The following is a 72,089-nucleotide window of genomic DNA, read 5'->3' as shown; positions in this document are numbered from 1 at the left end:
TCTGTATTTTTCGTCCGTTTCCCCTTTATCTTCTCAATCTAATAATTTTCAATTCACTGCTGCATATTGCATTTTCTGCCACTTTTACCACCCTGCTGTGGCTGCAAACTGGCATGCACATATCCGACATATGTGCAACTAAATCGGCTGCTTCTTGTTCACTGTCAAGCAGCTAGGACCCACACAGAGCCTCACTGCACATGGAGAGTCACGTTAATCCCCACATCAGTCTCACTGCCTTAACCAGTCACAGAGATATCACAGTGGCAGATGGGGGAAGCATTCACATAGTAGCCCTTACCTTGTTTTAACTTGCATATGCAATGATGAATTGTGTACTAAAGTATTTCTGAGCCCATGTGGTTATGTTCATTACAGATGTATGTTGATTTTTAATGCAGTGCTGTCTAATAAATCAAAAGTCATAGACATTTAATATTATTTTTTAGCCTTGCGCTTACACAAAAAAATCTTCATATCTTTTAATAATGTTATTAATTGTAATTGTAAAATTCCTAAACTACATGCAATTATACATACAAATTTGTGTTCTTGATCATTTTACAAACTCCCAGTTTAAGACTGCTTTGTCTTAAATTTGTAAAAAAAAAAGTGTTGCAAATATCAAATTAGGAATTAGCACATATTTACAGCAATCATACAGTAAAACATTAAATATGTCTTTTTTATGTTGTGTTTAACTACCTGTAAAAGACCTATAAATACCTTTAAATCTATAGCTCTCCTACTATCTATCCAGTATGTAAATAAACAGGACATGAGACATTCAAAAAGGGCCAATTACTTAATCTAGACTTCTTTCTTTTTTACTATGTGTAAAATGCAGTAAAAGTAAGCATCCTGGGTTTAGTTTACTTGTAATATTGAAAGGAAGAGCCAGCAATCAGACCTCCAAAGAATTATTTGTCTGACAGGCGAGAATAGATTATAATGAGCAAACAATTGCATGATGTTCTGGAAGCTTTGTCTTATTTATTACTATTTGTAAGTAGTAAGTACTCAAGAACAGATGTAGCTTCAGTGGAGTTAAGCTACTTCTGCAGTGTAGCTTGTAGATTACCTGTTATTTATCAGAAAAAGCTCTTTTAAACAGCTTTAAGTTTAATGCACAAAGGTAATATGTAAAAATAGCAAGAATTCGAAACAGAAACTCCATGTGTAGACCAGGTTTAATACAGACCTAGGTTTGTAAAGGAGTGCACATACTCTTTACAGTTGCAATCAAAATTATTTAACCACTATTGCAATTTAGGTTTATTACCAAAATTTACATTATTATCGTTCAGCTGTTTGCAATAAACCAGTCAAACAAGAACAATTTAAATAGCTCAACACAACTAATATAAGTGCTTTCTTTAAATTACAATAATAATTTAAATAAATTACAAAAAAGCCATTTAATGACACTGCATTATCAGAATTATTTATACCCTTCATAATAAGCATCTTTAGAACAGACACCAGCTTCTGACAGCATTGAGCTATGCTTGGAATTGTTGTCCAGTTGGAAGGTTAAAAGACGGCCAAGCTTCAGCTTCTTCGCACAAGGCATGACATTTTGTCCTAGGATTTCCTAAAACTTGATTGAATCCATCTTGCCCTCCACACACTACAGGTTCTAATGCCAGACAAAGCAAATCAGCCACAGAGCATCACAGAACCACAATGCTTCACTGTAGTCAGGGTGGTATTTTCAGCAAATGCTTCATTCTTCCTCTTCCAGACATACCACTAATCCATAGACCAGAAAAGTTCCAGTTTTGTTTCCTTGCACCACAAAACAGAATCCAAAAATTTTAGTGGCTTATTTACATGGTTTTGAGCGTATTGGAGGCAACTTTTCTTCTGCTGCATTTTATAAATAAGCCCTTTATGGCAAAGTGGCAAAATAGAAGCCACTGTTAAATAAAATGCATATGACAGTGTGCTTGGAGTTTGCTAGTCTCTGAATGTCCTTGGATAGACCAGCCAATGCCCAGAGTTAAACCCCAAATAACATATATGGAGAGACCTGAAGAAGTTAACATACACTCACCATCCAATTTGATTGAGCTTGAGAGGACATTTGATGAATGAAGGAATAAACTGCCCAAATCCAGGTGTGCAAAGCTTATGGAAATGTATACAAGATAACATCCAACTGTATTATACACCGATTAGGCATAACATTATGACCACTGACAAGTGAAGTGCATAACACTGATTTTCTCTTCATCACGACACCTGTTAGTGGGTGGGATATATTACGCAGCAAGTGAACATTTTATCCTCAAAATTGATGTGTTAGAAGCAGGAAAAATGGGCAAGCGTAAGGATTTGAGCGAGTTTGACAAGGGCCAAATTGTGATGGCTAGACGACTGGGTCAGAGCATCTCCAAAACTGCAGCTCTTGTGGGGTGTTCCCGGTCTGCAGTGGTCAGTATCTATCAAAAGTGGTCCAAGGAAGGAACAGTGATAAACCAGCGACAGTGTCATGGGCAGCCTAGACTCACTGATGCACATGGGGAGCGAAGGCTGGCCCGTGTGGTCCGATCCAACAGATGAGCTTAAATTGCTGAAGAAGTTAATGCTGGTTCTAATAGAAAAGTGTCAGAATACACAGTGCATCCCAGTTTGTTGTGTATGGGGCTGCATAACCCCAGAACAGTCAGTTAGGAAGGTGGTCATAATGTTATGTCTGATTGGTGTATATATTTATATAATATATATTTATATATTATATATATTTATACTATATTTATTTATATTCAATTAACTTTTAAAAGAAAATTTAGAATTGATTTGTTTAAAATGACTATTTTATTCATTAAAATCATTCCACAACATAATAAAATGTGCAGAAATTGAGGGGGTTGAATATCTTTAAAATTTTTTGTAAATATTTGATTTGCAAAGAATTGGAATATTCCTTTTTATGTGTATGTTTCTCTTGCGTCTGCTCTGTCACAAATAATTGTGTATGAGCATTTCAGACTAATACATTTGGATATTACATTATTTTGAAATAAACAGGAAATAATAACTGAGTGGGTATATTATCCAGACTTATTATAGTTCAAAAGACATACTGTGTGCTGAATGATGACAAGCAAGTAGAAAAATACATATTCCCTTTTGAATGTTTGAAATATAAAGAACATTACGCTATGTTATGCTACACTGAGCAGAATAATTGCTGAATAGACAGTATGATCACACAAGGCCTGCTTATTGTAATGCCACGTTCCATTCATAATGAGCAGTGCTGTAGTCCAGTCTAAAGCAGAGCGTACACTGACTGCATTCATCAGCAGTAGTCAGTACAGACTACACTGTTGCATTTTTGGCTGTTTATCAGCACCGTACAAACATTTAAAATAACATTTAAAGTGCAACTTTATCTGTATTTAACAAATAAATTATAATAATTTTAATATAAAATTCAAGATCTGTCAACTCTCAAGTCTACACCTTGAAGAGGAAGCGAAAAAAATTTATAAAATAAATAATAACAAACATTATTTATAAACAATAAAAATAAAACAATTACATAATAAAAAATAAACAAATGTATCTATCTTGTCCTGGCTTGGAGATCTCTCACATCCTCAATGATGAATCCATTAGTGTTATGAATAAAACAAACTACACCGTTTCCTGCTTAGCAACAGATGTCATCTTCAAAATCCAGCAGGGTTTTTTAATAAGTGCGCTTTGGTTTTAACGGAAAATCTCAACCAAACACTGTGTCAACTCTAATTGGTCCATCACGGTTGATTGACATCCACATCTTCCAATTGTAGACACTTTGGACGACACGCCGTAAAACAGTTTTTTAGTTGTGGCAGTAGTAGATGATTTTTTAAAATGCTATAAGTTTAAGTAGATCAGTGTGTTTTAATTTCTGAATGTACTTATTTACATTAAGTGTTATTTACATTAAGCAACAGCATTGGATCGGATTACACGTTTTTTTCCTTCAGATATCTGATCCAGTGATTTGGGCCAATATCGGATCGATACCGATACAGAGTAATGCAATAACAGAGACATCCTGTATGTTTGTAGAATGTATGTACTTCAATGTCTTCTAACCTACCGAAAATATACAGGTAGATACACTGATCCACCATAACATTAAAACCACCTCCTTGTTTTACACTCACTGTCCATTTTATCAGCTCCACTTACCATATAGAAGCACTTTGTAGTTCTACAATAACTGACTGTAGTCCATCTGTTTCCCTGCATGCTTTGTTAGCCCCCTTTCATGTTATTCATTAATGGTCAGGACTCTCCCAGGATCACTACAGAGCAGGTATTATTTGGGTGGTGGATCATTCTCAGCACTGCAGTGACACTGACATGGTGGTGGTGTGTTAATGTGTGTTGTGCTGGTATGAGTGGATAAGACACAGCAATGCTGATGAAGTTTTTAAACACCTCACTGTTACTGTTGGATCTAAAATAGTCCACCAACCTAAAATATCCAGCCAACAGCACCCCATGGGCAGCGTCCTTTGACCGCTGATGAAGGTCTAGAAGATGATCAACTCAAACAGCAGCAATAGGTGAGTGATCATCTCTGACTTTTCATCTACAAGGTGGACCAACTAAGTAGGAGTGTCTAATAAAGTGGACAGTGATTGGACACGGTATTTAAAAACTCCAGCAGCGCTGCTGTGTATGATCCACTCAGACATCCACAACACACACTAACACACCACCACCCAAATAATACCTATTCTGTAGTGGTCCTGGGAGAGTCCTGACCATTGAAGAACAGGGTGAAAGCAGGCTAAAAAAGCATGCAGAGAAACAGATGGACTACAGTCAGTAATTGTAGAACTACAAAGTGCTTCTATATGGTAAGTGGATCTGATAAAATAGACAGTGAATGGAGGTGGTTTTAATGTTATGGCTGATCAGTGTATATTGGCTACTTCAAATTACCGTAGAAGTAAGTGAGTGAGTGAGTGAGTGTCCAAGGTGTATTTTTATCTTGCACTTAAGATTCTATTTGTGATTAATAACAATAAATACGTGAATAAAGTCAGGATACAAACACACCTTAGAGAAAAGTTAAGTACACCCAATATTCACTCAACACAATTTAAAATTAGCAGTAAAATATTTACCTCTCTCTCTTTCTCACTATCTCTCTCTCCATCTTTCTTTCCTTATATCTGCTTTTCTTATCATCTTCTCCAGAAAGAAACAAAGTCACTAGGTTCTGACAGTTTGCCAACTGACCTTTGAACAACCTCAGAGATGAAGTATGAGAGATAGAGATATGGGAACCAGAGCTAGAAATTCAGAAAATGAGAGAGTAAACAATGGATCTGAGCCACCCGTTTTCTCAGCTTAACACTTTCAATGCTGCATGATCTGTAGCCACAGCCTGGTGCCTTGTGGGCATGGACAGTACAGGGTCAAAGGGCAAAGTCACCAACCCCCAGCACTCAGGCTTTTGCTGTGTAGATGTGTATTGGGCTGTCCTCAGATAACAAGAGCTCAGAGTAACTCTAAATAGCCCTGTCTTTCTCCCCCCCCGCCTGTACTGGGATGCCCATGGGTTGGTATTCAGCTAAAATCCCTGCTGTCATCAAGATGACACAGTTATCTAGCTCAGAATGGTGGTATCTCCTCTCAGATTAGAAATGCTCACATTTAAGGTAGAAAACAAAATTTTTAGGACATATGAGACATTTTGTAAAACACAATAAAAAGAAGAATCTGTGATGTATTAATTTTATAAATTTTTAACTTAAAAAAGTAGAAAGAAGGAAGAAAGAAGAAATTCCAACGTTTTTGCTGATCAACTTTGTTGTATTTTGTAAATAGAAACACATTTAGAATTTGATTCCTGCAACACACTCCAAAAAAGTTGGAACAGGGGCAAAAAAATTACAAAAAATTACAGCGTTACACAATATGCAGGTGAGCTGGTAACAGGTCAGAAAATCATGATTGGGTATAAAAGAAAGGAGAATTCACCACAGCACCAGTCTGTATAAGCAATAATTAATTGCAATTAGTTCAAGGAGAACATTTCTCAGTGCAAGATTACAAATAGTTTAGTGTTTCACCATCTACTGTTCATATATTGTGAAAAGATTTAGGAAATTTGGAGAGATCTCAGTCCATGTACGGCAAAGCCTCAATCCACTGTTACTGTCATGTGCATGGCATTTGAGCTTTCAGATGCTAATGGTTGAGAAACCCTTATGCAACATGGGCTTGGGACTATTTCAGAAAACCACTGTTACTTTACACAGTCCACCACTGCATCAAAGAATGCAACCTTAAACTCAATTTCCTCTCTAAGAGTCCTCTGGGCCTGAACCCATCACAAATGGTCCAAAAGATGGTACAAAGGTGTGATGAGTCAATAGTTCATCTTGTCTTCGAGAAAAATTAAGGTTGAGGGCCAAAGATGAAAAGGACCATCCCGACTGTTATCAGTGAAAGGTGCGAAAAGCTAAAATCTGTCATAGTGTGGGGTGCATTAATGCCCATTGCATGGATGACTATTGACAAGGAGGCATATATTGGGATTAAGGAGAGACAGATACTACCATCAAGGCGACATCTATAACTGGAAAGTCCATGATTATTTTAGCAAGACCGTGCCAGGCCTCATTCTTCATGAGCTACAACAGCATGGCTTTGTGGTCACAGAACACTGTCACAGAACACTGCCTGCAGTCCAGATCTATCTCCTGTTAAAAATTTATGGTGCAGCATGAAGAAGAGAATCAGACAATGCCGACCACAGACTGTTAAGTAGCTAAAGTCTCATATCAAGCAAGAATGGACAAAAATTCCACTTGCAAAACTGCAACAATTAGTGTCCGCAGTTCCCAAATCATTAAAATGTCTCAGAAAAGTAGGGACAGTGTTTCTTATATTTGCCTGCTTTGACTTTTGTTTCATTGCAGATAATTTTCCTTTGTCCCAACATGCCTCTGTCCCAACTTTTTTGGACTGTGTTGCAGGGATCAATTTCTAAATGTGTGTGCAAATACAGTAAGTCTGATTGGTGAAAACTGGGACATCGGAACTCTTTTCTTTCTACTTGTATTAGTTAAATAAAGATTTAAGAGAATTAACAAATCACTCATCTTTTTTTATTGTGTTTAACAAAATGTCCCAACTTTTCTGGAAATGGAGTTTGCATTTTTACATAGAAAACGTCTGCATGTCATACGATAATAATGATAATATTGTCAGACATTTTTACAGCATATGCTACTGGTTGGATCATTTAAATGTAAAGCCTCCTCTATGACCTGGCATGAATTAGAGAGGAGGAGATGTTGGAATGCAGCTTTGGGTGCCAGCATAGTCATGTAAGCCAAGTATGTACAGTGCTGGAGATAAGTACGGGCGGTATAGTGCTCATGCAGTTAAAGGTGTAGGAAAGTTTTAGTTTACTTGAAACGCGATTAAATGGAAGTCTAAAAGGGGTTGTTGGTTCTTTATTAATAAACATTTATATTATGTAATGATTTCCAAACTACTGCTAATAAACACTAACAATGAATGCTGAGAACAACATTATGAAATGCGTTATCCTCCAGTAAGGAAGAACAGAGCCACTGTCAACCATGAGAGCCTAGGGGTAATTTTTAAAGGCAAGGTCTACATAAAAAGCGTGCTTAGCCATAAGACCAAAGGGACCAACTGATATAAAATACCCTAATGGTATATATTGTATATAACTCCTTATAGGCCTGCATTTAAACTAGCAGCATTTTATGAAAAAAAAATGCAGTACAGTGGACCCTTGACTTACGAATTTAATTGGTTCCAAAGGGCTGTTCTTAAGTCAAAGTGTTCGTTAGTTTTCCCATAAGAAATAATGTAAACAGAATTAATCCGTGTCAGACCTCCCAAACCACCCCCATACCTAACCTTTCTAATGTCTTAAATGGTCTTTTTAGTTATAAATACAAGTATATTTTCCCTTAATCTTAAATTATAGAATAGACATTCCTGTAATAAACAATAATAAACAACAACACACAGTAGTAGTACTGTACATAAAAAAACACACATCACATTTCAGTACAGAACGTGTGCTGTACCATACACCATAATAAATTTCCTTCTTTTTTTATAAAATGTATCTACCAGAAACAACAATAACTCTCATATTTCTCTATTATCTCCTTCTTTATTTCAATAGTATTGTATTTTGTAGGTGTAATTGCGTGAAAAAAAGACTACTTTACTGAGCCGAGTTCCTTCTTCTCTCTCACTCACTGTCCCCTCTGTCTGATGCACAGTGACAGCTACTGGCAGGAGTAATTATACAACACAACAAATAGTGATTTTTTAATTTTCTCACCACTGCACTTCCTCTGCACATTTTTGAGGACATTTTAATATTGAATTTTACAAAATATAAAGAAAACACTGGAAAAACACCATCCGCTGTCTGAATGTTCGCTCACTGTATATATATAAAGAAAGTGTTTAGCGAATTTCTGTTCATATCCCGAAATTTGTTCGTACGCTAAGTTGAAAAAGATTGCTCGTAACCCGAAATGTTTGTATGGTAAACCGTTTGTAACTCAAGGGTCTACTGTAGTTCTAGACTGGCCCAGCTCTCTAAATTAGTTGGATGGCATTCTCATCTTCCCTGTCTGTTAAAGTGCCTATACTAGTTCAGGTGTACAAAGAAGCAAATTAGCATTAGCAGATGTGTTGTTCTTTTAATCAAAGCAAATGTTTAGCTGGATGTGCACTGTAAGAAACAAATGCTAGCCACCACTATTGAAGCAGACTTTGGCTGTACAATTTTATAAATTGTATATTTTCCACTTTCTATTACTATTATTGTTGTTTTTTATTTTACTTCATTCTTTAATTATATTTTTCTAAAAATGCTTTGGCAATACGAATGTCCATATTGTGTCATGCCAATAAAGCTACGTTTGAGTTTGATATGTATTAGAGTATTATTCATGTATTATTCATTTGAGTGTGTGTGTTTTTTCTCTTTGGCTGTTTAATCTGTACTCATTTATTTTGATTCGCAGATGTCTCATTTATCCATATTAATCTTGTTAATCCATATAGAATCTGTAATACATATTATCCCTTTCGACCAAAGCGATCAGTGGTGTACAGTATGTTGGTATAATTACACCAGAAGGCAAGGACAGTTAAAGACCTCAGAAATGTAAATATTTGGTGCCACTGACATCATTAATCCAAAGGAAATAGAAATCATATCCAATTTTTTTTCCATTACTCACAGATTTCCTAATTTTTTACCATGAATGATTACCTTATTAATGTGTGGCTGATACAACAGAGAAAATAGAAGCAGGTGGTAAGTGAGTAAACATAAAGAAGCAAATGAGTTGCCAGGGTGAGTCAGGATGTTGAGTCCTTAGCTGTCGGCCTGCCTCTCATTAAAGACCCTTATGGCTGACTCATGCCTCTCTGTGCGTTACTTCCTCTGACACCCCTCACTCCCTCAGCCTGACTGCCTGGAGCTGCACCTCAGGAAAAAAATCCTAATCCCCCTCAGGACAATAAAACACAGATGGTGCCCCTTTCTATAATCTTTTTTCTTTAGTCGTGCATGCTGTTAGACGTTTGCACTAGTGTCCTTAGTTATGATTTTCCTGTGTGTGTGTACGAGAGAGAGAAGGAGATTAAGAACGGAAGTAGAGGACATGCATATGGAGCACAGCTGCTGGTAAAGCCATGGCTAGTGGGACAAAATGTCACTTTATTTTTCCCCGTTCTCTGGTTTGTACACTTTATTTCCATTTCTTTATTTATCTTTTGAACCTGCGTTATCCTGATCAGGTCTGTATGCTTCAAGGCCACCTGGCTAGGAACTCAGCAGGACTTTACCAACGTAGAACACCACACACCATTTGCTTGGTTACTCCCTTCCACACACCTAAGAGGTATTTTAGGTGGCCAGTTCAGCTAAGTTTTTGGGATATGAAGAGAAAACATAGAGGAAAGACACGTGGACAGGAAAAGGCCTTGTCAAAACCCTCACAGACAAAGGTGAGGTTTAAACCCAGATTGCTGCTGTATGGTCCCCCTGCTACATGCTCAGTGATTCAGCTCTTTACTCAAATTGCTATGCTAATTAAATGATTTGCAGTTAAAATATTATTACATTTGATAAAATAGAAGCATGTGATCTCAGACCTTTGCCACCCTACAGTACAACTTACATACTAAGACATCAGTTTGACCATCCAATCAAATTCTGAGACTTTTAACAGAAAGGTGTCCCAAACCTTTGTACTGCCATAATAATTGTCTTTAGCAATAAAATTAATTGCACTATAAAATTGATTTTAGCAATAGCTTGCCATTTGGCCAGTGTATCCCTTTGCATACAACTGCAACTTAACAGATAGATACACTATATGGCCAAAAGTATTTAGACACTTGACTGAGCTTGTTGAACACCCCGTTTTAAAAACAAAAGGTATTAAAATAGAGTGACCTCTATATGATCTTTTCAGTTATAACAACAACTAATGTTCTGAGCAGGCTTTTTACAAGACTGAAATATGTTTGTGGAAATTTGTGCTTCAATCAAAAGAGCATTTGTATGGCTTGGCATTTATGTTGGTCAAGAAAGCCTTAACTGATGTTCCAGTTTATTTCTAGACCACTGAAGTTTCTTTAAACCAGGCTTTTCTTTATGTCTTTATAGACCTTGCTGTGTGCACATTTATGGTGGAAACACATAAATTTAATCATTAGAAGCCGTGTCCCAATACTTTTGTCCATATAGTGAAAATTATAATGCCTGAACAAAACTTAAATAAAACTTTCCTACAATTGTATTGTTTATTATACATTCTAAAACAGGGACAGTGATAGCCTAGTGGGTAGAACTTTGAGCTATCAACTGAGAGGTTGAGAGTTTGAATCCCAGCTCTGCCATGCAGCCACTGTTGGGTCCTTGAGCAAGGCCCTTAACCCTCTCTGCTCCAGGGGTGCCCGTACGATGGCTGACTCTGCGCTCTGACCCCAGCTTCCAAACAAGCTGGGATATACGAAGAAAGAATTTCATTGTACTGTACATCTGTATATGTATACTGTATATGACAAATAAAGGTTTTTTTTTTTGCCACTGTTGCCCTCGGCTTGCTCAACAGGGGTTTTTGGTCTGTTGGTCCTGGATTCTGTAAAGTTGCTTTAAGACAATGTCCATTGTAAAAAGTGCTACACAAATTAATTTGACTTGACTTCTCAATTTTTTACAGGACAAGGCTGTTAATAATTGCCTTATTCATGTGAGCACAAAATTAAATCCATGATTTAATAAAAAAAAAGTTTGTTCTTTATTTATTATTAAGTTTAGATATACGTACACTGATGAGCCAGAACTCATTTATGCTCACATGCCAATTTCCACAAAAAAGACTCAAACAAATGGTTTAGTATTATCTAACCTTATGTCACACCGGTTTAGTGTAGCAACATTATCATGCTACACATAGATATGCTCCTTTTTAAAACTATTCTTCTGGTGCCTCCCTTGGCACAGCTTGAGCCTGGATTGGCACAGTATTAGTGTATACTTATAAAACTGATTGAAGCAGTGACCTACTGCCAGGCCAGATGTTTATGATACCGTGCCAGCCCTTTGCTTTCAATTACAAGTCCTTCTCCAATTGTGAAATTATGTTTGTTCTCACACACACTTCTATGTATTTTGATGATTCTTTACACATGAACTGTATAAATGAACAAGACAAAAAGTTTAAATAAAAGTGTTGATTAGTAAATCTTTTTTTTCTATTTTATTTATGCATTTTCTCCCATTTTCCCCCAATTTAGCGTAGTCAATTTGTCTTCCGCTGCTGGGGGATCCCTGATTGCAGTCAAGGTGGGTATATTACTGCTCACGCCTCCTCCGACCCACCACACAGCCCTTTTTCACCTATGCACTCTGCACAGGCGCCTCTCTATCTGCCAATCAGGGTTGTTACTAGGGCTGGCTCGATACCACTTTTTTATGCCCGATACCAATACTGTAAATTGAGTATCTGCCGATACCAACACCAATCTGATACCGTAATTTCTCCTCTCAAACAACTAAGCAGTAATAATACATGTCTCAATGCACCATGGTTAAACTAGCTATCTAAATAACAATGCTCAGACTGTGAAACAAATATTCTAAAGGAATAAATACAGAACCTACAACATCACACTTATGCAAAACTGCTGTTTTTATGTTCACTTTTACACATAACATTTAGCAGCATTTTTGGCTTGTTTAACAAAAGTGTCTACAATCGGAAGATGTGGATGTCAATCGAACGCGATGGACCAATTAGAATTGATGCAGAGTTGAGTTTTTTCCATTAAAGATTTGTCGTGTTTTTAGATTATTAAAAACCAAAGCGCACTTATTAAAAAACCCAGCTGGATTTTGAAGAGGTAAACGGGAAACAAATGTATTTTTTTTATTTCATAACACTAATGGATTCATTGTTGAGGATGTGAGAGATCTCCAAGTCCGGTTTATCATTTATAAAAGCAATTTTTATTGTGCTTAAAGTGTTTTTAGACGTGGCAGTAGTAGATGATTTTTTAAAATGCTAAAAGTTTAAGTAGATCAGTGTGTTTTAATTTCTGAATGGCTCTTGCATATGAGTTGTAGATCATTGGCGCATGTTAATAATGTCATCAAGTGTGAGTGGCAATAAACGACACTTGTCATGTAATGTGAATTACATATATATTGTCTGGCCCTTTTTTAAATAATGTTAAGTGTACAATGCTAGGGTACAGGGAGCGAGTGTGTAAGGAAGAGATTAGAAAATGATAGTATCTGGCTTTGCTATGTTGTTCTGTGTTTGCACTGAGCGTTTGTGACATTAAAGTAGCGTTCTCGTGAAACCCCACTCGAATGTTTGAACATTGAATAATTTTACAACACTCTGTTGGAACGTATCTTCGTGTGTTATTTGCTTGACACACAAACAATGGGCTTATTTACATTAAGTGTTATTTACATTAAGCAGGAGTATCGGATCGGATTACACGTTTTTTCTTCTTCCAATATCTAATCCAGTAATTTGGGCCATTATCGGACCGATACTGAGTATCGGATCGGTGCCAGCCCTAGTCATTACACAGCGTTTAAAGACCCCACCCACACAGTCCAGTCGTCCTGCCCTAGCAGAACAGTGTCTGCCAATTATGCCTGCTAGATGGCGCCCAGCCGACCGGCGGCAATGCCGAATTTCGAAACAAGTAGTTTAGAATCTCGGCGCTGGTGTGCTAGCGGAATATCCCGCTGCGCCACTTTGGCGCCTCGATAAGTAAATCTTACCACGGAAATTCAAAAGAGGGAAATGATTAAAATACAATATATAAACCACAAATGACTCTATTTCATACAAAAATATTACTTTATTTATCCTTGTCATTATATACACACTACATAGACCAAAAGCCACAAACATGTTCAACTTCAGCTTCATTTAATTGCTTTCTTTGAAAGCAGAAAATATTTTAATTTTTTAATTGTTAAGTAAAAGTTCGGCTTCACATTTCCTTGGGAAATTTATAGGCTAACAAAAATCTCCTTGTTTCGTTGTATTACAAGGGGTCATGGAGTCTACAGGCATGGACTTGCATCTTTAAATAAGACTAAACAGTCACAACTAACAAAGACAGTTGCACATACCACATAGCTGCTGATTCTAAGAAAATATATTCAAATTTTGTGTTTTTGTGTCTTCATTGCTGCTAAAAGTTTTTATATTTACTTTGTGACATTCTTGTACCATGTATACCGTTCTTTTGTATTTTACAAATAAACCTTTGAAAGTAATTGGAATGAACAAAAAACATTTAAAGCTCAAAATGTGAATAAAGACCCTGTTCGATTAAAAAAAGTGCTGGTAAAGAGAAGAAGTATGGAAGATGCAAAACATCTGTGGATTTGGATCGTACTAGACATACCTGAGTCATGCAGACAACACCTGATCTAGCAAAAAAGATAGAAGGATGAAGCAGACCATAATGGTGTATATAGTATATGACCAAAGGGAGGCAGGGTATGTGGAAAAACAGCTAAACTTTAAAGACGCCCCTGGAAAGCAGATGAGCCAAGGGCTTTATTTCAGTTGCCAAGTTTGTCTTTAATTCCTCCTAAAAAAACAAAGGTTTGTTGCAGACATCAGCAGAATCTGCTGTTTTAGATGCCAATATTGTTTATGCACTTACTTTTGCACATTGCACTGCTGCAGTGTGTCTAATTTTAATTACATATAAAGATGCACCTTTAGCACCCCATTGAACATGCTTTGAGGAAAGAAATGACAGAAACATGACAGAAAAGCTTCCTGATGGCTGTGTTTTTTAAGGATGTACCCTGAAAGTGCGGTACCTAACCAGAAAGGCACGACGCTAGCTTGAGCTTTTAGAAAACCTGAATTATAAGCTTCTGCATTTAAAACAGAAGCTTTTAGATTGTAATCCATTGCATTGCACTTTCTAAGGACCTTGATGTTTTCAGCATCCTCTTATAGTGATCTGAGAAAATGTATTAGTGAAAGACCATAATGGAGCCTTTTTGGTGGAAGACCACACCTTAATCTTTTAGAAAACCTGAATAATTAGTTACTACATTCAGAACAGAGAAGCTCTGGACATGTGATCCATTGCATTGCACTTTCTAAGGACCTTGATGTTTTCAGCATCCTCTTATATTGATCTGAAATGTATTAGTCAAAGACCATAATGGAGCCTTTTTTGTGGAAGACCACACCTCCTCCTTCTCTCTTCCTCAGTCTCTTAGTTGTCCATTTGGATGTATGCTAGCTTTCCTTTAGCAGGAGTCAATTTGGAAAAGCCCGTCTTGAAGAGCACAAGCTGGTGACCTGGAAAGCAACAAGAACAAGAGACAGACTGTTAGAAATCATCCACTGAACACATAAGAACATTCCTTACAAATGAGACAGTTAATAAAAGGAAGGAAGGAAGGAAAGAGAACAATGTGGGAGTAAGATGTGTATGAGCTGAACATAAAGAGGAAGAGACAAAGGGCATATTCATATTCATTTGAGTTGATGTCTTAAATTGGAAAATCAGTTTTAAAAATGTCACCTGATATGTGGGTAAGGGTATTCGTACCCAGCACTATATACCTGCATAAGTAGTAGAGGAGCTCCCAGAGGATGTGCCTATAAATCTAAAGCAACCCCTTTAAAACAATAACTTGTGTTTAGAAATATAAGGCATTTTAATACTATATTATACCAGCCATAACATTAAAACCAGCTCCTTATTTCTACACTCACTGTCCATTTTATCAGCTCCACTTACCATATAGAAGCACTTTGTAGTTCTACAATTACTGACTGTAGTCCATCTGTTTCTCTGCATGCTTTGTTAGCCTCTTTTCATGCTGTTCTTCAATGGTCAGGACTCTCCCAGAACCACTACAGATTAGGTATTATTTAGGTGGTGGATCATTCTCAGCACTGCAGTGACACTGACATGGTGGTGGTGTGTTAATGTGTGTTGTGCTGGTATGAGTGGATAAGACACAGCAGCGCTGATGGAGTTTTCAAACACCTCACTGTCACTGCTGGACTGAGAATAGTCCACCAACCAAAAATATATCCAGCCAACAGCGATCCATGGGAAGCATCCTGTGACCACTGATGAAGGTCTAGAAGATGACCAACTCAAACAGCAGCAATAGATGAGCGATCGTCTCTGACTTTACATCTACAAGGTGGACCAACTAGGTAGGAGTGTCTAATAGAATGAACAGTGAGTGGACACAGTATTTAAAAGCTCCAGCAGCACTGCTGTGTCTGATCCATCCATACCAGCACAACACACACTAACACACCACCACCACGTCAGTGTCACTGCAGTGCTGAGAATAATCCACAACCTAAATAATACCTGCTCTGTGGTGGTCCTGACCATTGAAGAACAGGGTGAAAGAAGGCTAAAAAAGTATGTAGCGAAAAAGATGGACTACAGTCAGTAATTCTAGAACTACAAAGTGCTTCTATATGGTAGGTTGAGCTGATAAAATGGACAGTGAGTGTAGAAACAAGGAGGTAAATAAATAAATATATTTTGCATTTCCCTAAATCCCTTATAAGAAAAGTTAAGAATCAAAAGGATGCGACTTCAGCTTAATATGAAGAAGACAAGGGTCATAACAACAGGAATGACTCCTAACTTTACCACTAATAAAGAAGTGGTGGACAGCTTTTTACCATGATTCATTATTAATAGCAAAGGATCCAGCAGTAGATAAATGTAACACAAACTAGTGCTTGGCAGAACAAGAATAAAGGACCTAGAAAAGAACCTTAGATGTAACAATGTGTCTCGCAAACAAAGATCAGAATTATCTGACTGTTGTGTTTGAGGATCTTTATGGATGGAAATGCAGGACACTTGGAACATCAATTAATTTGAACTTGGTGCTGGCGAAGACTTTTTAAGAGTACCTTGCAAGGCAAAGAAAACACAATCCTTGACTAAATCAAACCTAACCTTTAAGTCGCACCGCAGCTCTTTTATTTGGACACATTATGAGAAGAACCAATTCATTAGAAAAAAAACTATTATGCTTGGAAGAGTTGAATATAAGAGAGGAAGATGACAGCCTGCAACAAGATGCATGGATATAATTACAGGAATAATAAATGAGCCATTAAGAAGCCAAGCAGAAGACATTATTCTAGAGAAACACTATCCATATGGTAGCCAATAGTCTAGCCTCTGACTTGATAACACTAATAACAACTGATAACAGTAAAATACCATAAGATAGTGGCCCTGGACTTAACTCTAAATGTTGCTGGAGTGAAAATCATTACTGAATGTGTAATGATAGACACCCCTGTTAATTATTAAGCCCAGGTGTTTTAGCCACATATTGCTAACATTTGAATAAAATAAATTACTCAAAATACATTATATACTTCCAGCACACCAACAGTAAACTGCCCTACTTTGTTCCAGCAAGGCATTGTGCACAAAACAAAGTTAATGGAAGACATGGAAGACAAGTAAAAGTACTACACAGCCTACTTGCAACTTGAACAGCATGTATAGAGCCCTGGTGTTGAACACCTTAAAATGAAATTAAATGCTGATTGAAAATGAGGATTTCTCGACCTTTTTGATTAAATGGGCCCAAAATACACAGCTACACTCCAAAATGTTGTGACGCTTTTGTAGAATAGTGGAGGCAATTATAGCTGCAAAGGAAAGGAATGGGGGAAATTCCGTAATACAACTGATCATCAGGTGTTCACATACTGTTGGCCACATAGTGAATGTTTTGGTCAAATCTTGTTCCTCATGCTCAACCCCTAATTAAGTCTCCAGAAGTCATGACATAAATATCCCCACTCTCACACGGGACTCTGCAAGAGCTCTGAACACTCTCATCGCATCAAATTCTGTCCACAAAATTGTAACCTGAAGGATTTCCAAATGGCTAGTTCTGCCGGTCCAATCAAAAAATTAGCCAGAGTACACTTGCTTGCTCTTAGAATACCTGCAACCAAAAATAAAAAGGGATTTGGTAAACAGGAAGCCCAGCCCTCTGATGGCTTGACTTGACTCTTTATAGAGCTTTGGCAGGGAGGGCCTTATACAGGAGCCGCCATGAGGGTGAAAGATCATCATCAAGAACAGAGAGACAAGCTCTCCATTAAGTATTATGTCTGGTAGACCTGCATGAGAACAGTGAAGGAGTATATAGTAAAGGAGTGCACAAAACGGTGGTGGTCCTATATAAGTCTGCTATTAAAATGCCAATGTTACTGCTGCGTTTTAGTTGGTGGACAGGCAATAGCAACTGAAACATACTGGTTGTCTGAGTAAAGGAAAACTCTGGTGACACCACATGATCGGTAGACCTATTTGAGAAACAGAACAGAGGCTCTTCTAACCATAATATCCATTATTTATTCATTCTGTCTTTAGCAACCTTCAAGCATTCAATACTGAATAATAAAAACCAGAAAGAGCTGTTTGCTTTAGAGCCTTTGGAGAGATTAGAAACATCTGTCTGTCATAGCACAGTCCAACAAATGTCCAAAGTTGTGCTAATCCAAAAAGTATCCAGGGAAAAGAGTCCCGTTGAAAGAGCATTTTCAGTTTGGCTGACAGTTTGATTAGTCCCTGTCCTTCTTTGCTAACTAGTATATGAGGTAGCCAGTGTCATCCATTAAATACATTTTACAAAGGTCTCCTGCAATGACTGTAGTAAATTCATAGGATGTTCAAGTACTGTTAGTAGATGAGATGCTACACCATTGAGGCTGCAAGGTTGACTGTTAATACTCTGTGATAGAATCCAATGCTGAAATCCTTCCAGAATCTTCTATTTTAGTTCCTTATAGTTCTTCTGCATAATTCTTTCTGTCCCAAAAGAAAACACCAAGCAAACTAATGCCTTCCTGGTTTAACATACATTGCTGAGGAAGTGGGAGTGGGCTCTGCTCAAACCAGTCACCAAGCAGAAAAATGCTCCAATTGATGCAAGATGAGGAGGCTTCCTGGCACTGTTGGAGACATTATCTCAAGTTCTTCACATCAGTAACAGATGTGAAAGACAATGACATAATCAACATAGGATGTTAGTTTCACTTTCACTTCATCTTTAGTTCTAAGATCTGTGAGTGGAACTCTATGGAGATGTTTTCCTAGGGCCACCAGCAGAGGTTCTATTGCTAAAGAGTACCATAGTCCTGACAGTCCACAGCCCTGTCTGATTCTTCTGTTGACTGTAAAGGGTTTGTAAGGTTCACATTTATTTTCAACAAGCTGTACAAATCTGTATATTACAGTCGAGTCACGTTTCGTGAGCTGGCTTGGTGGGTATATAAGGTGTGCGATAAGCTGTCTGCACACATATCCCTCGTTGCTTTCATGGGTAAAAGGAGTAAAATTGTCTTCCTTGGCGCAAATGGGATCTTCCAGCAAGACAATGCGACATGTCACACAGCTAGAAATGTCCGACACTGGTTGGAAGAGCATGACCAAGACTTCCAAGTACTACCCTGGCCCCCTAATTTCCCAGACTTGAACTCAATTGAGCATCTGTGGGACCACCTAGATCGTCGTGTTCACTCTATGGATCCAGTAGCTGTGGGACACACTGCAGTCAGAATGACTCCATGACTCCTGTGACAACCTACCAGGACCTTACTGAGTCACTCCCAGCCCGTCTAGCTGCTATCCGTGCTGCACACGGCGGTTCCTCTTATTATTATTAGCTGGTGGTCATAATAATGTGACTCGACTGTGAGAGAACTTTGGGACCAAAACCTAAGAGTCTTAAAAATATATCCGTGATCTACCTTGTCAAAAGTTGTTTTTCTTAATCTGAAGAGACCAGTCCTAAATTCTGTACGTTAGCAGCGGAAAGCAAATCTCAGACCAGAAACAAGTTATCAAAGACAGTACAGTCTGGAATGCAATATGATCTGCATGAATAATTGCTGGCAGCACCTGTTTAGCCATTTTGTCAAAGCCTTAGAGAGCATCTCATAATCGACTCCAAGAAGACAGACTGGGCGCCAGTTTTTAAACATTCCAGAGTGTACTGTATTCCAGAGTGTACTGTCTAACTGTGAGTAAAGTGTCTCGTCATACATCAACCAGACTGTGATAATTAACTATTGCTTTGAGAGTTGCTGCAGAACGTGGTGAAATTCTTCATGGTTTCACTCTAGTGTGTGATCAAGAGTGCAATTAAAGTCTCTTCCAAGTCCAACTACCTTTTCTGACATGCAGTTTTTCAGGGCCTTATATTACTCTTAATTAAAGATGTTAGATTACCATAGGCTACATAGAGAGTGTTGCAGTCTGTGTATTTTGGCTGGTATTTCTTCGCTGCGGTCTCTGTATTTGGCTGCAGCTCTCAAACAGGAGGCTTGTCGTCCCATAGCTCGCCACTGCTTGCGCGCTCACTCAGTAGTCACCACAGACACAGAGATTGCATCATCACCATAGCCAATCTTAAGCTGGAACTGCTTGTCTTGAGCATCTTTATTTGGATTAGTCTGTTCAATATGACTGTGCTTTCCACAAGTGAAGCATTTTACTGACTCATATTTATTAAAATTGATGTAGTTTTTCCCTTTATTTATTGACTAGTAAGTAATTGAAGTAATTGACTATAGTTATTGACATGGACAGGTCAGAAGAATCATGCTGTACATTCAGAATAATAAAAGTATGGCATCTAAAAGACATGACATTAGAGTTTCAGGTTTTTTGGGTGCTCAGGTGGCGCATCGGTAAAACACGCTTGCACACCAGAGCTGACATTTCAAAGTCGTCGGTTTGAAACTCAGCTCTGCCATCCAACAGGCTGGGCGCCTACACGAACTCTGGCACACATTTGCAGCCATGGCACAGACTTAAGCTCATAACCTTGGCTGTGTTTGGCGCTCTTATTATGGTCGTCTATACTGACTACTACTCAGTTTGAACCAAACACACAGTGATGCAGAACATTTCTATACTAAAAATCTCAAAAGTGAAGGAAAGAAGAGGGGTGGGTGATTAAAGCGCAATCTGCAACTACCTGCTCTCACTACCGACACTCCTTTCACTACCCACAATGTTCAGAGAGAGAGAGAGAGAGAGACAGAGAGTGAGAGTCAGAATTAAACAAAGGACAGAAGGAATGCAGGAGTGCCCTGTTCAAGGCTGTTTCAATAAAGATTAGCGATCGGTAGGCTGACATACTCCTTTCAGGCCATAGTTTAATGAAGTGTGCTACTGAGAGGGGGTAACAGGAGGGGTGCAGTAGAAAGAGTGAGTGAGTGAGTGATGAAAAAAGGTCAGGGAGGAGGTGGGAACAGCAGCCAGAATGTTGTTTGATCAGGAGGATGTCTGTCAGCACAGACCTTCACTGGGACATTCATTCTCTCTCTCTAACCCACACACACCCACACTACATGTTCAAGTTCCTTACCTGTCCATGTGCTCTGATTAGTCATGATGAATGCTTTGCACTGAGCGTGGCTCTCACACACACCAATAGCTTCGCGGACACTGTAGACAGACAGCATGCATTTGTCATGCTGATAGGACGGCCAGCAGCGGTAGTCTTCTCCCGATATAGACATATCCTCCACTAGTTTATATTCTAGAAGAAAGTAAGAACAGAGAGTGAGCATGAAGCACTGGCAATGACAATGATATAATAAATATATATATATATATATAAAAAGATTTAACATTGTCATTTGTTTTGCCAAATCCCAAATAGGTTCCAATATATTATATCATGTTCTCTACATGAGGTATAGTGTAGACCCTGTATAGTGCACTATATGTCTAATAGAACACCATCTGAGATCTAGTCATGTCCATTTACATGTTGCTTTCGCAAATGTCACTTGTACCAGCCTGCTATGGTTGCAGGTGGTCCAAGTACTGTAACATGCACCTTTAGACGCACCCACAGCACAAGTTCACAGAGAGCTTTACTGCACATGGAGTCATGCATCTCCAAGTCTGCTACACTTAAACATTGTTTCAACTGCAGACAAAAACACATTTTAAACTTGTAATGTTTTAATAACAGGGTAATTTTATTACATATTTCAATACTATAATCTATATTATATATTTTAATACTATAATGTACAAATGTACGTACATAAAACAAAACTAAATGACCATCTCTATCAAATGTTCTTCCATTTGCTTCTATTAAATCTTGTATATGGCCACAAATGTTATCTTTTCTATGCTCTTAAAGTAAGTAACTCTGGCCTAAACATTTAGTAAATGCAAGAAAAAATAATTCTTTATTCCTTTTAAATGCTCCTATCCCCCCAAAAAATCCAGCCTGCTGCAAATCAACATGACAAAAACAGAACATGTTCTTATATACAGGGAATGTGCTTCTAGTGTGTGGTGTGTGTAGAATGGCTTGTATCATGGGACAAGCCATTCTATTGTGTGTGAACAAAAAGGCTGATTTGTTGGTCTGGGCTGGACATGTGTCCACTCATTCAGTCCCTCACTTACTCAGTCTCACACACACACATTGTAAATGCCAGTCATCGTGACCCCAGGCACAATGTGTATCCCTGTCACCTGGCAACTGCCGCCAGAGGCAGGCTGAGAAGAAAGAGAAAAGAGAATAGAAGCAAGACGCAGATAAAGACATGTGAGGACAGTGTGTCTAAAGAAAACTAAACCAACAATGACCCTCCTGAATTCACTTCTCCCAGCCCTCTTTGTTTCTGCCCTTCCTCACTGATTATCTCACTATACCCCTTTACACCCTGCATACACAAAAGATCAGTTATTTAGTGGTTTAAACACCACTCTAAAAGTAATCAGTAGTAATCATGATACTGCAATTAGAATCTGCATAGCTGTTTTATGACCAGGAGTGGTGGGCAGAAGTAGATCTTTCTTGGGAAAATGTCCTGTTGAGAGTTGTTTTAATTGTTAACATCTTTAACCACTGGAGTCAAGTAGCATTATCTTACATTCACATAGCGTAGGTAATGAAAAGAAGGTAAAATGAGATTGAGCATGTGTGTTTCTTTTTTACGCCAAGTAATCCTGTTCTCAGACATGTCTTTGATGCATAATACTGGAAAATTGAGGGTTGTTGTTAAGGTTTCCAGATATCACACACAGCCAATTAGGACATTAAGTTTATTGGGTGTTTCACACCTTGCAACAATCTAGCTTGATTTTTTTTCCTTAAAGTTACATCAGTGGTGTATTTAGACCAAACAATAGTGCTATTTGTGTGCTGTTTTATTTTACTGTGTTTAAAAAAACAACTGATGCCTAAAGTCTTAGACTATAGCCATTTTAGTTTTAAAACCACAGGAGCATTAGTGTCATATTTAAACACTACAACTTTAAACTAGATGAAATTGAAGGTTGAAGACTGCAAGTCGAGACTGCCGTGCCAATGCTGCTCCTGCAAGATATGACGGGAACCTGACATGTTTGCACCAAAAACTGTCCAGAGCTCACTAGGGACTTAATCACAGACTGTACTGAATAATGAAAAACTCCAATTGTTTACATTATTATTATTATTTTGCTAGTTATAACTTTTAATTTAAATTAATTCTGTGTTTGTATGATTTGTGTAAATTGTATTTATTCAAATGATCCTCCAGGCCACCTAAGTAGGATGAGTCCCTGCTGAGTCTGGTTCCTCTCAAGGTTTCTTCCTGTATTTTTAAGAGAATTTTTCTTGCAACGGTCACCCTTGGCTTGTTCTACAGGGGTGTTTGGTCTGTTGGTCCTGGATTCTGTAAAGTTGCTTTAAGACAATGTCCACTGTAAAAAGCGCTATACAAATGATATAACTTGATGGCCAAGAGGGTTGACTTAAAATTCTAAGTCTAGATTTGAACTCAGTTTCCTCTTTCGCATTTAGAGAAAGGAATTGTATCCAGTCTGCTGCCACTGACAATTACTCTGTGGTCCGGTAGTCACATTTGTCAAAGCAGTAAAGCTGAGAAACATAGGTGATGGCTGTTCCAATCTTGACCAGAGAAAATATTCTGAAATAAATGTTCTGAAACATAAACCCAGCAAGAGAATCAAATGAAGATGAATAACCGAGAAACAGGCCTCTGTAACATGGCCAAAACTCACATCACAGTGGCCACACAAGCCAACTTTTAATGGCTTGATGCTGTGTTAAATCACTGTGTTTATTTTTTTCCTGAGAAAACACAGAATCTGTTTCTTGTCGTGGACGGGCCATGTTCTCAGCTGTGCTATCTGTGTTATTTATGTTAGGAGATACAGTGAACTGACCTAACATTCAAATTTGTTTATTGGTCCCTCAGCACACTCTAATACAGAGGATCAATGTTCAGCCACTTAAATAGTACTACTGAAAAGAATGAATAAACTCACAGCTATAAATTCTACTTATAAAACGAACTTATTTCACATGCATTCCTCCCGGGTAACAGAAAGAGCATTCCTAGGGAAGCCCTGACCTTTGTTTACCAGCTTAAAACAAACAAAACATTTCTGTAATTTTCTCATTAAAGAAACAAACTCTGGGTTAGACCAGCAAACCACAGAGGAATGTAATGCATCTTCTCAGAGGATTTTTGAAGGAAGAGCTGTCGTCTTTATGTAGTCTACAGGGTAAGAGTATATACTAGGGCTGGCTCGATACCACTTTTTTTATGTCCAATACCGATACTGCAAATTGAGTATGTGGATGTCAGTCAAACACGATGGACCAATTACAATTGATGCAGAGTTGAGATTTTCCATTAAAGTTCTGTCACGTTTTTAGATTATTAAAAACCAAAGTACGCCTATTAAAAAACCCTGCTGGATTTTTAAGAGGAAAACGGGAAACCGTGTAGTTTGTGTTATTTCATAACACTAACGGATTAATCGTTGAGGATGTGAGAGATCTCCAAGCCGGGACAAGATAGGTTCCGATTAATAATTTATAAAGCGATTTTTATTTGATTTAAACATTGTTTTTAGATGTGGCAGTACAAGATGATTTTTTAAAATGCTAAAAGTTTAAGTAGATCATTGTATTTTCATTTCTAAATGGCTGTTGTGGATGAGTTGTAGATCAGTGGCACATGTTAATGATGTCATCAAAAGTGAGTGGCAATAAATGGCACTGTTGGAACGTACCTTTGTGTGTTATTTGTTTTACACACAAACAATGGCCTTATTTACATTAAGTGTTATTTACATTAAGCAACAGTATCGGATCCGATTACATTGTTTTTTCCTTCCAATATCCTATCCAGTGATTTGGGCCAATATCGGATACTGAGTATCGGATCGGTGCCAGCCCTAGTATATACAGACAGCCCTCCTAACTAATACATTTGTTCCTTGCATACAATTAAGAATACAGTCCTGTATGCTTGAAAGTGATGTTATTAATATGCGTGAAACTCCAGGAGCAACAACAAATCAGCTGTAAAATGTATGTGTGTGTGGGGGGGGGGGGGGGGGGGGGGGGGGGGGGAAGCATACAGAATGGAAGCTCCTAGTGCATAAAATTTGTCTTCAATTTCAGCATTGACTGCTGCGTTCTAAACTGCCTCAGGATGCAACGTCAGCACATGAGCCATTCATGAGGAGTGTTTTTATTGGCTGCTTACCAGCCTTAGATCTCTGTGTAAAGCTTGAAGCTATAGCTAGATTGGTGTAAGGCACACCACTTCTGGACTTTGTTGCAGGGGAACCAAGTTATCTAAGTGCTTTATTATCCAAGAGATGCCAAAATGCCACCACCAGACAACCAATTTATGGACAAATTCATGAACAGATTTTTCTCCAGTTCTCTCTTTTGTGCACATTAACAGGGTCTCAGGCAATAAGTAGGTGAGCCATGAACAACTAATCTTTTCTAACCCTAACCCTACTCTCTCTCTTTCAAGGTCAGTGATGTGACTGATTGTTCCGTTCAAGTGAGTAATGGATTTACAAAAAGACGGCTGCAGGAGCCTCAGGCTGGAGATCTGTGTGAATTAAGTGTCTACAGTGTATGGCTGTGAGGCTTTTAGAGAGAAGGGGAGGCACAGTGACCCATGCATGTGGCTTAAGGAGCAGGGAAGAGCCAGTCTGCAGTAAATAACAGCAACTAAGGGATATTTTATGAGCCTAATGAATGCTTTATGGAGCTCTCACTTTCACTAAACAGTTCAGTTACATGCTGGAGGCATGGCGGTGAGAATAGCGGGGAGGAGATAAGAGAAATGGCTGTAGGTAGCAGATAGAAAAAGCCTGTCTGGGTTTATGAACATGCCAAATAGTTTATGGGAACTGTTAAGTGGACGAGAAATGATCATTATCATCAAGTAAGCAGACATCCCAAGTTGCAAAAACTCATTTCAGGGAGGTAACCCTGGACCCGTACCTCGACCCCGACCCCCCAAGCCCCAAAAAAAAAAAAAAAATAAAAGCTAAAAAACCTCTCGCGCACACCAAAGGATTATGGGTGATAACAGAACTTTTAGGAGCTGCTAACTGAGCTACTAAGCTAACTGTTCATGTCACAAACACATTAATGTGTACTACATAGTGCACTAGCTGGTGTGAAAGATAATAGATTTATGTTCCCTACATAGTGCACTAGATTGTATATTAGAAAATAATTTATGTTCCTTACTTAGTGCACTAGATAGTGTACTAGATAACAGACTTATGTTTCTTACATAATGCTTTAGGTAGCGTATTAGTTAACGGATTTAGGTTCCCTACATAGTGCACTAAATTGTATATCAGATAATGGATTTATGTTCCCTACATAGTGCACTAGATAGTATTTTAGATATGAATTTATGTTCCCTACGTAGTGCACTAGATAGTGAAGTAGACAATTGATTTATGTTCCCTACACAGTGCACTAGATTGTATATCAGATCACAGATTTATGTTCCCTACATAGTGCACTAGATAGTGTATTAGATAACGCATTCATGTTCACTACATAGTGCACTAGAAAGTATAACTAGATGATGATTTGTGTTCCTTACATAGTGCACTAGATAGTGTATTACATAATTAATTATGTTCCCTACATAGTGCACTAAATTGTATCAGATAATGGATTTACATTCCCTACATAGTGCACTAGACAGTATATTAGACAATTGATTTATGTTCCCTACACAGTGCGCTAGATTGTATATCAGATAACGGATTTAATACGTGATCGGGAAAAAAGTCTGTATCGCCTGCGTGCCCGTGTGTGTGCGTTCTTGGCCGCTCATTCTAGATTCCGGGAGATTTTATCTGACTTGCGGGCATCAGGGAGCCGCTATGTATATGCGGGAGACTCCCGGAACTTCCGGGAGACTTGGGATGTCTGAGTAAGTGTAAAACTGCTTACTTTCTCAAAACAAACTGTATAGTAAATGTATTTTGTTTTATAGTCAAATAGAAGTTTGTGTGGCCAAAATAACCATCAGCCTCCACTCATCTAGGAAGGCTTCTGAGAAGACTTTATAGTGTGTCTATGGGAATATGAGCCCATGCTGTCAAAAGAGATTTTAAGAGATTTGGCACAAATGTTGGATGAAAAGGCCAGACTTTAATATTAAACTCATGAAACCATGTTCTTATAGACCTCTCTTTGTACACAGAGAACAGTCATGCTGATACAGGAAGAAGACTTCCTCTGTTGCCAAAAGCTTAAAATGATCTCTTTATACAATTTATGATTTTATGATTATATATGTTTACTACTTTTATAGAATAGAGCAACTTTATTTGTCATATATACATATACACGTGTATAGTACAACAAAATTCTTTCTTCGCATATCCCGGCTTGTTTGTAAGCTGGGGTCAGAGCGCAGGGTCAGCCATAGTACGGCGCCCATAGAGCAGAGAGGGTTAAGGGCCTTGCTCAAGGGCCCAACAGTGGCTCCATGGCAGAGCTGAGATTCGAACTCTCAACCTTTAAGTTGATATCCCAAAGCTCTATCCACTAGGCTACCACTGTCCCTTATACAAGACTAAATAATTAATATTGGTGTTTTTGGCCATATATAATTTTGACTGTGTAGCAAAAAATTCAAGTTTTACCACTGCTTTGTTCTGGTCATGGTCACAGTGGGTCCAGTTTTCCTGGAATCACTGGGTGCAATGCAGCAACACAAGAAAGTTTTGTGTTTGCCATTGGTTGGATATGGCATAAAATTATTCTGTGTGTTTATCTAGCTGTATTATTGATCTAAATGCATTACTGTTAGCATCATGCTCGTTTAACCAGGCTAAACATTACCAGACTTTTTACACAGGCCTCATAACAACACAAATTTAGTCTCATCATCTTTTGTGTTTGCTGTGTTACTATAATTTGTAATAATGCTGAAATACACATTCGTCACATTCTGTTTAGGGTTTTCACAGTATGTTTGAAACAACAGTGCAGTTGTAGCCTAGCAGATAAAGTACTTTGCTGGGCCCTGAGCAAAGCCCTTAACCCTTAATTGTCAAAAATGTAAATAAAAAAAAACAGGACTTGGTTTAGGTAGATTGCAGTCCAAGTTTAGGATAGCTCCAAAACTCATTGAGCTCTCAGTGGACTTAAGCTTTTTAATGCATGTAAAGATGAATTATATACACAGCACAACTCACACTCCTAACATAACAATGGATATCAAGTCAAACTTAAAGTGTGTCAATGAGAACATGCCTATTTTTAAACATAGGAACAACAGGAACACTGTGTATGTTCTTTTTGCGAACAAGAGGCATGACCTGACCAGAAAGAGTTAATAATCCAGGCTATTCAGGATTCTTTCCTTAATGCTCTCGTCACTCAACAAACGTCTGCCTTTCTGCTTTAGAGGGTCAGTGGAGCAAGCAGGCGAGATGGAGAGTGAGCAAAAGAGTGGAGAAAGTGAAAGGGGGGAAAACAAGAGCAGCAGAGGGTTTTGAAGAAGAAAAGTAAAAATGAGTGGGTGTTATTCACTAAATGGCAAAGTAGCCCAGCTGGTAGAGTGGGTGCTGCATAACTATATGAGTTCTGGAGAACTGGTTCAATTCACACCTTCGTTCACTGTTTTAAGGTTCCTCTCACCACCCAAAAATGCAGAAGTTTAATTGGCTGCTCCAAAATTGCCTGTGTAAGTAGTCATCCCTTGATAATAGCTGGTTCCAAATTCATGGGTTTGGTTACTCACAAGTTTGCTATTGATAATTAAATCTCACCTTTATGGGGATTTGTGGACAAAAAAAAAATGCAATGTGTGCATATATACAGTATATGTATATATATACTGTATATACATACACTGCCTGGCCAAAAAAAAGGTCACCACCTGGATTTAACTAAGCAAATAGGTAAGAGCCTCCCATTGGATAATTACTGCATGGGGGATTATGTTTTAGCTGGCAACAAGTTATTTAACCCTAACTGATGCAGTGAGTAGCTTCTCATTTGTTAAACAACCATGTCGAAAGACACATCCTGTGGTCGTGGAGAAGATGTTAATCTGTTTCAGAAGGGTCAGATTATTGGCATGCATCAAGCAGAGAAAACATCTAAGGAGAAGCTGAAACTACTAAAATCGGGTTAAGAACTGTCCAACACATTATTAAAAAGTGGAACGACAGTGGGGAAACATCATCTTCGAGGAAGGAATGTGGTCGGAAAAAAATTGTGATCGCGATCACTTAAACGTTTGGTGAAATCAAATGGTAGAAAAACTACAGTAGAACTCAGGGATGTGTTTAATAGTGAAAGTAAGAGCATTTCCACACGCACAATGCGAAGTGAACTCAATGGATTGGGACTAAACAGCTGTGTAGCCTTAAGAAAACCACTTGTCAGTGATGCTAACCGGCAAAAACGGCTTCAATTTGCTAGGGAGCATAAAGATTGGACTCTGGAGCAATGGAAGAAGGTCATGTGGTCTGATGAGTCCAGATTTACCCTGTTTCAGAGTCATGGGCGCATCAGGGTAAGAAAAGAGGTGGCTGAAGTGATGCACCCATCATACTTAGTGCCTACCGTACAAGCCTGTGGGGGCAGTGCTATAATCTGGGGTTGCTGCAGTTGTCCACCACCATGTCAGTGTCACTGCAGTGCTGACAATGATCCACCACCCAAATAATACCTGCTCTGTGGTGGTCCTGTGGGGGTCCTGACCATTAAAGAACAGAATGAAAGGGGGCTAACAAAGCATGCAGAGAAGCAGATAGACTACAGTCAGTAATTGTAGAACTACAAAGTGCTTCTATATGGTAAGTGGAGCTGATATTATAAACAGTGAGTGTAGAAACAAAGAGGTGGTTTTGGTGTTATGGCTTATCGGTGTACATATGCATAATAAAATAAAATAGCACAATAATTGCTTTGGAAGTGAACAGTGGTATGCACAGTAGTTTAGGTTCAATCCTTGCTTCCAGTTACTCTCTTTGTGGCACTTGTCTTGCTCTTTGTCTGTTTTTTATTGGTACTCTGGTTTTCACCCACCTTCCAAAAACATTTTGGAAGATAGATTGGCTTTTTCAAATTGCCCATAGGTGTGAATGAGTATATAAGGGAGTTATCCTTCAACAGGACTGAAGATACAGAAGATAAATAGATGAACAAAATGAATAAATGAATATGACAGTTCAAGGTTTCTGATTCTAAAATCTCTGAAACGCTGTGCAATAGAAAAGACCCTGTGTTCATGAGAACCAGCCGTACAGCTGGCCCTCACTTTCACCGGCCCTTTTTCACCAGCTGCACTAACTCTAATCTTTTTGATCTCAGCTCATTTGTGCTGGTACATTAGAGCTCTTAGAGGTCTTTAATGATTAATGCTCACCCACACACCTCCACCTTTTTGTACTTTCTATTCACCTGTGAATAACTTATCCAGACTTTCCCTCTGCAAGAAAGAGGAATTTTTCGTGCTTGACGACACACTTCTGGCTGAACCAAAGAAGAAAGAAGGGAAACAGCACAGGAATGAGTTATATAACTGCCCCAAGCCACACACCAGTTATAATGGAGAACGGTCTATTGTGGATATTTACTCTAAAATTGTATTAGATACAGAAGAACCTAAGAAGACAGGTACTTACATTTGCCAGAAATCACCCTAATGATGCTTCATCCAGCGTACTTTACAGATGGGCTAGGGCTTTGATTTTTTTTGTGCATTTTCTCCCCATTTTTCTCCTGATTTAGCGCACTCAATTTTGTCTTCCGCTGCTGAGAGATACCAGATTTCACCCAAGGAGAGTCCATCGCTGCACACGCCTCTTCTGACACGAGTACAGCCTCTTCTCGTCCGTGCTTTCTGCACAGGAGTTCAGAAACTCGGTGCGGATGTGTTGGTAAAATGTCCCGCTGCGCCACCTGGGCGCCAAGGCTTAGATTTTTGTGTCTTATCTTTTCATTTTTAAATAGTATAATACTGCCAAAAAGTTGTTTTTCAGAAGTATTGTCAAACCATGTGCCACATTTTTTCCCTTAATAATGTAATGGTGGGGGCGGGAAAAGTAGTAATTGGTCGTGTCTGAGAGACTGAGCGAGACCTCATAGTCCGGACTGAGCGCCATCTGATTTCCACCTTTTTGGACCGTTCAAAGAAGCTTTAAGGGGAAGAAGATTTTCATGTGATGATGATGTGAAAGCAGTGGTGAATCAGTGTCTACATGCTTCACCAAAAACATTTTTTGCTGATGGCATTAAAAAGTTGGTACGACGCTGGGAAAAATGCATCGGAAGGTGACTATGTAGAAAATTGATGTTATTTGATTTTGAAATTCTTAATAAATAAAAACAAAACTTTTTGAAGAGCCATCGTATTAATTGAAACACCATTCATTAGCCCAACGGTTTCCATAGTTTAACGTGGACTGTGAATGATCAACCAATGTGTTTGTGACTTATTTATTTACACAGAATGTGTTTGTCCACTATCACTGATTACACAATTAGATGAAGATCAGATATCAGACTGCATATATGAGAAAGTAATGTAGAATTATTTGTAGCCGTCAGTACAGGTAGGAACAATCTGGTTATACTACTATGACGTACAGCTTTTGTGTAAAAGCACGCATACTTACTTGTTTGATGAACCTGTGTGTCATTCACAAGGTAATGTCCATTCTTGTACATCTCTAACACCTTCTCTAAGTGGTCCAGGGTTTCGTCTGTTCCCCAGAGAAGCTCCCCTAAAATTCACACACAGTTAACACACTCGGTAAATCATACACGTACATAAAGCTCTGACAGTGCTGTCAAGATTTCGTCTGCAAACAGTAAACTGTTTTACCACTGATTTATCATATTCAGGGTCAGAGTGGGGCAGATTCACTGGGCGTACTCATACCTAGGAGGACTTTAGTATCTCCAATTAACCTGACTACATGGCTGCATCCAAAATTGCATACTTCTATACTGAACAGTACGCAAAAGCTGGTAGTGTGTCCGAATACGTAGTATTCATTAAACAGTATGGGAAAAGTACCCCTTTGACCTACTGCATGGGCAGTCATTTTTGAGTATGCAAACACTGCACACTTGCGGTCCGATAATCTATCTCATGATTCAATTGGAGCTGCAAAGGCGTTCGTAGCGAAAGCGGAGTAAGACAAACATTTAAAATGTTATGATTAAGTACAAGCCTGAATAACGTTATGAGTAGCTTTGCAACATAATTAAGTTTGTCTGATTTTAAAATTTTTTATAGCTGTGGCGATGTGACGTCATGCATCACGTGACGCTGGTAAGCTGGCGGACGTAGTACGTCCGAGGTTGCTTGCATACTGCACACTTGCGTACTGAGAGAGCGAACTGCTTTACCGGCACTGCCTCGAATCTAGTACATACTGTTTAAGTATGCGATTTCGGATGCAGCCCATGTCTTTCAACTGTGAAAGGAAACCAGAGCACAGGGAAAACATGCAAACTCCACACAGAAAGGACGCGGTCTGCTCCACCTGGGAATCGAACCCAAGACCTTCTTGCTGTGAGGTGACAGTGCTACCCACTGAGTCACCGTGCCGCCCTAAACTGTTTCGGTTTATGCCGAATAGAACATGTACACACAAAGCATTTACAGGTAAGCAAACTCTTTTGTGATGCAGTGTATTATGAAAAGCCAGAGATACCATCATCCCCAAGCCCACCCACACTACCCGCATCTTCATGGCCTGTTGTTCTCAGGAAATGCACATTTCAAAAGCTGTATGACATGCCATCACCCTGATGAGCATGCTGATAGAGAACGCACAAAGCAGTCGGGTTCACAAAGAACTATGGCGCATTTGTGCATATATGGGTTTACAGTATGCAGGAAGGGAAATAAAGCATTTAGAATGAAACCAAAATGCAAGAATGAAAAGGTTTAGCACTGCATAATAGTAGCAAAAATAGTCATTGTGATTATTTTGCTAAGCACTAAATAATTCTAGACAGTTCTTTTGTTACAATTTAGGGACATTGGCGGTGGGTCCGGTGCCACCTGGACACACAGGGTCCAAGGTAGAAAGTACAGCCTGTACAGGATGCCAGTTCTACGCAGGAAAACACACTCTTTCACTCAATTTAGAGCAGTCAATTCACCTCTTCAGCGTTTTAGGGAAAGGGAAATCGAAGTATCTGGACACAGACATTGTTTGTTTATTAGGATTTTAACCTAGTGAGGGCAGGCTTCAGCTGGTCAGGTGTACCTAGCTAGCTGGCTAGAGATTTTTATGCATTTTCTCCCATTTTCCTCCCGATTTAGCACACTCAATTTTGTCTTCCGCTGCTGAGAGATACCAGATTGCATCCGAGGAGAGCACGTCGCTGCCGACACATGCACAGCCCTCCTCTTCTCGCCCCTGCTTTCTGCACAGGTGTCTTTTCCACCAATCAGGGTTCTTACACAGCGTTTGAAGACCCACCCACCCACACATAGTCCGGCCCACACATAGTCCGGCCCCCACCGTGCAGATACGGTGGCCAATTAGTATCTGCTGCGGGCACTGGCAATTATGCCCGCTAGATGGTGCTCACCCGACCGGAGGCAACACAGAGTTTCAAATTGTAGAGTTGCTGGTGTGCAAGCGGAATATCCCGCTGTGCCACCTGGGCAAGCAGACACTTTTATCCAAAGTGACTTACAGTACTGTGACAGTATACAGTCTGAGCAATTGAAGGTTAAGGGCCTTGCTCATAGGCCCAACAGTGGCAACCTGGCAGTAGTGGGGCTTGAACCAGCGACCTTTCGATTACTAGTCCAGTACCTTACCTGCTAGGCTACAACTGCCCACACATTTCAAAACCTCAGCATATTCTTGTCAGATTTTTTAATAGTAAAAGATTATGGTTTATAAGTCTCAAAAGCTAACGATTTCTTTCTATTGGCACATAAAGCATAAAAACTTGGCTTAAATGAGAGAACGCACTAACCTGTAGAGTTGACAATGTTGTCAAGAAGAGGCCTCAGGGCTGAGGGGGCACTATGAGGCAGCAGATAGGTAAAGAAGAACCTGGATACCAGAAAATTGCATCAGGAGATCAATGGTAAAATTAGGATTGGCTCTTGAATTTCTCGAGCCATGGTAACTTTAACAAAGTCTATGGTCTGTGCTTACCTATAGGCATTGTATACGTTCCTCTTCTCGTTAATGTCCTGGCAACGGCCGTTTCTACACAGGAGGGTGAAGTTGCGAGCTGGATACTCCAACAGACAGTCAGTGAGTGAAGAGCATGGTGTCTCCTCTACGCTGGCATCGTCCAGGTCGGTCACTTTAAGTTCGCCATCCACCAGCACAAATTGCCTTGGCCTGAAGTCCAGCAATGTGAGCGAGCCCAGTGGTGAGTGTGCCAGGTAGTGTAGCAAACGAGCCAAACTCAGACAGATCTAAAACACACCAGTAAAAGGAAAAAATGCTAAATCAGTAAAACACTTCATGTTCTTTAATTGGATGTGGAACAAATAATACATGACTTCAGTTTATAATAAATTCCAGACGGCTTGACCTTCATTAGGAATAAACCCCCTGTTCATTCCTGTTGGTGTTCCTCCAATAAGAACTCTACCACCCTTTGTGTGCATGTGTGTGTCCATCTTTGTGGATGTCTAGGGGCAACCCTCTTATCCCTTGAATTACCACTTAATCCCTCCAAGGACCACTTCAATCTGTGCAAATGTGTGCGCGTGTGTGGCTTTAGGATTAGCACTATAGTGCTAGATGGATTTGGGGTGAGATTTGGGCCTGTGGTGTGGAAAAAGAAACATGGCACTCATGACATAAGCAAATCCCTACTGCCAGTGAACAAAACAATAGGAAAAGAAGGAGTTGGTGAATAGATTCCCCTGTGCATCATCCTAACCCATCCACAGAATGCTGGGCTCTACCCAATTTATTGTGAATCTGCATTTTTTCTACTTGATGTAATCATGCAACGGTTTGATAGAAATGAAGGAAAATAAAACCAAATATGGCTAAAGAAGTTGAACTCTCATGCCACTGTAGCAGATGTTAATACACATTCCATTCCAAAATTTTTGGAAAACCCCAGTTTTGTTTACTCCAAAGTTGATCTATTCATGAATAATGTTAAAGCCCTATTCAATTGATGGAATATACATGTTTGTCTAGGCAATGTAAGGCCATTTGCCATGTCATGTGGTGTGAACCCAGGATGTATAACGCAATGTTGACTCTACAATGTTTGGTTTAATATGAGTATTCATGCTACTACAATATTTTTTGTAAAGTACAGTAAAGCAACCATAATTTCCATTCCAATTATTTAAATGCATTTTATGAATCATGGATCTTTTGGCCATTTTTAGTAGTGGTGGTAAAATCGATTCATTTTATGGGTTAATCTGAGTCACTCAGTAATGTGATCCAGTTCACTTGAGTCACTTGAGTACCACCCACACCCGTCCAATAAATAAAATTAATTACAACTGTAAGGATTCACAAACACATTATTAGGTTACAGATGTTTATTTTTAATTTTAGCTTTAATTTAAATTACACACACCAAAAAAAAACTAACAAACACAATTTAAACACAAATAACAACAAATGGATCATGGGGGATAGGGACAGGGAGGGGGGAGAAGGGGTGGACCTACCAATCAGATGAGTATATTAATGGCTCAAGGGTTCAAGGGGTATGGTCAACAACAAATTGCCATGGTAACTTGACCCAGTCAGGCAGCCACAGTGGCACAAAAACAAACAGTTAATACATTACCATGGGGAAAGGGCTATGATACTTCTTAAGTGGTACAGTTCTAAAGTAGCCTGTAAGCATTTGCATTTTAATAATAATATACAGTAGCTATATTTTGTTGTTGTTTTGCTTACAAGAAAATATGCTGCATTACTAATCAATATCACTACTACTACTACTACTACTACTACTAATAATAATAATAGTGCTTAAATGTGCATAGAATCAGCCACATAACAAACACCAGTGTGTTTAAATGCTTGTTTACTGGAATATTTAACTTATTACTTAGATTCAAGGACTGGAGTGAAGCCGGTTCAGCCAAATCATCTGAGTCTGCGGTGTTTCGGTGAGTCTGCTCACTCGCCTTGTGTACTTAGCAGCAGCCAGTCAGAGGACTCATAAAATCCGGGTTAATTGAGACCTCGGACTCAAGATTCGAATCATTAACCCGGGTGATTCAGGAACCACCCAGCTCTAATTTTTAGGCATAAATAAATACAAAATATGGTTTTAACTTCACCACTGTTTCATTATCTGACAAAAACACACACTGCACCTTTAAAACAGAAATAAAACAGAAGCTTTTTACACTGGTTCATCACTAACCCATATTCAAGTATTTATGTGTGTTCCGTACAGCTGGAGTGAAGTATGAATCACTGGTGTTGAAATATGTTGCATCACATGTCTGCTTTAATTGAAGCCTGTATGTACTTGTGTGTTTCTCTTTGGCTCATGTATATAAGAACATGGCCAAGTGCAGTGGCTATGAAAGCCTTCATCAGTATGTACAGGAAATGGTTCTGGATGTAAATGAGCCGTTTGGTAGTCAGCAGTTCGGCTGGCCTCCCCAGAGCCTATTACTTCCTCATATGAAATTCAGATGCTTATAAAGCCTTGCTGCGGTGCTTCCTAAACTTAAAAGTGCACGTGGCTTAACGGGACTCAGGAGTGGGGGTAATGGGGTGGAAATATATAGGATGTTAAAATGAGGTTGGTTCTAAGACACCTGCACACTTAGAAAATAAAGAATCGACTGAAAACATTAGATTGAGCATAAGAAAGCAGAAATTTCAATATTAAATCAGCCTATTTTAATTATTAAGGTGCAGATAATAAAGATGAAGATAAATGTTTCTAGTAGACACATGTAATAATATAATATCAACCTATTATTTATAGTTTGATTTCAAAAATGTATAACAGGACTGTCACGAATTCAACCCCTCTGTGCTCCCAGAGCATGTTTAGTGTGTAGGTGCCACGCCCATGGTGGAGGAGGCTTTGTTTATGATGTCAGGCCTACGCCTCCTCATAATGATTGATCAGTAAAGCTAATGATCCACAGCTGCTCCTTGTTGCAGGTAATGCTTAGGGCATTTAAGAGAGCAGCTGTAAAGCCTTTAGTGGAGAATATTTTGGCTTTGACTGTCATGCTTTTGATTTGTGATGCTCATGTATTGGTTTGGCGTGCATGTTTGATTGCTCTTGGCCATGCTCTTGGCCATGCTCTTGGCCATGCTCTTGGCCATGCTCTTGGCCATGCTCTTGGCCATGATCAGAAGTCTTGTTTTGTGTTAGTATTGTCCATGTTTAGCTTTAGCATGGTTAGCTTAGCTTAGGGTCTAGAATAGTATAGTCAGGTTTAATGTGCAGTGTTAATTTCGTTGACGAATGATTTTCGTCATAGTTTTCGTCAACGAACCTTTTTTTCATGACGAAAACGAGACAATAACTAAATAAAAACTACATAAAAGGATAAAAACTATGACGAAATGAATCGACACATTCGTCAACGAATAAAAACGAGACGAAAATGTTTGGCAGGGACGACATCTAATCAGAACTGATTTAGTTTTGTGGAAGGTAGGGACAAGTTAGGAAGAGATCCAATCAGAACTACTTTAGCGTATGAGGAGAGGCGGGACAAGCCGATTAGCCATCCAATCAGTACTAATCTTTTGCAGTACCGCGGCAAGAGCACACTTGCACAGATTTGATCTAAACCCGGGAAGACCAGACCAGCCTGTGAACTTTCTTTACTCATGGAACTAGATTAACTCCACAATGTCAATAGGGAGAAAGAGGAGAGTCGATATATGGACACATTTCTCATTTGACGTCATGAAAAACAAGACGATGTGTAAACCATGTGGGGTGACGATCTCTGGTAAAAACAACAAATCTGAAACATCTGGAACCGCTGGCAGTATAATGGCAACATAATGGCACTGCTGCTTTTACGGTACCCAGTTTTATAAAGAATGTAATATGCAATTTGTTATGAACAATGCATATACTTTTCAGGCAGAGCAAGCCTACTGGTCATTAATATTTTGTTATTGTTATGCTCAATAAGCAAGGTCAGGTAAATAAAGATGTTGTTTGAAATAAGTTCAATTTTAAACTGTTTTTGTGTGTATTGCACATTCAAACATTAATAATATTCCATAACTGGTTAAAAATGTTTCATTTTGTGTAAGTGTATATAATGACTTAAATAATTTAGGGGAACTGATGAAAAAGCATTTACATTTTACACCCTTTATATGTATTTTAGGGCGGCACGGTGGCTAAGTGGGTAGCACTGTCGCCTCACAGCAAGAAGGTCCTGGGTTCGAACCCCAGGTGGGGCGGTCCGGGTCCTTTCTGTGTGGAGTTTGCATGTTCTCCCCATGTCAGCGTGAGTTTTCTCCGGGTGCTCCGGTTTCCTCCCACAGTCCAAAGACGTGCAAGTGAGATGAATTGAAGATACTAAATTTGTCCATGACTGTGTTCGATATAACCTTGAGAATAAACTTGTGTAATGAATAACTACCGTTCCTGTCATGAATGTAACCAATGTGTAAAAACATGACGTTAAAATCCTAATAAACAAACAAACAAATATGTATTTTAGTCGACTGAATCGACTGTAGATTTAGTCGACCATATTCTTATGATAATTAGTCGACTAAAACTAAAACAATTCAGATGACTATAACTAAAACTAAATTACATTTTAGTCAAAAGACTATGACTAAAACTAAATCAAAATTTGCTGTCAAAATTAACACTGTTAATGTGTTTAGTTTAGCAGTTAGCTTAGCATTTAGCTTAGGTCATGTGTTGGTGGTCTTGTGTAACCTGTCTTGTCTTTTGTTATAATTAAATACTTTGTTAAGCATTTCTGCGTGTGTCTGCCCCCTCTTGTCTCGTCTAGCCCATTTGTTACAATGACTCCTTTGTTTTGTTGATGCTTTTTTTTTATGTAATTATCAAAATTAAACTAAGTATTCATTATTAATATTTACGTTAATTAAATACATTTGTTTATTTATTTTCACTATATTTTATCCTAATCCTAATAGTTTCAGTTTTATATAAATTATTTGCTTCCATTTTTGTGGCAGGAGTTTGGAAATGGCCACTTTTTGTTCCAGCATGATTATGGCCTTGTAATCAATGCAAGGTAAAACATGGGTTTTCATAATTTTGATGTAAAGAAGCTAAAATGGCTGGCAAAGAGCCCTGATTTCAACATCAATAAAAATCTTTGGGATTAAATGAAAAGTCAGCTGTGAGTCAGGTCTTTTTTCTTGTGATAAAAAAAATGTTAGTCACAAAGATGGTCAGGAGGAACTCTAAATTTTTACCTATGGTTTTAAAATAGGAGGTCAAACAAGCTTATGGTCAGATGTTTACATCCTTTTGATTATATAGTGGTCTAAGCTCAGGCTAATTTTTTCCTGAAATTATTATGTATTCAAACAACCCTTCAATAATAAAAAAAATAATACAAGAATTCTTCAAAAGGTTTCTGCACTTTTTTTGAAATTCTATTTTAAATTCTAGGAATTTCAAAAACAAATGACATCACTTTTCTACATAGCCACATTCTGATGCAACGTACAAGCAAAGCAAAAAATGTTTGAGCGAGTAGCCACTGATGCACTACTGCTTTCACATCATCACATGAAAATCTTCTTCCCCTTAAAGCTTCTTTGAGCATACAAAATAGTGGAAATCAGATGGCGCTAAATCCGGACTATAAGCTCTCTCAGTCTCTCTGACACAACCAATTACTACTCCTCCCACCCTCAACGTTTCCAACTAAAATATAAAAGTGTGGAAACTTTTTGAAGATCCCTCATAACTATAATAATAATAATATACAACAAACATTTTGTGCATCATTTTATGCTTTAGTGACACTGACTTACATAACCCCACTATTGCAATTAAACAAAGAATACAAATTATTACAAATTAGTCATCATAATTATTTATGTTATGGTGAGAATGTTAGTATTGGCTCAGTATTTGTAAAGTTCAATGCTGAGAGATTTAATATCTGCATCAATTCTCAGATTTTTCATGGTCACGAAAAAAACAAAAATAATTCCTATTACAGGAAACTGAGCTTAAAGGTTATGCTAACAAATATATATCAGAGAATACCAAAGTGTCTACCGTATAAGTCCTATTTTAGGTTTTCACGTGAGGAACGTTCAAGCTGGTAATGTGAAGCCATTCTCAAACTTGAAAAACAATCACAGTGATGAAGGGTTGAGAGTCCAGACTGACCTCAGTTATGAATTGCTGTGTTGAGTTGTATACCGCTGTGATGACATGTAGATAAGTGTGGCACACTCCATGGAAATGTTTAGAATGTGCTTTGGCAGCAGGCCTTTGTACATGTGGGTGTAGATTAGTAAATATGTAAATGAGGTGGCACACATCTGCATAAAACTTACAATTTATTACTTGATTTATATATTAATTTTACTGGGAAGCACTTGGTGCAAAATAAAAGCTCCAGACAGGCCACCAGTCCATTACAGAGCAACCAATACTTATACCAACGAGGCATAACATTATGACCACTAACAGGTGAAGTGAATAACACTGATTATCTCATCACAGCACCTGTTAGTGGGTGAGATATATTAGGCAGCAAGTGAACATTCTATCCTCAAAGTTGATGTGTTAGAAGCAGAAAAAATGGGCAAGTGTAAGAATTTAAGCGAGTTTGACAAGGACCAAATTGTGATGGCTAGACGACTAAGTCAGAGCATCTACAAAACTGCAGCTCTTGTGGAGTGTTCCCGGTCTGCAGTGGTCAGTATCTATCAAAAGTGGTCCAAGGAAGAAACAGTGGTAAACCAGCGACAGGGTCATGGGTGGCCAAGGCTCATTGATGCACGTGGGGAGCAAAGGCTGGCCTGTGTGGTCCGATCCAACAGACGAGCTACTGTAGCTCAAATTGCTGAAGAAGTTAATGCTGGTTCTGGTAGAAAGGTGTCAGAATACATAGTGCATCACAGTTTGTTGCATATGGGGCAGCAAAAGGGGGACCAACACAATATTAGGAAGGTGGTCATAATGTTGTGCCTGATCGGTGTACATTCACTGACTCACACCTAGAAGCAATTTAAATCAGCCAATACTACTTGTTCAGTTTTTAGGAAGGTGGGAGAACTACAGAATTCCTAGAGAAATCATATTCACAGGCAGTGACTGGATATGGAGATCAAACCCAGATCACTAGAATATTTTCCCAGCTGTGCCTCTAAAGAAGTGTTTATTAAAAACATGTAATAAAAAATTGGTTAACTGGTTGATTAAATTTTGCTTAGTTTCTCCCTATAGTTGGTCCTATTGCTCCAGTCTACAAATGATCACACTGTCAGCGCTCACTGTGCTGTGTCTGAAAAATCACTGCAGTCATGAACTCTACTTTTTCCCCTTAAACAGGACCCTCACTGGACAGAGGAAGTAATAGGAAATAATTATTCAGGCCAGCTGCAGTGCAGGTCATTAGCAGGGTCAGCTGCACAATAACTGTGTTACACATCAGTAAAGGAAGTGACAAGTGTGCTGGCAGGATGTCACCCAGTCTACCAGAGCCTTCTGCCAATATAATTTAAACTGGGGTTATCAGATATACAGCATTTACACTGAGATTAGACTTAGAGTCTAATACATAGAGAAGACTGAAGCTGGAGATGACCAAAAACAATTCAATCATTACAATTCAAAAGAGCTTATGTATGAATAGAAGTCAAGTCAAGTCAAATTTATTTATTTATTTATAAAACCCCTATTGAGCAAGCCAAGGGCAACAGTGGCAAGAAAATACTCCCTTAAAATTACAGGAAGAAACCTTGAGAGGAACCAGACTCAGCAGGGACCCATCCTCCTTGGGTGGCCTGGATGATACTTTAAATAAATAGGAGTTACACAAATCATACAGTAACAGAAATAATTCATTAATGCTGTTTTTAAAGAGCTTAGTATAGCAACAACAAGAAGAGTCAACTAGGTGACAAGAGGAACATTGGCTTGGGTAATTATTCTTTAAATAAAAAGCATATCAAGGGTGCATGTACTTTTGCCCAATAACCAGCAATTGAAAAAGATTATTTTATCTAAATTGGCTTATAAGTGTACCAAAATTCAATCCAAGCAATGTTTTGAGGGTCTTGCTGCAAAGTCCAAAAGTGGCAACCTGACAGGGTTTAAAACCAGTGACCTTACAATTGCTATTCAAGTACCTTACCTGCTGAGCTACCACTAACTCAGACACAAGAGTCTAAAATGTCTATTTATGATGTCTGGCTCCAATATTCAGTGACTCAGTTCACTCATGGTAGATAGATTTATGACATTTTTTCCTAGTTTGCTAATTTAAATAATAGGGCCAGTGTAGGGCCAGTGATAGCTCAGTGGTTAAGGTACTGGACTAGTAAACAGAAGGTTGCCGGTTCAAGCCCCGCCACCACCAAGTTGCCACTGTTGGGTCCCTGAGCAAGGCCCTTAACCCTCAATTGCTCATCGTGTTCTGCTCATTGTGTAAGTCGCTTTGGATAAAAGCGTCTGCTAAATGCTGAAAATGTAAAATGTAAATGTAAATAATGGTGTTACTCAAATAAAAATGTGGCTTTGTAAAATCAAAAGGGGAAAATACACATGAACACCAAAACAGCAAAGACAGTAAGTACTTTCTTGGGCAACATCAGGTAAAAATAGCCATTTGCTTAAGGAGTAAGCAGAGAAAAGCCACAGTGGATACATGAAATGAACTCAAGGTCTGAACATTAATGCTAAAGGAAATCTGACTATGCCCTGGTTTTAAGAGGGTCACTTTTAAGACCTAACCTGGGTTGTTTACATACTAACTCAAACAGAAATAATTTATATGTCATTCAAATCTAGTTTATCTGCTATTAATAGTAAAATGCTATAACTTTTAAGTGCAACATTAGCACACATCTGCTTTTAAAGAATAAGGATGGCACCCTCCATTGATAGTTATAGTGTCTCACTGCACTTTGGGCCGACACAGTGGCACAGTGAGTAGCTTTGCTGCCTCACAGCCTGGGTGAAATTTTATGTTATCCCTGTGCCAGTGTGGATTTCCTCTGGGTGCTTCGATTTCCTCCTACAAGTCCAATGACATGCAGTCAGGCCAACTGGAGCTACTAAAATTGCCCTAAGTGTATGTTTGTGTGTAAATGTGTGTGTGTGTGTGTGTGTGTGTGTGTGTGCCCTGTGATGGACTGGCAAACTGTCCAGGGTGTTTCATGCCTTTTGCCCAATGAATCAGACCCACCATGATCACTGACCAGACAATAAATGAATAACTGGATTAATGACTGCACTGTACATGCTGTTGTTTGTATGTACAGTTCGAGCAGTTTCTGTATTCCCGTCCACTCTTGCTTTAGCCGCAGACACACACTGATGGAATGTTTGATATGGTGCAGACGCAGACATCGACTCACCCTGAACCGCTCCTCCCATGGTGTCTGCAGCAACTGGATCATCTCTAAAGGGCTGCCCAGCTCCATAATAGCTGTCACAGTGTCTTTGATATCGCTGCTGTCCTGGTAGCAGTAGCCGTACAACTGTAAGAAGAGAAAAATATTTTTATTGTACTTGTTTTTATTAATAATAATCCTTTTTATTTCAATTATGCTTTGTCAACAATGTAACTACATATTGCCTAGAGAGAGAGAGAGAGTGAGAGAGAGAGACATAAGTATGTCAGTCTCAGAGCCCTGACTTGCATGATAACAGTACTGTGTAGAATTTCACTGTTTTGACTCAGATAGGGAGTGTTTGTGTGTGTGTGTGTGTGTGTGTGTGTGTGATGGGCCAGGGGAATGGAGTATCAGGTAAGAGATAAAGAGTAAATCAGCACTATTCTTTACAATCAGTGACTGTTCTCCAGTTGAATCCACTGTAACAAGCAGTTTTGTTTAAAATTCGGTTTCTTAATTGTGATTTTAAAAGGCTCTTTGCATACTCTATATCTTTAAAAATATATATACGTATAAAGATATATACCCTAATTGTTGAACCCTTCTTTTTTAGATATTTCTATTAATCATTACTGGTTTCTCTCATTTGACCAGCATAACATGGCTAAAAAAAAATCAGTTGTGTGCCACAAATTATGATGGTTAGTAAGTGACAAATCAGTACACATGCATGTAATAGTCAAGTAAAGCCTATGGCTGGGGTATCAAGCCATGATCGCCTATTGACAACAGCATAAGCAAGTGGAACATGCTTAAAGAAAAATGCCAGAACTGCTACTTGTGCTCCTGACTCTCTACAAAGTTTATAAATCATCAGCATATTGTTTGAACATGCACATTTATATTAGAAACAAATAAGTGGCGCCCAGGTGGCGCAGCAGGACCAGCGCCGAGATTCTTAACTCCTCGGTGTTGCCACCAGTTGGCTGGGCACCATCTAACAGGCAGTGCCTATAGGGAGGAATGACTGGAATATGTGGGCGGGGGCTTCAAGCGCTGCGTAAGGACCCTGATTGGTGGATAGAGGCACCTGTGCAGAGTGCATAGGTGGAAAAGGGTTCCATTAAGGGCTGCGCGCGGATCTGAGTAGGCGTGAGCAGCAATATACCCTCCTTAACTGCAAAAAATCAGGGATCCACAGCCAGCAGCGGAAGACAAATTGGCTACACTAAATTGGGAGAAAAAAATCAAACATGCAAACAAAGTTGTAAGTATTGAAATGAAATTGATTTTGGTACCCTCATAGTACCTAAGCTGACATTTTGCAAGTGAGAGTGTCCCAAAGCTCCCCTCTCAGACATAGACAATTATGTCTGTGTATACGCCCGGCCAGCCAATAGCACTGCTGATATTCAAACTTCTTAGTGGTAGAGGGCTAGCAATAGACCACTGCCTCACCCGAGTGACTTAAGTGAGAAAGTCAATATGCTGTCTATCTAAATAGCTAAATCAATTGCTGTTTCTGATTGTAATACACCTACTATGTGGCTGCACACAAGAGCTAATAGTGACAAAAAAAAAATTCTTATGAATGCAAAATTTAATTGCCCTGCTACATCTGAGTTTTTAATGTTGCTGCTCAAACTGAATGTTTCCAGAAAGACTAACAGCAGCACAAAAGTGTTTAGATAGACAGACAGACAGATATTTTATTTATCCCAAAGGAAATTATTGGTCTATAGCAGCTGAACAAAACAAAAAAGAAGAACTAATACAAATGTACAATGTGCACATATACAATATACAATATGCAAATAAATGCAAAAGATGTGCAATTGTACGTCTGATACTATAGCTTGAATACTATGATACCGATACTACGGTTTAGATTCTAGTGTCAAATCTACAATTTCATATGTTCTCCCAATTTTCTCAGTGCTGCTATTGAACAGTTGGGTGTCTGCACAGCCATGACTGGCTCTGTCTAACGGTGGAATGACTAAACAGCCTAGCCATCGGGAGGTGCACTTGTCAGTGTGCTCTTAGTACCCGTCCCAAGCCCAGATAAAAACAAGAAAGATTGTTACAAGGGCATTCGGTTTAAAACTGTATCAAATTAGGCATGCAGACCAGACTGATCCAACACATGGAAATGTAATGAAATAGTTAGTAAATAGAATCCTGACTTACTACTCATTTCTTTGCTGTAGCATGCTTGCTGCAGCATTTGGAGCATAACTTGCATATGTTAATTTGAGCCAAAAAGCAAACAGCATAACATTTCAACTGGAGGAAAAATAGACTGTGGCTCTGTCACCAGCTCGACCACTACTGAAATTACCAGTTGCAAAAAGAGAGACTAAATGTATTAGCAGATCATAGGCAGTCATTTCCCCCTTTTAGCGGTAATTCAATCCTTAAAAGCTATTTAAACATTTGGTTGCAATAGAACTACTAGTAAGTGAAATCTCTCAACTCTGTGCTGTAAGTGAGACTTTTGGGAGATAATACATGAATAAGTGTGTTCTACTCTCAAGGACGACTTATTTAGCACCTGCAAACAGAGAAGTAACTCTTCTCTATATGCAGATCAGTCACTAGAACAATTTTTGACACTGCTTTCATTCAATATAATAGCAAGGACGCTAAAAATAAATGTGGCAATACCAAGTGTCTTAACGTTGCTAAGCAGTGGACACCAATCAACACAGACACCCACACAAACACATTGGATTAAAATACAGTGTGATTTTTGGGTGTGCCTGGAACATTTTTGGCCAGAAAAAAAGTTATAGGTGACGCTGTCTGTCTCAGCTATGTAGCGTGAGATGAATCTTTGGCCTGCGTGGCTTTGGCAGAGTCCCTCTGTTTCACCAACCAACTTATGGCATTCGAAAGCACATGTTTCCTTACTCACTGATGTTCAGCTGGTCTGAGCATTTTAAACCCTCACTTATGCTTCGTTTAAAACAGGTAGCTAAAGCGTGCATGGGCTGATGAACAACTTATATAGGACAAATCAAGGTATTCATTTATCCGTAGTTTCATCCAGATCAGGGTTGCAGTGGGTTTGGTGCCACCCAGAAACATTGGGTGCAAGGCAGAAGTACACCCAGACAGGGTACTAATTCATTGCAGATGGATCAATATTGTTTTTGTTTTGTTATTGTTTTTCATCAGGCAACAACATCTCTGTAATTTAATGCTATTTTAATGGACTTTCTTAACATAATTTATTAAATGCACAGGTTGCTAGAATGATGAAAAAGGTCATTCTATAAGATAGTCTTTCATAATGCATATGATATTAAAACAACAGAGAGAAAAAAACACCCAGAAAATGATTAACTCATTGATTAACTAAACGTTGTTTATTGGGGAGGCACGGTGGCACAGTGGGTAGTGCTCTCACCTCACAGCAAGAAGGGCCTGGGTTAAACTCCCCAGCTGAGCAGCCAGGGTCCTTTCTGTGTGGAGTTTGCATGTTCTCTCTGTGTCTGTGTTGGTTTTCATCCAGGTGCTCAGGTTTCCTCCCACAAGTCCAAAGTCATGCAGTCAGGCTAATTGAAGCTACTAGAAATTGACCCAAGTGTAAGTGTGTGTGTGTGTGTGTGTGTGTGTCTGTGCCCTGTAATGAACTAGCAACCTGTCCTGGGTGTTTCCTGCCTTTCACCCAGTAAAGACCCACTGCAACCCTGACCAGAATAAAGCAGTGAGAACACACACAGTGAATAAAGCTTATTGTTATTTTAAAAAAAAACATTCAAAATGATTCCCCAAAAAGGATTTTGCTAATATTAAATATTATCTTTATATATCGAACCTTAAAGTGTACTGTTTAAAACAATTAAGTCAAAAGATTAAAAAATCTGACCAGCAGCATTTTGGCCAAATCAAAGTGACTTAGCCAGCTGAAGGTAAGCTATTTAGCAGTATAACAGCATTAAATACTCTGAGATCAGGCATAGCACTGGAACCAGCCAAGCACTGTGTCTGTGGAAAAGGGCTACATATGTGAGGAGTCTGTGCTTGTCTGACTCCTTGAAAGATTAAAAAATATATATATTTACTGTAACTCTCTAAATAAATACTGAAGAAGCATAAGTCATTTCTAAGTTGACTGTCAGAAAAGCTGATCCAAAAACAGATGCAGTATCAGTCATTTCAGTAGTTGTGGTAGCTGATCGGTGCTCGAGGGCCTTCAAAGCCAGATGACAAATTACAGATTTGCTTTAACGTGGAGAAAAAAAAGAGAAAGGCAATTTCAGAAAATCAATGTGGAATACATTCAATCTGATTTCAGACCACAGCTAACAGAAAAATGGAGGATGTGGAATGAGGGAATGAGCTTTTAGAAATGCAGCCAGGACGTAAAGCCTCTATCTGTGATTAGACATTCTGTAATGACTATTATCAGCATGCTTCATCTAACCAGTGTGTGTGTGTGTGTGTGTGTGTGTGTGTGTGTGTGTGTGTGTGTGTGTGTGTGTGCATGTTTATTTGTTTGCATTCCCACCAGATATGCAATCTTGCAACTGTTAGCCTTTTGCACCGACTCTGTGCCGGAGCCAGAGCTCATTTAAGGAATGGACTACTCTTATTTAGAAGCAGGAAATCCTTTCAGTGGGTTTAAGCCAAACTGGTTTGAGTTTTTGGTTTAGTTTGGTCCAATTTCCAGTAAAACATTTGTTTCTTTCTTAGACTTGCTATAATGATGATTACAGTTAAACATTTCACTATTAAAACCCCTTTAGAAATCACAATTCGTTACATTTCTTTATTTATTATTTGATTTTTTTTAGTGTATGTCTGTCATAGTGGTTCTGAAACAAAAATACATAAAAATATTGCAAAAACAGGCTTAAGTATAGAAGTGTGGGCTGCTCCTTCGTTTTACAAGCCATTTAATAAACCCTGGTGTAGATGTTCCAAAAAAGGCTGTGTCCCAAACCACCATCTACTCTCCAAAATATCTTCATATTACTTCTAAAAAGAGGGTCTTATTTAAGGAGGGGATTTTAGTCAAATAGCTTTTTTGGTTCTATCTAGTGGTTCTTATGTTTTTACAGGCTCCGTAGCCAAGCAAAATGTAAGCCTGATTCTTATTATTATTAATTAGGACTTTAACGTCATGTTTTACACACTTTGGTTACGTTCATGACAGAAACGGTAGTTACTGGTTACACAAGATTCATCAATTCACAAGTTTTAGAGTCAAACACAGTCATGGACAATTTTGCATCTCCAATTCACCTCACTTGCATGTCTTTGGACTTTTGGAGGAAAGAAGAGCTCCTGGAGTAAACCCACGCAGACATGGAGAGAACATGTAAACTCCACACAGAAAGGACCCGGACCGCCCCACCTAGGGATCGAACCCAGGACCTTCTTGCTGTGAGGTGACAACTTGCCAATCATGTTTGCATGCATAAATTGATTAATATTTTGTGGGTGTGGCTTCAAAGAGAGTCAATTTGTTTGGTTGTTGTATTTCAAAACTAACCCCTGTAGCTAAAAACTACATACTATGTTTCTAAAAGGAAAATTGATTGGCCCAATAGGTGTGGCATGTCATTGTGCCCACTGATTCCAGGTAAGCAAACACACCACAACTGTGACCAGGATAAAAAAGTGGTAAAACATGAACAATATATGAAATTTCCAGTAATATGTTTTTTTTTTCTAACTAATGGTTTTTAAAGCTCCTTTTAGATTTCTAAAGTCATTGGTACTTGGCTCCTGACCAGCAGCATTTTGGCCAAATCAAAGTGACTTAGCCAGCTGAAGGTAAGCTATTTAGCAGTATAACAGCATTAAATACTCTGAGATCAGGCATAGCACTGGAACCAGCCAAGCACTGTGTCAGTGGAAAAGAGCTACAGGGGTTGGACAAAATAACTGAAACACCTGGTTTTAGACCACAATAATTTATTAGTATGGTGTAGGGCCTCCTTTTGCGGCCAATACAGCGTCAATTCGTCTTGGAAATGACATATACAAGTCCTGCACAGTGGTCAGAGGGATTTTAAGCCATTCTTCTTGCAGGATAGTGGCCAGGTCACTACGTGATGCTGGTGGAGGAAAACGTTTCCTGACTCGCTTCTCCAAATCACCCCAAAGTGGCTCAATAATATTTAGATCTGGTGACTGTACAGGCCATGGGAGATGTTCAACTTCACTTTCATGTTCATCAAACCAATCTTTCACCAGTCTTGCTGTGTGTATTGGTGCATTGTCATCCTGATACACGGCACCGCCACTGGATGCACATGGTCCTCCAGAATGGTTCGGTAGTCCTTGGCAGTGACGCGCCCATCTAGCACAAGTATTGGGCCAAGGGAATGCCATGATATGGCAGCCCAAACCATCACTGATCCACCCCCATGCTTCACTCTGGGCATGCAACAGCCTGGGTGGTACGCTTCTTTGGGGCTTCTCCACACCGTAACTCTCCCGGATGTGGGGAAAACAGTAAAGGTGGACTCATCAGAGAACACAGCCCAAGATTTGCGCTCCTTGCTCCATTGAAACCGACGTTTGGCATTGGCACGAGTGACCAAAGGTTTGGCTATAGCAGCCCGGCCGTGTATATTGACCCTGTGGAGCTCCCGACGGACAGTTCTGGTGGAAACAGGAGAGTTGAGGTGCACATTTAATTCTGCCGTGATTTGGGCAGCCGTGGTTTTATGTTTTTTGGATACAATCCGGGTTAGCACCCGAACATCCCTTTCAGACAGCTTCCTCTTGCGTCCACAGTTAATCCTGTTGGATGTGGTTTGTCCTTCTTGGTGGTATGCTGACATTACCCTGGATACCGTGGCTCTTGATACATCACAAAGACTTGCTGTCTTGGTCACAGATGCGCCAGCAAGACGTGCACCAACAATTTGTCCTCTTTTGAACTCTGGTATGTCACCCATAATGTTGTGTGCATTGCAATATTTTGAGCAAAACTGTGCTCTTACCCTGCTAATTGAACCTTCACACTCTGCTTTTACTGGTGCAATGTGCAATTAATGAAGATTGGCCACCAGACTGGTCCAATTTAGCCATGAAACCTCCCACACTAAAATGACAGGTGTTTCAGTTATTTTGTCCAACCCCTGTACATATGTGAGGAGTCTGTGCTTGTCTGACTCCTTGGCTGCTGGGAATCCACAACGCTGTGTAAAAATGATAACATAAAGAAGCCACATGGTGCCATTTAGTCTGAACCTGGGTCAAAGGTCGAACTGCCTGTCCAGCCCATTTACTACGGGAGTCAGTACATTTCTCCAGTCCTGCTGTCTGCTTTTTACAACAGTGACTAAAATGCTAGAACTTTTTTTCCGAGCACAGTTAAATGTGTTGGTAATATGTTGGATGCAGTTAAAAGCGAATGCAGAAAAACATTTTTAGGGCCAAAGTAATGTTTTCAGTCTGTTCACGCAATGCTCCAAATAATCTGCTATAAGCAAATACAGCCCAGAAATAATCTATGTGCACTAAAGGGTCTCTTGGCTGCCATCTGTAAGATACATCCTGGTTTTAAATTTAAGTTACATTTTAGTCCAAAAGGAAACAAACACAGGACACAGTCACAAGGTCTAATCCAATTAGCACTGGAGCTGTTAGGGCAATTTCTTAGATCTGAAACAGAAAGTGCAAAAGCAGATGGAATTTATTTCTGGTTCATTTCAAATGTGATTTCTTTATGTTCTCATTGAGATCTGAGCACGACTTAAGGACATAAGTGTGTTAGAAAGTACTTGGTGAGTTAAGTGTAAAAGTGTTGCCTGTTTCCTGTGTAAATATAACATTTTACTGGAAAAGCAGAAGCAAGCAGTGGTAGCGTAGCGGTTAGGGTACTGCACCAATACTCAAAATGTCAATGGTTTAAGCCCCACCATCACCAAACTGATGGGCCCCGGATCAAGACCTATACCCCACAATTGCTTGAGGTTAAATGCCATATATTTATTTAATTACAGTAGACCCTTGACTTACGAATTTAATTGGTTCCAAAGGGCTGTTCTTAAGTAAAAATGTTCGTTAGTTAAACCTATTTTTCCCATAAGAAATTATGTAAACAGAATTAATCCATGCCAGACCTCCCAAACCACCTCCTTACCTAACCTTTCTAATGTCTTAAATGCTCTTTTTTGTTATAAATACAAGTATATTTTCTCTTAAATCTTAAATTATAGAACAGACATTACTGTAATAAACAATAATAAACAACAATACACAGTAGTACTGTACATAAAACACACACCACATATCAGTACAGTACGTGTGCTGTACTATACATCATAATAAATTTCCTTCTTTTTATATAAAATGTATCTACCAGAAACAACAATAACTCATATTTCTCTATTATTTCCTTCTTTATTTCAATAGTGTTGTATTTTGAAGGTGTAATTGCACGAAAGAAAGAATACTTTACTCCGAGTTCCTTCTTCTCTCTCACTCACTGTCCCCTCTGCCTGATACACAGTGACAGCTACTGGCAGGAGTAATTATACAACAACAAATGTAATAGATTTTTTAATTTCCTCACCACTACGATTCCTCTGCACCTTATTTGGGGACATTTTAATATTGAATTTTACAAAATATAAAGAAAACACTGGAAAAACACTGTCCGCTGTCCAAATGTTCGCTCACTGTATATATATATATATATATATATGTATATATATATATATATATTAGGGCTGTCGTTATCATATTTTATGAATGTTTTATTGGTAAACATGTTCTTGCAATAACAATGTGCATAACTGTTAAAATTTTGCTTAATTATTAGTTTGCGATTAATTGAGATGAATACATATATATTTAGGGCTGTCACACGATTAAAAATTTTAATCGAGATTAATCTAGATTAATTTTGTTCTTTAATCGCGATTTAGAGAGAGAGAGAGACGGTTGGAGTCAACTTGTTCGTGACGTGACATGTTTCGCGATTTCTGTTCGTAATCCGAAATTTGTTCGTATGTTAAGTTGAAAAAGATTGTTCGTAACCCGAAAGGTTCATATGGTAAACCGTTCGTAACTCAAGGGTCTACTGTATTAGGATTTTAATGTCAAAATGATTTCATACATGCAGGGCCCCAGGAAGCTGCTGACTACCATGTGAAAGAAACCTTTAGTAGCTTTGTGGTTGTGCAGAACCGGATGGTAATTGTAATTACTCATAGAACATGTTGAATGCTGCAGATATGATTAGGCATAAAAACCTGAGTGACTCTGATAAGGGCCAATTGGTGCTCACAGGCAGTCATGGCGATTCCCACTGACTATGGTCCAAGGAGGTACTAGCCATGATACGCCACAAAATTGTTGGGCGGCCTAGACTCATTCATGACAGAGGATATGAAGGTCATGGCATCTGGTACAGACCAACAAATGGGTACTGGGGCTCAAACTGCAAATAATTTTAATACTGGTGATGAGGTGAATGTGTCACAACACAGTGCATCAAACCCTTTCAAGCCAGTCAAAGCTCCCACGCTAACCTGTCCACCATCAAAAGCACTTACAATAGGCATGCAGGCATCAAAACAATGGTCAGATGAATCCTGTTTTCTGATTATTCAGACATCAAGTGTGCACCAGTAGCACCAGGATGCTCTGTAGGATGATCCACCTTGCAATGTACAGAAGCTGAAGGACCTGCTGATAATATGCCAAATACCACATACCACCTTCAGATGCCTTGTAGAGTCTATGTCACAATGGTTTAGAGCTGGTTTAAGAGCATAATTGCTGGGTGGTCCTAATGTTTTGGCTCATCAGTGCAGACTTGCATAATTTATAATGAAGAGCCAGATTTGACAGAAACAACTTGTTCATTACTGGTATTTGAGTTAGCCATTAAGATCCTAGATCCTACTAAAAAGTTTGGATTTCCATGTATTGCTGTTAATTGGTTACACACCATCTTTATCTATATTTGCCATGAAAAATACAACATAGTAAAACAACTTGGTAGTTTTATAGTCCACCATATCTAAAAAACTTTGGTAAGCTAATGCTGTATGATAAATATAGTGGAGCTATTCACTTACAGCTTCGGTGCCAGTGGCACAAATGGAAATTAAAGTGAAAAGCCCACTTCATGCAAAGCAAATAAAATGTTTAATAAAAGTATTCTGGTAGCTGGTACCAACGCATACCATACTCCAACGCCTCTGGCTCTGTACAAAAGCATTTCTGTCTGAGGTGTTATTAATTTATAAATACACATTCAGCCTGCCAGCCTTAAACCTCTCACATACCCGTCCATCTCTGGCACACTCTTTTTACGAGGGTACCCTGGCAGCACATCAAAACGGCCATGGAGATGGTAATGTTTGAGTAATCGGACAGCAGGATGGTAGCCAGGCGTGCACAGCTCTGGCTCAGTAAACAAGCAACTGTCCACTAGAACAAGAGAGGCTCAGAAAGACAAACATGATCCCGACCGTACAGCCAGTGTGGGTGGTAAATTCGGGCTGGGATGCGATTCAAGCATGTGTTGAGTGTGTGCTACAACGGGTGGGTGAAAGGGTATAATTTAGTGCCTTATTTTCATCAGAATTTGGATAGAACACTGCTGGAAAAACCTGAGTCATTCCTTCCTTGCTGTTTAAAATAAGAACTAAACCCCAAAATGGACTGTGCTTAATGGAGAAATACAAAAGTCATTAAAAGTGATTTGCTTAAGGATGCAAGCTGTTACAGAAGTATTAAATATGAGCATTAACACGTCACGTTTCTCTGCTACCCGCACCCTCCCTTACATCCAGCAAGACTTTCTAATAAATATGGGTCTACCCTGAGGACAGAGCCCAAACAAACGGTGCTTAATAAACCAGTAAATAATCCAGTAAAACTAACACCGTCCTGATGACAGCATCTAAATGAAATCTCTTCACGCTCAAATATTTGCACAACATCCTTCTATTTTGGAATTTGGGCCTGTGAACTAAATAATATGGATCTTTCAGGGTGCATGGAACAGATCGGATAGACAAGCTTGACCTGGCAAGAAGGAAATCAACATTTTTCAGGCTGTCTCTGTAGCCAGAAAGTCTAACCAAACAAATAGAATGTGAAGCAGAGTGAGAAAAAGCAGGACAGGACCGTGAGATGTGAGAGGAATGTAGGCATGCTCTCAGGAGCACTGAGAGTTGGTTGAGTAAGCACTTTCATTGGGGAATTCCATTAGCTTCAATCATTATTAACACACCACAGTAGGAGTTTTTTAATCAAGGAGTTTTTGTAAGGAAATGTTCTGCATTACTGACTGAAGTTTGCCACCTTAAAACAAATGTAATATATTTATATTAAATTATATAATCAGTGAATTTGTGTTGTAATGCTATATTTTCTTTTTTCTGTAGTAAATTACCAGCTAGTCTTTAGATAGATGCCTTAATAGAAGAACTTTTTAACTTTTTTATCTCATCTAGAAAAAAAAAACTGTGAAACCTATTTAAATATTAAATACATTTGAAAAGAACATAAGTGGAAACAATGAAAAATATACATGAAAATATATATGAAAAATGGTACCTTGTAACTCAACGTCCTCTAAACTCAAAATCTTTGAAACTCAACTGCCTTTGTCGAGAAATCTGTACCTTTAAACTCAACATTTCCCTTAAACTCAACGTGTTCAGTTTGTTTTTTAAAACTGTATTTATTTAATTTCAAATTAACAATGAACAGTCACTTTGCTTAGCGCTCGGCTTGAGCGGTGAGTTAATACGTCATCAAAGTGTGCATATGAGACGAATCTGCATTTGTGTAAATTAACTGTCTCACTCTGAAAGCATCCACATGTATCTGTGTTTAGCTGGATTTTCCTCACTGTTTCACTTTTAAACTTGTGTTACAGCTCGGGGTTCTACAGCTTTTTATTTCACTCTCTCACTCACTCACTTTCTTAACCGCTTATCCAATTAGTGTCGCAGGGGAGTGCTGGAGCCTATCCCAGCTTTTCAGTGGGCGCAAGGCACACAGTAACACCCTGGATGGGGCGCCAGTCCATCGCAGGGCAGACATACATACACACATACACACCCATTTACCTATAGGGCAATTCAGTGTCTCCAATTAACCTGACTGCATGTTTTTGAACTGTGGGAGGAAACCGGAGCTTCCGAAAGAAAACCCACGCAGACACGGGGAGAACATGCAAAGAAGGACCCGGACCGCCCTGCCTGGGGATCGAACCCAGGACCTTCTTGCTGTGAGGCAACAGTGCTACCCATCGAGCCACCGTGCTGCCCGCTTTTTGTTTTAGTGTTTTTTAATATTATATTTGTGTTATTTTCAGTGTATAAGTGTCAAAAACAACCCAGTTATTTTACATTAGACTAAAACATATGCAAGTCCATGGGACCATGGAATGCATTAATAGGTTTCCCATACATCCTTATAGGAAAAAATACCTTGATACTCAACCAGTCCCAGAACCAACTGACGTTGAGATTTATGGTACCACTGGATTCATTTAGTAGTTACTGTAAGTATGAATGATAATTTATGTATTTTTTATCCCTTTCGGCTGCTCAGATATTTGGGGGCTTGCCAATTGGCACAGTTTTTAAGCTGGATGCCCGTCATGATACAACCCACCTATTTTTATTCAGGAACTGGAACTGGCCCTAAGTGCGCACTGACAAGAACTTCCAATGGCAAGGCTGTTTCAGCCATCTGCCCCCATTCCCAGATATAAGCCAATCATGTCCGTGCAGACACCAGACAGGCCGATAGCACAACTGAGATTCAAAACCAGGATCTCCAGATCTCAGCAGTAGGGAGCCTAGAATACTTTACCACTGCAACACTCAAGCACACTTCATACCTTATGTAACACAGTGAGATAATGATTTCATATCCTCATACACTGTCTGAGTCCAGCATGTTCTCCCTTTGGCTAATCTAGTATGCTTTTCTTAGTTTGTAGATTGGATATTCTAAATTGCCAAGTCCAGGCTGTGTTCCAACACCTTGTGCCTAATGTTTCCATATAGAGTAAACATTATGGAATGAACCCTGAACATGTTCAGATTGGTGAAACATACTGAATGAATAAATGACTAAACTCTAAATGACTAAAGTAGTGAATCACTGTACATCTCTAACTTCTTAATGTTATTTATATATAATAAATCAAAATGTCACACTTTTGTAGCTTTGCTTTTTTAAGCTTCCTTCCTGTGGAAGTCGGAGGTTAAAGTGTTAACTTGTGCTTAATTACAGCAAGGGCTCAAACTCACATCTCAGCCCTGTCCCCCTCCTAAAAGTGACCCTCAGGGCCTCTGTGTTCAAGACAGCTAGCTTTCACATTAACACTAGCAGCTTAATCATTACCCATCTGTCAGTGCGTGTGTGGGCGTTTCACTGAAGACAGCAGCTAATGTAAATACAATCTGTTGTACACACACACACACACACCGCTATCAACCGATTGACATTTGTTTATGATGTTCCTTTATCCAGTGCACTCTTCTTCCCCACACATTTTCCCGACACACACTCTAAGCGCCTCTAGCGTTATCTCCCTCTCTGATCTGCACCGATCCGTCTTGTTCACACTCACGCTAACATGGCAGAGGGCACGAAAGTCATTCACTTTGCCTGAGGCATACTTACCCCCCACATCAATCTCTGCTTCAAGCTTTCCCTGCACCCCTTCTTCCCACACACAGTCCTCCCACCAGTATCTCTCACACACACACACACACACCTATTTATACAGCAGGTGTACCCCTGCCGCTGAAGCCTCACATAGACATGGTATTCCTGGATCTCTGTTTAAGACACAAACCAGAGGCATCAGTACGGTCTATCCTCCCTAATTCACACGCAAAAAAGACCAGTTCTGTGCAGTACTGAGCTATGTGCACTCTTATTGAACTCAGCCTTGCTTTAATTAAGTCTACATATCAGATCTTCTCACCTCTGACCCTCTGGACCACACTATTTGGCTAAAGAGCTCCTGCCAAAGCAAACAAAAAGCAACACTTCATAATTATTATTAAGCTTTAGTTCAGGCAGCGAATCATGTAGCATTATTTTCATGCTTAGTAACACAAATGTATTGTATTACTTTTAAATAACATGTCAGGCTTATTTCGCAGTTGTGTTTACCTCAAAGTAATTATATTAAGAGCAAGAAGTGGCCCCGAAATCCCTATTTCACTCTCACTTACTTCACTATTTTATGCTTCCACGTATAGCTTGTTGGCACAGCAGGTAGTGTGGGATAAGCAAAATAAATTAAAGAGATATTCTACATAAAATGTATCCCAGTCTAACTAATAATCTTAATATTATTAATATCATTCATTCATTCATAGTTTGTTTTACCATTGCTTTACCCTATTCAGGGTCACAGTGAGTCACACGCAAGTGCATCACAGAGAAACATTTATTATTGTAAAGGGGAAATCACTGGTCATCCACTTTAGAAACTTTACATTTTTAAATTTCCTGATAAATATATGCAGGTCAATCAAATGAATAAATACCACAGCAAAATATGTACAGTATATTCCTGTTTATTTTAGGCTGTACATTAATGCCAATCTACATGCATTTGTCCACGTAATGTTTAGCAGTAAAGGCAACAGGTAGAGGGGTTAAATAAGGGGGAATTGCATTAGAAAATAAACATACATTTAAAAAAAAAAATAACTAAATAAGTAACTAAATAAATAAATAAATGTAGCAAATAAAAAACCCAATCTGTAAATGTGCCATAATTTTGTCACAGTAATTTTTTCCAATTTTTTAAAATGTTATGAATAACAATAATTGGTCATTAAATTAATATAGTTAAATACTTTTGTATACAACTGTACAATGAGCATCTGTTCTAAAACTGAGACATATAATGTACTTTGGTAATGCAGACCAAACTACTTAGTCTACAGCTAGTTACAAAAGCTACAGTCAGAATGTATTCAAAAAACAACAAAACAAAATAACCTAAAAATTATAGTATAGTTAGTTTTAGTACAAGACTTTTATATAGAATAATGAATAATTAACAATGAATAATTTCATTGAAGTAATAGAAAAAATTATCACATATCAATCACAACAAGCTTTGCAGTACCGGCTACATATATTTATATAAAAATACAAAAATGTTAAACACAGTTAGTTTAAATCTGTATTGAATAAATAATTATCTAGTCACTTCACTTAGTTAACTGTACATTGCCTATAGGCTGTTTAAATAAGCAGACATGTGTATTTGGTTTTAGAAATATTTTTTTAATATTTTAAATAGATTTTAAATGTATTTACTTTTGGCTCTAAAAAATAAAATGTTTTAGCCAATATAGTTTACACGCATAATGATAATCCATTAATAATCTGACTAACAGCTCAATTGGAATAGAATAGGGTCATGTATACACCTCTGCGATTTTATCACGGGGAAGGGTGTTTTGGCACGACGCGAAGTGGAGTGCCTAAAACGTCTTTCCCCGTGATAAAATCATAGCAATGTTCAATAAATAAATGATTTTATTTACAAAAACACTTACAAAAAGCATTCTTCCGCGAAATCACGTAGTCCGTTAACAGTGTTGCTAGGCAACATGAGGGCGAACATAACATTCACTTTTTCTTTTCAGTGGCGTATTAATATGGAATGATGTGAGGTGGTCATAGGTGTGAGTTTATCGGGGATTTTACAACGGCTTCGAACGCGGTTCAGCCAATCAGATTTTAGGACCGGAACTATCCGAATACAGTTTATATTCAATTGAACAAGGGGGGTTAGTCTTTTAATAAATAGAAAAATAAGAGCCATGTAAACACCAGTATCCAATTACATTCCCAATCGGAAAAATAATCAATTCTGTAATGAGCCACTTGGTCCACACACCTGATTCTACAAGAGATATAAAATGTCCAGACCAACCAGTAAACAATGGCTATTTACAACAGATCTATAAGGAGTAATTCATGCTGCAACCAAAAGAATCCTAAAGCAGTTATTGTAAAAAGGATAAATAACATAAAAAAACGAAAGGGTAAATAATATTTAAAAATTACTATATCACATTTTGAACTAACATCATTTCGATTGTTTCAGGGCCAGTAACAGTATCTTAACATGTATTTTAAACCATTCTAGTAATAATGACAGACCTAAGCACATTACATTAATTGTTTTTTAATGTATGTAAGTATGTACAAAAACACATGTTTAAATTAATTTTGACATTGTTAAATTAACCTAAGAAGTTAAATGAAAGTTTTACTTGAGGTGTGCTTTTTTTTGGATTTCACTGTGCATTGAAGCATTACAATGTATGCGTGACTATGCTGCAACTTAATCCCTTAATCAGGTTTTTGTTCACCTCTTCCTAATTAAATTCTCCATAGAAACTAAAAACCTTGTTACTTAACTTTATACTGGTTTTCAAAACATGCAGAGTCAAGGAGAAAAACAAAACTTTGTTGACAACTGGATTAACCAGATGTGGACAAACCAAGCACGTCCATTTATTTTATTACTGAACTACATGATCCTTACTGCAATATTATTGTTCAGAATGATCTGAAACATTTTATGTTATGCTATCAATGCCATATAGTTGGCTTACATTTTTAATGTTCTGATAATTATATGCAGGTCAATCAAATAAATAAATACCACAGCAAAATATGTACTGTATATTCATGTGTATTTTTGTCTGTACATTAATGCCAATTTATGTGCATTTGTCAATGTAATGTTTAGCAGTACAGGCAACAGGTAGGGGAGTTGTGAAGGTAGGATACAGATAACTGAGTGCTGTATGGATTCCTATTAATACACCAGTGTTTTAAACAGTGAGTGACTATGTTATACATTTGACTACTCTAAATGAAACAATTCAAGGCTTGAAATGTAGGGAATACCCCTACTATGCAATTAAGACCTTTCTTACAGCTGATATGTAGGTGCAAAAAAGAAATGCATAATTTAAATACTGTGGCCCTAGAATCGCATTTCTAAAAAATAAGCAAATGTTTATTGGCTTCCTGTCCTGGTGGTTGATGAAATACTATAAGCCAGAAATGCCCAAACTTCTCAACCAGTTTAGTCAGTTTTTCTTTCCATACATTACTGTAAATACATGCAAATTTCTCGAATTACTATTAATAATACTATTGTTTGTTTACTAATACAATAAATAACATTTAATAATAATGACAAAAAGAAAGATTGTAGTTCATATAACCAGTATTATTATCAGGAAGCATGTCAAAACTAATAAAACTACAAAAGTACTGTTTTATTATAACATTAGAACAAGTACTAATTCTGACATTAGCAATAAAATAGGCCAAACTTAGGTAGTAGTGGGTGTAATAATTTTAATGAGTAACACTATATAGTAATATTCTGTTCAGTGTTTTGCAACATTCTAATTGGCTTCTTTATCACAACATTGTAACAACCTGGTTGTAAGTTCAGTGCACCTTTCTATTTGTCATTTTCTTTAGAAATGTATTCAAGTAAGAGTAAAAAGTGTCCAGTATGACTACGCTTGTAAAAACAAATAAATAAAAGAAACAGATTTAACACTGTCACCCTCGCCCTAGTTATTTCATTCTGCTTAGGTGATTTACAGTCTAAAGCAAAGGAATTAACACTTTCTGTACAGTAAATAAACATTCGTATGTATATGTGTAAATGTGTCATAGACTCTTGCCAATTTTTCTACAAAGTTTTAAATTTAGGAAATATATAGTAACTGTGCATTACATTTTATTTACTGTAGATGATGTGTAAGCTTATTTAATTTAAAAAATCAACAGAACTTGAAAATTTAACCAGGCATGTCTTACCATTTTGCAAAGACTGCAGCTATCAGTAGGTCACGTTAACTACTGCATAATTAATATATATATATATATATATATATATATATATATATATATATATAAATAAATATAATTTTATTTAATTTATAGTCTAACAAACTAGAACCTACTTACTTATAAGCCTTTGTTAAGACTAAGTCTCACCTGAATTTGTCAATTTTTACTAACAAACACAATGTTAATTTATTTTTCTCTGGTATGTTCCAGACTAATGGACACACAATGAAGTGATACCGTGACACCAGTTAGAACGTGGCTGGTTCTGTCAAAACCAAACACAGAATACAGAACTGCACCTTATCAAGCTGAATGTGAAATATTTGCTCTGTAGTAAATCAGTAAACGTTATGTACTGTTGATAACAAAATATTTACAACTTAAATACAATTGTTGTTTACTGTATTTATCTCCACCGACAGTATCTGCAGCTCAGACGACCACGCGTGGGGTAGCGACTCCAATGCTGAGCACTGCAGCGTGCCAGTATACTTAACATGACACATTTTAGACAAAAACTAACACTAAAACATACCATACACATTATTTAATCAGATTAATAGGTTAACACTCGTGCAGTGGTTTATATATTTTATTAATCTACAGATCGAAATACATGAGCGAGCTGCTGCAATGCTTGAAAAAAAGGACTGAGCTTATCGGTTCATTAAAAGATCTGGATTTGTAACAGAACCCATGAAACAAGAGTCGATTTGAATTCACATTTGTTATTAAGCAGTAAATCGGTATCTGATCAGAATGTGTGTTGTCAGTAGGAGCTTAATACACACATTTAGCTGAAGTGTTAGAATAAACTCCAGCGCTCACTTTCACACGCCGAGAGTAAACATTCACACCTCTTATGTCTATTCGGCAAATGAGCTTAAAACAAAGTGATTTAACAACACAGATAACTATTTGTTACTTCAAATTGTATATCAGCAAGAAACAAATAGGCTGTTCGTTTATTAATTTGGTAATATTTTGTCAGTATGGGTTAACCTAGCCAGCGTTTACAAGAGCCGACCAGAAATGAACCTTCACCATGGATTTAGTTTTAGCATGAATGTTGAAAAGCATTTGTCTAAATTCAGCGCATTCAGTCACCAAGTAAACGGTAAACTGTAGAAACATTATTTCCACCATTATGTTATGTCTTAATATTCATAAATAATTATGTTTGGCTTCAATTATTTCATATACCGTTGAACCATAGTGGCATCACCACAACGCATTAGATATAAGCCTAGATTGTTGACACATAAAGCCTACATATCTCGAATTTAGGTCAATAAAATAGGGAAAATTGGTCAAATATACTATTTAATCCCACACCCTTAAGGTTTACATTGCACATTGCTTTTACTATTGTTAACAGTTCTACAATATACTTAAACATGAGTTCCAAACTAAATATTACATATATTTTAATAAACATTGTCAGGGCAATATAATTAATGTGTGTGTAGTGCAGAATAACCATTGTGGTTCCTTGGTGAATGGGTAATAACCTTGTTGAGTTAATATACTGTATATATACAGTATATTACATATACATATGTTATGAATTTTATGTTAAAATAAGTTAATGCAGGCCTACCTAAAGGTGCCAATCATGTGTCTTAATGATCTTTCTAAAGGGACTAGGTGTCTCTGACTTACCTACTGCTAGCAAACAGCTGCACTTTTTTCTGAGTTCATATAGCCCTGTTTATTACATTTTAATATTAATATATGGTTACCAAATCATTTTATTTCCAACACTTCAGTTCACTAACAGCCTATATAACCTATGACACTGCTTATATAAAGTTATGTAGAAAAGGAAATAGTTTTATCAGTACTGCAATTAACTGAATAACCCAAACTGGTCCACATGATGTAAACACATTAATCAAGTAATATAATCCTTGTGGTATAAATAAATAAGTAAAGTAGACCTACCTAAAGGTGCCAATGATTTGTCTTAATGATCTTTCTGAAGGGACTAGGTGTCTCTGACTTACCTACTGCTAGCAAACATCTGCACCCAATTGACAAATCTTTAGGAGCTTTTTCTTAGAGTTCATATAGCCATGTTTATTACATTTTAATAATAATATATGGTTACCAAATCATTTTATTTCCAACACCTCTGTTCACTGACAGCCTGTATATACCTATATACCTATGACACTGCTTATATAAAGTTATGTAGAAAAGTAAACAGTTTTTATCAGTCAAGTCAAGTCAAGTCAGTACTGCAATTAACTGAATAACCCAAATTGGTACATATGATGTAAACAATTTAATCAAGTAATATAATCCTTGTGGTATAAATAAAAAATGTTGAATAGCCATGCGAATTGGTCTGCAATCTATAGAACTTTCTCTTCATAAACTTTTAACATGATAACATCCAATCAGTTTAATTTACTTGGTTCAACTTGTTAGACGTGAATACAAAAAAATTGTCTTTAGTCTATGGACAATTTTGTCAGTCTAGTTCTGTTATGTGCATTCTTTTAACAGATCTGAGGATTACCTTAAGGATGTTGGGATGCTGCAGTCTTTCCATCAGTGTCATCTCTTTGATGATCTTAAAGGACGCGAGTCGGTAACAATCCTCAGTCGATCCGTACCTTTTCACGCAGCTTTCCATGTCGTGACCTGCCAGATCCACGGATTTAAGAGCCACTGATAAACTGTGGTTGAGTTCAGCCCTGTGAACAGCTTTTGTATAGCCCGATCCCACGAACTGCACACCGCTGGCACTTTCCAGACTCCCGCAGTCTAGCCGCGCTTGAGACCCTCCTGACGCGGTCCGCCGCCCCGGACCCTCCTCGCTTCTTTCTCGGTACCGATCCCGTCTGCTCGCCCTGTCCAGATCCATCAGCCTCCTGCGTTCGAGAGGACGATCGGGGGCGTCTTCAGATCGGGACCGATATCGGAGCACCTCATCGAATCTCTCTCGTATCTGTGATTGGAGATCGTCCAGTCCGGCGGAGGTAAGGGGTTCCGTGTTTGCTCCTGTTATGGGTGCAAATTCGTTTGAACGCAGTCGCGATGGGTGTGCGTGGTCGAAATAATGCCGCCCTGCTTTATTAAGAGTCTGGTGCGACTCGAAGCCTGGCACGAACAGTACGTTCATAAGCGTGCCCAGACAAAAGGAGACGCAAAAGGCAGCCGCCACGACGGTCTTCCGCCGCTTCATCTTGTTCGTAATTATGATGACGAGCAGAAAATAGGTCGGCTTGCCCCCGCCAATCAGCCTCCCAGCCCGAGGCAGCCTGGCCGCTCGGTGCTCAATGGTGCAGATGTGGAAGAAGAAAACCAAGACAGGTCCCGGGATGAAGCGGTGAGTAGCTTAATGCGCGCTCACGTCTTCATCTCGCTGCTATGATTTGAGATCCACCCCATTTAAAACTGTTTGCAGTGACACTTGGCTCGTCTCCGCGCGCTCGAGACCCCTCAGCATCGGGGGGTCCCAGCTCACGCGCCCGCCTGCACCAATACAAGCCTGCGCCCCTGGGAGCGACTCAAACACGTGTGACGTCAGCGTGACTGACAGCTGGCCCCGCCCCTAATAACGGCTCTACTGTAGTGCTGTCAGCTATATTATTTCTTCTTCTTAATAATATATATAAACACACTGCCTGGCCAAAAAAAAAAGGTCACACACTCTAATATTAGTTTGGACCGCCTTTAGCTTTGATTACGGCACGCATTCGCTGTGGCATCGTTTCCACAAGCTTCTGCAATGTCACAACATTTATTTCTGTCCAGAGTTGCTTTAATTTTTCCCCAAGATCTTGTATTGATGATGGGAGATTTAGACCACTGCACAAAGTCTTCTCCAGCACATCACAAGATTCTCAATGGGGTTCAGGTCTGGACTCTGTGGTGCCAATCCACATGTGAAAATGATGTCCCATGCTCCCTGAACCACTCTTTCACAATTTGAGCCAGATGAATCCTGGCATTGTCATCTTGGAATATGCCCGTGCCATCAGGGAAGAAAAAATCCATTGATGGAATAACCTGGTCGTTCAGTATATTCAGGTAGTCAGCTGACCTCTTTGTGCACATAACGTTGCTGAACCTAGTCCTGACCAACTGCAGCAACCCTAGATCATAGCACTGCCCCCACAGGCTTGTACGCTAGGCACTAGGCTTGATGGGTGCATCACTTCAGCCGCCTCTCTTCATACCCTGATTCGCCCATCACTCTGGAACAGGGTAAATCTGGACTCATCAGACGACATGACCTTCTTCCTTGCTCCAGAGTCCAATCTTTATGCTCCCTAGCAAATTGAAACCGTTTTTGCTGGTTAGCCTCACTGACAAGTGGTTTTCTTAAGGCTACACAGCTGTTTAGTCCCAACCCCTTGAGTTCCCTTCACATTGTGTGTGTGGAAATGCTCTTACTTTCACTGTTAAACATCTCCCTGAGATTTGATTTCACCAAACGTTTAAGTGATCGCCGATCACGATCATTCAAGATTTTTTTCCGACCACATTCCTTCCTCGAAGATGATGTTTCCCCACTGTGCTTCCACTTTTTAATAATGTGTTGGACAGTTCATAACCCGATTTTAGTAGTTTCAGAAATCTCCTTAGATGTTTTCTTTGCTTGATGCATGCCAATAATTTGACCCTTCTGAAACAGATTAAAATCTTTTCCACGACCACAGGATGTGTCTTTCGACATGGTTGTTTAACAAATGAGAAGCTACTCACTGCATCAGTTAGGGTTAAATAACTTGTTGCCAGCTGAAACATTATCACCCATGCAGTAATTATCCAATGGAAGGCTCTTACCTATTTGCTTAGTTAAATCCAGGTGGTGACCTTTTTTTGGCCAGGCAGTGTATATATATATATATATATATATATATTATAATTAAAAATTATTTTAATACTCATCAGGTTACACTGTTATCCTTAAAGCGACCACTCTTACTATAAAATTAGCAGTGTGATCAGTTAGGATAAGGGTTATCATAACCTTTTTCTTTAAAGAAAAAAAATGACACAACTCTCTAATTTCTTTTTCTTTTACAGTTGTACCTTGAAACTCAACATCAATTGGTTCTGGGAGTGGCGTTGAGTTTAAAAGGCGTTGAGTTTTAAGGTAGTTTTTCCCATAAGAATGTATGGGGAACTTGTAAATGCATTCCATGGTCCTGTGTAACTGTATAACTGCATATATTTTAGGCTAATGTAAAATAATGGGGTTGTTTTTGACACGAGTATAATATAAAAAACAGTGAAGTACAAAAAAATAAAAACAGTCAAAAATCAATAAAAATGCAATAAAACCTCCTCTTTACCTTAACTTCTTTATTGTTTTCTTGTGCTTCTTAATTAGTGGAGAGAACTTATGAACTTATTACTTTTTTTTTCACGCTAAGCGTTTTACATCCTCTCTGAAAAGCTGATTCTTACAATTTCTCAGAACTTCGAGCTGTAACACAAGTTTAAAAATGAAACAGTGAGGAAAACCCAGATAAATACAGATACATGTGGAGCTTTCAGAGTGGATTTGACAATTATTCCACACAAATGCAGATTCGTCTCATATACGGACTTTGAAGACGTTTTACGCTGAACAGAGCAGCAGTCGCACACACAGTTTAAGGGAAATGTTGAGTTTAAGGGTACAAATTTCTTGACGAAGGGCGTTGAGTTTCAAATATTTTGAGTTTAGGGGACGTTGAGTTACAAGGTACCACTGTATTTGGCACCACTACATACACTAACATTTTACAGTGACTGATTATCCTATTAACGTGGTCTCTTCCAGAATGTCCTCATCCACAGGGCATGAAGTGTCACTAAATGGCTTGATAAAGTCATATGCTACGGCCTTCAAAGTCATTAGATCCTAACCAAAGTTAATTCTCATGGTAGATTTAAGACTGAAATGTTTTCACCACCATCAACAACAACAACAAATGTGATAGAGAGAATCTCTTTCTAAATGGGCATGCTGTAGCCTAGTGGTTAAGTTACTGGACTAGTAATCAAAATGTTGCTGGTTCAAGCCCCACCACTGCCAGGTTGCTGCTGTTGGGCCATTGAGCAAGGCCCATAACCCTCAATTGCTCAGACTGTATACTGTAACTGTAATGTAAGTCAGTTTGGATAAAAGTGTTTGCTAAATGCCGAAAATGTAAATTTAAAAAAACTTCTGAAATCCATTTTCTAAACCTTGTAGGATTTATGGGCATTTTACCTCTTAAACATTTGTGGAGAAGAAGTTCCAGCTGAAACCCATGGGACAGTTCTGCTGATTTGCTGGGTTATAATAAAACCACATTATTTACCATTATTATATGTAGTCTTAGTTAAGGTGTTTATTGTTGACTTGCTATCATAGTGTTTCCATAGTGTTTTATTTGGTTAAGAATAATATTCCCTTTGTTTTATGCTGTAACAATAAATAAATAATAAAAAAAATGCTGGCAAAGTTCAAATTTAGGCTATTTAATAACATTTATGAGCATTCCAAAGTTTATAACTAAATTGTTCTATAAAACAATGAAAATTGCAAGTTTCTCTGAATCACAGTTGATATGCATGATACAACCCATAATTTACTTAATTCCCCAAAGTGAAATGTTTTCCAAGCAAGCATCTCACTTGATCTCTCAGACTATATTAGACTATTAGACCATCAGCTAAATTAATAGTTTATTTTATTTTGGACTAAAGTTTGCAAGCCCGTTTGCCATTTGGAAAGAAAGATGTGTATAATTATGTCTCTGGGGTCAGAGAAGTGAAAGTCTAAATTAAAAACAGACACAAAGTGGTGGTTGTGGTGGGGGTATGTGGGGTGAAATAAATAATGGCACTTGTAGGTTTAAGCTTGGTTTAACTTCAAGGGCATATGTTAATACACTTACCACAGGATCCAAAACAATCATTTATACAATTGTCTACTGTAAAGAAATAAAAGTGTGCCAAAACGCCGCAGGTTATAGAGTGGGTGGTGAGCTGCAGCATGGTTCCTGGGGACCTGGGATGATCCCTGATCTCACTGTTCTCCTCATGCCTGTGTTAATTTACAGACACTCAAGTTTTCTTTCACCTACCAAAACAACCAGGACTACAGAAGGTGGAGTGGCTACTCTAAATTGCACCTAGGTGTAAGTGTGTGTTGCCCTGCAATGGATTTGTGCCCTGATCAGACCTACCTTGACCCTGACCAAGATTTACGCTTAGTAAAACAATACATTATTAGGAATAAATTAAATAAAGCTGTTAAAGTCAAATGCCTAAAAGTTTATGTCTGACTTTTTATACCGAAGTTACAAGTACATATTGTCAGTGTTCGAGTTTTAATGAGCCAGAGTTATAGAGGCTCTATATATTAGAGAAGTTTGAGGCTTATGGCCGGTGACGGCTACATCCATCAGGTCTCCATTTGCACGGTTTTAGCAACTAATTACCAAAAGCAATGCAAAGTAAAATGCAGCATAGAGTAGAACAGTGGCCTGGTCAGCAGGGTGGCACATGCCTTCTCTTGCTCATTGCCCTCATTAACATCAATCATAATGCTGATCTTAGTCCTGACGGGACCTAGAAAAACAACCTGGCAGTTGAAAGTACTTTCTGTTGGCCACAGTTTCAAATGCTATTATGGGGTAATATCATTTTTGCTAGACTTTTTTTAATTGACATTTATTACACTATTTAATGAGTTACTTTATAAACTGCTTCTTGGAGTATAGACCTGCAGCTGATTGACATGTTAATGGAAATCCAACTAGCAATGACATCATTAAGATTAGAGATTAAGAACAATGGTGGCTTAGTGGTTTTGGACTACCACTTAGAGTATAAATATTGATTCTGCCAAGCAGTTACCAATGGACCCTGAAGCAAGGTCCCTAACCATTTAATGCTAACCTGGCTGTTGGTCACCTTGGATAACTGGCTAAAAGTCTCAAATAAACAAATAGAAATTATTCAGCATTATGGTGGAGTATCTGGTCAAGTGGGTGCACACAGTAGCATGGTTTCTGAGACCTGGATTCAGTCCGGTCTTTAGTCACAACCGGTGATAAATTTGTGTCCTGTCCAAGGTGTTGTTTGTTTGTTTATTAGGATTTTAACATCATGTTTTACACTTTGGTTACATTCATGACAGAAACGGTAGTTACTCGTTACACAAGATTCATCAGTTCACAAGTTTAATATCAAACACAGTCATGGACAATTTTGTACCTCCAATTCACCTCACTTGCATGTCTTTGGACTGTGGGAGAAAACCGGAGCTCCTGGAGGAAACCCACGCAGACACGGGGAGAACATGCAAACTCCACACAGAAAGGACCCTGACCACCCCACTATCCAAGGTGTAGTCAAGTCCTTTGTTTTCAGATGGTGCCAGAGCCACCAAGACAAAGAAATAAAGAAATGTAATGACCTTTTAAAATTCGCACTGTTATTAAAGAAAACCTGCAGCCAATTTACTGGAACTGTTGTGGAGGTCAAAGAAATGTGTGTGTGTGTGTGTGTGGGGGGGGGATGATTCTGAAATGTTAAATTCTTTAAACAACCCCCAAACCCCATGACAATGTTAGTTTTGTTAATGGGATGATAGGCATGACAATGGCCCAGTGTTATCACCTCGCATTTAAATAGCCTATTAGAATAGAGCTGTCAAAAGAATAGGGCTCCAGTAGAGCTTTAGGTCTTGTTTTGTACATACAAAATGCATTTTTGGAAACATTTATGAGTTTAAGGAAGATTTAGGATGTGATCAGTGAGACGGGATTTTTTTATGTGTAATTGACTCATTTTATGACTCAATTATGTGTGGGTTTCCTCCCAGCTTCCAAAACACACATTTACATTTCATTTTTAGCATTTAGAACACGCTTTTATCCAAAGTGACTTACAGTATACAGTCCAAGCATTTGAGGGTTAAGGACCTTGCTCAAGCGCCCAACAGTGGCTACCTGGCAGTGGTGGGGTTTGAACCAGCAACCTGCTTACTAGTCCAGTACCTAACACACTAGGCTATAACTGCCCAAATAATGCATACAATACATACAAAAGGTGGATTGGCTGATCTGAACTGTAAATTCAATATTTCTTGTAATGAAATTGTGCAATATTGAGGGTGTATTTTTCTACTCACTGTGACACTGACAAGGATAAAAAAAATTAATTCATTTATTTAATTACCAGTTTTCTGTTATTTTAGTCAATTAATTTGAGAAATGTTTTACTCTAAATGTGTCTAGGATCTGAAAAGTGGTGGAGATGATATGAAGGATGCTTTAACCAGATTATCACTGCCAATCACTTTTTCCTCCAGATCTGTGAGGGTTTCCTCTTTAGGTTTCACCCAAATGTCCCAAAAGTGCAACATATAACTGACAGCACAAAACAACCTATATACGAGCGAACAGGTGAATGTGCCAGTCACTGGGGTGTTTCCTGCCTTGCATTCGTTGTACCTGGGTGGTGTCGGACCCACCGCGACCCTGAGCTGGGCTATGGATGAACATACATAAAAATCAACAGTATGGATTGTAGTGTGTCTTAAGTCTTAAAACATGACATGACGTGCATGATGGGTGGTTGACAGACAGTTCATTGTTCATCATCCTCATCCATCTTTGGGGGGCGGCATGGTGGCTCAGTGGGTAGCACTGTCGCCGCACAGCAAGAAGGTCCTGGGTTTGATCCCGGGGGGAGTTTGCATGTTCTCCCTGTGTCTGCATGGGTTTCCCTCGGGAGCTCCGGTTTCCTCCCACAGTCCAAAGACATGCAATTGAGGTGAATTGGAGACACAAAATTGTCCATGACTGTGTTTGACATTAAACTTGTGAACTGATGAATCTTGTGTAACGAGTAACCACCGTTTCTGTCATGAATGTAACCAAAGTGTGTAAAACATGACGTTAAAATCCTAATTAATAAATAAAGTCCATCTTTGGCTCGGTTGATATTTCTGCTGTTATTAGCATTTCTCTTCCGGGCTGGCTAAAGAGGAAGGGGGTACCCACTTACAACAATAGAATAAACCCATGCCTTTTTCAAACTGTGTGCGAAGCCTCGGGTCTCCATTTACAAGCTAGCCCACACGTTTACCATGTGAATTCATTTCAGGGAGAGACTGCTGGATGATGTGCACCTCTACAGAGGAGTTTAGTCCTGGTCTTTGTGCTCCCTTCAAACCACACTGGTCAATTGGGGGTTTAATCTCTTTACATTCTTGACTCAGAGGGCGTTAATTAGACTCGGTAGGTAACCACTGCATACACATTCATTAAAGCCGCGGGTGGTTTCCTTCATTACTGCAAGAATGCTTCAGCCAGAGGCACTGAGCAGCCACATGTCAATCAATGCACAAATACCTACAGGGTTTTACGAATTTACAGTGGTTTATTTTTATTTTTTTTACAATCAACTTGTGCAGGTTACATTTGGCAGGTACTCGTTGTAGGAACAGGGGAGAGTGGGTTGGTTGGTACAGCTTAGTATACAGTGGTACCATGTAACTCAACGTCCCATAAACTCAAAATCTCTGAATTCAACGCCCTTTGTACCCTTAAACTCATTATTTCCCCTAAATTCAATGTGTTCTGTTTCTTTTTTAAAGAAAATTATTTATTTAATTTCAAATTAACAATAACCACCTGCTTTGTTTAGCGCTCGGCTTGAGTGGTGCAATAAAACGTCAAAGTGCGACTATGAGACGAATTTGCATTTGTGTGGAATAACCGTCAAATTCACTCTGAAAGCATCCACATGTATCTGTGTTTAGCTGGATTTTTCTCCTGTTT

General features: G+C 38.6%; 1 protein-coding gene across 1 annotated transcript; it reads right to left on the bottom strand.

The window, feature by feature from the left end:
- Positions 1-13,432: 13,432 nt before the first annotated feature.
- pkdcca (protein kinase domain containing, cytoplasmic a) lies at positions 13,433-64,498 on the bottom strand. The gene is made up of 7 exons (XM_062995013.1): positions 63,830-64,498; positions 43,459-43,581; positions 34,090-34,358; positions 33,905-33,984; positions 31,573-31,680; positions 20,984-21,157; positions 13,433-14,894 (listed from the first exon to the last, which is right to left on the bottom strand). The coding sequence occupies exons 1-7, from the start codon at positions 64,496-64,498 to the stop codon at positions 14,809-14,811; spliced, it is 1,509 nt and encodes a 502-aa protein (XP_062851083.1). The 3' UTR covers positions 13,433-14,808.
- Between the last annotated feature and the right edge of the window lie 7,591 nt (positions 64,499-72,089).

The sequence above is a fragment of the Trichomycterus rosablanca genome, chromosome 5, assembly GCF_030014385.1.
Source record: "Trichomycterus rosablanca isolate fTriRos1 chromosome 5, fTriRos1.hap1, whole genome shotgun sequence".
Classification (NCBI taxonomy): domain Eukaryota; kingdom Metazoa; phylum Chordata; class Actinopteri; order Siluriformes; family Trichomycteridae; genus Trichomycterus; species Trichomycterus rosablanca.
Note: the sequence above shows the minus strand (reverse complement) of the source record. Positions and strands in the feature narration are given on the sequence as shown.

Excerpts from the sequence above, each read along its gene's own strand:
- pkdcca (XM_062995013.1), bottom strand. The coding sequence starts at position 64,498 with ATGAAGCGGCGGAAGACCGTCGTGGCGGCTGCCTTTTGCGTCTCCTTT. Across the intron at positions 21,158-31,572 it reads CACACAGGTTCATCAAACAA|AATATAAACTAGTGGAGGAT; the intron begins GTAAGTATGCGT and ends ACTTTCTTCTAG. Across the intron at positions 14,895-20,983 it reads TAATCAGAGCACATGGACAG|GTCACCAGCTTGTGCTCTTC; the intron begins GTAAGGAACTTG and ends GTTGCTTTCCAG.